General features: G+C 37.8%; 1 protein-coding gene and 1 pseudogene across 1 annotated transcript; both read right to left on the reverse strand.

Moving 5' to 3' along the window:
• Positions 1 to 21,664: 21,664 nt before the first annotated feature.
• Positions 21,665 to 22,994, reverse strand: LOC125259792 (annotated as a pseudogene).
• A 32,729-nt stretch (positions 22,995 to 55,723) lies between these two features.
• npbwr2b (neuropeptides B/W receptor 2b) lies at positions 55,724 to 57,382 on the reverse strand. The gene is made up of 2 exons (XM_048178016.1): positions 57,195 to 57,382; positions 55,724 to 56,990 (listed from the first exon to the last, which is right to left on the reverse strand). Exon 2 carries the CDS (start codon positions 56,834 to 56,836, stop codon positions 55,817 to 55,819), a length of 1,020 nt encoding a protein of 339 aa, XP_048033973.1. The 5' UTR covers positions 56,837 to 56,990; positions 57,195 to 57,382; the 3' UTR covers positions 55,724 to 55,816.
• Positions 57,383 to 72,089: the final 14,707 nt, after the last annotated feature.

The raw sequence follows: 72,089 nt of genomic DNA on the forward strand, positions 1-72,089 counted from the left end.
TTTCCAGTCAGGATTTAGACCGTACCATATACTGCTCTCGTTAGAGTTACTAATGATTTGCTCTTATCATCAGATCGTGATTGTGTATCTCTATTAGTGTCTTGGATCTGCATTTGACACTATCAATCACAATATTCTTTTAAATAGACTCGAAAATTATGTTGGCATTAGTGGAATTGCATTGGCATGGTTCAAATCATACTTGTCTGACCGTTATCAGTTCATAGTAGTAAACAAAGAGATGTCATATCGATCACAAGTTAAATATGGAGTACCGCAAGGCTCAGTACTAGGACCGTTGCTTTTCACTCTGTACATGCTACCCTTGGGAGATATCATTAGGAAGCATGGCGTTAGCTTTCACTGTTACGCTGATGATACTCAGCTCTATATTTCTTCACGCCCTGACAAAACTTACCAATTCACAAAATTAACGAAATGCATAGCTGATATAAAAAAATCTGATGACCAGTAATTTCCTACAACTAAATTCAGAAAAAACAGAGATTCTAATTATTGGACCAAAAGCTTCTTCACGTAATAACCTAGAATACTGTCTAACACTTGATGGCTGCTCTGTTAAGTCTTTCGTCGTCAGTTAGGAACCTGGGTGTGCTCTTTGATACCAATCTTTAATTTGAAAGCCACATTTCTAGCATTTGTAAAACTGCATTCTTCCATCTTAAAAAATATCTCAATTACAACATATGCTCTCAATGACAAATGCGGAACAGTTAGTTGCGTTCATGACCTCAAGGCTAGATTACTGTAACGCTCTACTGGGTGGTTGCCCTGCTCGCCTGATAAACAAACTACAGCTGGTTCAAAATGCAGCAGCTAGAGTTCTTACTAGAACCAGGAAGTATGACCATATTAGCCCGGCTCTGTCATCACTGCATTGACTCCTTATCAAACATCGTATAGATTTTAAAATCTAGCTAATCACTTACAAAGCACTAAATGGTTTAGCTCCTCCAGTTCCTGAGCCGAGCTCTTAATGCATTATAGTCCTTCATGTCTATTGCAATCTCAGAATTCAGGCCAGTTGATAATACCTAGAATATAAAAATCCGCAAGCGGCAGATCCTTCTCCTATTTGCCACCTAAACTCTGGAACAATCCTCCTAGCATTGTTCAGGAAGCAGACACACTCACATGCGTTTTAAGTCTATCAGTTTAAATATAGACTTAAAACGCATCTCTTTAACCTGGCATACACATAAAAAATGATCAATTTATGTTTTCAAATCCGTTAAAGGATTGTTAGGCTGCATAGATTAGGTCAGCCAGAACCGGGAACACTTTCTATAACACCAGATGTACTCGTTACATCACAAGAAGAATGGCATCTACGCTAATGTCTCTCTGTTTATCCCAAAGGCTTACCGTAGTCAGACGGATCCGGGCCGTATCCAGGTGAGATCGAGGACCTGTGCCTTGACACAACCAGAATGCAGCCCTGAAGTATCAGCAGAGATTGTGTCAACTAGATCATCAACCTGTGAAGGCCCCACCGACACGACAGCCAGTGGCATAAATCCTCAACAAACCGTCCCATACCGGCGTGATGAATACAATCCTCAAATGGATGGAACTGGAATAAATACTCTGACTGTTTCAATCTAAAATCGGACTTATGAATGCTGTCTGAATCATAATCATGCACTGTGTAATGGTGGCCGCCCCGATTTAACTTAAAGCATTAAAGTTTCAATTGTTCGGGCACCAGACAAGTCAAAACTTGTCAAGAAAAAATAATAATAATTTTAGTTTCCCAGTACAGCTCATAAACCACCGATACAAAAAAAAGAACGCCATTCAAAATGGCTTAAATGACAGTCACTGAATGAAGGCTTTCAGATCAAGATAAATGTTATTTAAAGAAAGAAAAAAAGAAAAAAGAAAAAAAATGAACACAACAAGACAGTTACTCAATTCATTTTTCAACAGAATTTGTATATTTCTTTTGTCAGTAACAACCAAAACACTGTGATTCACATTGCATAATTCACAATCGATTTTTCTTTCCTTTTAACCAGTTTTCATAGAAAATTACTAAATTTCAAACAACCACAATATAAAAAAAACAAAAAAAAAAAACAAAAACAGACCAGCGATCATCTCGCTCAGTGTATTTGTAGTGAGGAAGCGAGCGTGTTTGCGTGCGTGCGTGCGTGTGTGTGTGTGTGTGTGTGTTGCTATGATTGCTGGCTGCGTATCGCCCACACTACTGGACAGAGAGCCCTGGAAATAGTTTGGGGATTTCAATGCGAATACCTGGGCAGGCGAGACAAACTTGGGTTATGTTGCACCCGGCAGATGAACCATTCCAGAGATCAATTCCGCCGTCACTCTGCGATCGCGTCCGGTTGCGATTGCTTCCGGTTGCCAAGGAACAGGTTAGGCGATTTCCCGTGAGGTTAGAAGATATCGGAGTCAACCAATGCGAATACCTGTAGTAGGCGAGTCAAACTGGGAGGTAGCTGGAGGTATGTTGCACCAGGAAGGCAAACAGTGCAGAGCTCAGTTCCTGACGTCACTTTAGGATTGCACCCGGTCAGCGCACAGAAAATCCAGCAACAACAATGGCAGGCCTTCGGTTCAGGTAGCATGTGTCCTACTTCAGTAACCAACACGTTTCTTTCTCTCTCTCTTTTTTTTTTTTCTTCTCTTTTACCTGTCTTCCTTCCGTTTCCTCTTCCTTTTATACCATTTCCTCTTTACTTCCTGATTGATCATTTCCGCCCCATTTTGGAAAAGTAATTTGTATGCATTTTTTTCTTCCTGTTTTCTTTTCAGTTCGCCACAACTGTTTGCTGTTGGCCAGAGGAGAACTGGCCCCCTGACTGTGCCTGGTTTCTCCCAAGGTTTTTTTCTCCATTTTTAACACCTGTTTGTCACCTGAAGTCACCTGTTGGACTTTGGGTTCCTTGCCGCCATCACCTTTGGCTTGCTTAGTTGGGGACACTTGACATTTGATATTCAACAGTGTTTTGATCTGCCTGCATCGACACCATTGTATGCAAACTAAACTGAACTGGACGATGACATCACTGTTTACTCCAGTGCTGATATAGATAAATTGACTAAATTAATAACTATTGATTCTTACAATGGAATGAATCAATACTGAATTTACTAAAGCTGAACAATGACACCATTTTCTTTAAGAGCTGCTGTGCAGCCAAAATTATTTGCCAGTTATCACTATAAAGCTGCTTTGACACAATCTGCATTGTAAAAAGTGCTATATAAATAAAGGTGACTTGACTTGACAAGTTACAGAAATGTCAAAGCAGAAGGTCACGGAGCCTTTCTCCTTGATTATGACAAGCTTTAACGACCTCCGGGGGAGAGGAATAACAGTGATGGCTTGGAGGAAAATTTAAGTGATGTGACTCTACAGGCTAATGCCTCCAGTCACAGATGTGGTTTTGAGTTTCCCGAAGTTTCAGAGTTCACCAGTCCACGTCTGAATTCCCTCTTCCATGCATTGATATGGCATTCAGAATTTTTCAATATATGAAAAACACTTTTGAGTGTGAAGGAACTTTCTCAAACAACTCTCTCCTAGTCGAAAAATTTCCTGTTGAAATTATCATGATTTGGAATCAATCTTAATTGAGATTTTTTTATATATATATAGAATTCCAGCATGCCCAATGCAATTTTTTTTTTATGTAGATATTAGTCACAATACTTTTTTTCTTCTTTTCCTTCACTCAGAGAAGAAAACATGTTCATTCTGAAATGCCAGAGCCTCTCATCTAAATGATTGCCTGCCATTACTTCCCAGAACCATTTCCATTTTGCACCATTTTCTTCTGTTAATTTTTCTCTTAGAAGTTGCTTATTTGATACTTTAAGGCCAATTCACACCTCATCGGCAGTCGCTGACAATCACTAATTACAGTGCGTCACTTCTCAGACATCCCATGTTCAACAAGCACCAGTTCAGCATGTTTTGTTCAAGCACCGACAGGAGTAACACACTGATCCAAAAAAAAAAAAAAGAAGAAAAAAAAACAGACGACTGAAAACGACTGCAGCATTGACCAAAAAAACCTGGTCTAAAGTCAATGGCCGCAGTATTTATTTATATATATATTTATTTTGTTACTTAAAGGGCACGTTAGTAATATTCGCCTAAAGGTGGGTGCACAACGCATGTACACTCTGCTTGATACACATACAGGGATGCGCAGCAGCAAACAAACATTTTTAAATATCAAAAATAAAAGGATTCCTCTCTGAGAAGCTTTCAGTCTTTCCCCTTGCAAATTCCACCATGTAAATAGCGAATCCGCCATGGCGCGAGCGCAGCTGGCTTTTAAAAGGAATTGGAGATGTGACTTTGATTGGTTTATATGCCCAAAACACACCCATGACTCATTAAGAGGCGACCATTTTTTTTCTCGTTAAACTAGCAAAAGAGGATTTGGACACACTTGGACACACACACGCTTCAGACCGCAAGTGGATGAAGTTGCGTAGGGCCCTTTGCTCTTAAGAATAATTTAATGACGAGGGCTGTCTTTTAGATTTGTTTTTGATTTTGCATTCAAACGATTGTTAAATCTCAATGCCACAATCTGTTTCTTTCCTTTAACGTGTTAATCTTAATGAGGACGCCGACGCACTGAAGCTTCTTTGTTTAAATTAGCTCAAATTTACTGTTAGATGTAATGTAATTACCTTGATAAACTATACATCAGTAAACACATTAAAAAGACTCAAGCTTCAATTTTTAACCTCTGTTTTACTCTCAATGTCATATAGTGACCGTTATTTGTTAATATGTGTCAGAATTTATGAATATAAAAAAGTCGTTACCTTTTTCTACCTGAAATATGAGCGTCAGCCACATCCATTGAGAAAAAACTCCTGTGAGATCATCAAGAAAACACTTGACAAAACAACATCCCTCAGGGCTTTTAGCTTAAAAGCACATTTGGAGAAATATTGATGGATTCTCATATGTTTATGTCAAATTTCTATACAGAGGAGTAATATTTATTCAATTTTTACCCAAAATGCATCATTGTATTCATTATGAGTGCTGGATACTCTGATGTACTGTGTTTTCAATTCATACTTGCAGCCGGAGGACGCTCTGTGCACATTTTGTCCACAAATGACACGTGATGAAGAATAGGCATACTATGTGACATTTCAGGAACTAACAGACAGTGCATCCCAATTTGTGTACTTATGCACTATTCTATGACGTTTTTAAGTATAAATAGTGTGAGTAGTGCGTTCACACTGAAAATTCCAAAAAGAAAAAAAGTATATTTTAAATACCTGGATGGTGCACTAAAATAATAGAAAAAACGAAGTGTGGAATGTTGGACACTTCATGCACTCAACTGTCGCAGCTTTAATTACGTATTGGAGGGCGAGAGGGTATCAGACTCCATTGTTATATGACAAAATAACCTTATACAATTCACGCACTACATGGATGAGTTCATAGTGCATATAGTATATAAGTGCATAGTGTATAGTGTGTCATTTGGGATGCAACTAGAGGCTTTCAGAAATCTAGAACATGCAGATTTGACACTAAATAGACAATAAATACTACACGATTGTGACAATAAATGGTTTATCTATGTTCTTCATGCCATGTGGGGTACTTTCATAATAATAGATTATATTTATAATGCAATGCTAATCAAAATAGCTTTTCTCATTGTGCTGAATACCACAAAATAATATATTTTCTGTCTGATTTTTTTTTTTTTTTTTACCCGAAGCCACATTACATCACAGAAGATTATTTAAAACACTTGACTTGTAGTTTGGAGCAAAAACATGGTTTTAATCTCATAAATTGTCGTGTTTTGTTGGATGTGCTAAGCTAACATGCTAGAAGCACCTGTTCTAAACGGTGAAGTGAGAAGTTTGATGAAAGAAATTAGGGATTTAATCTGCTTGAATAGAACATTGTCAGTAATTATAATAGAGACAAAAGAAAAGAATAATAAGAGTCATAAGCAGGTCGGAGAGGTGTGAATGGGCACCTCACCTCACCACAGCAGATGAAACTTAAACTGAATGGGCCAGTTTGCACCACAAAACAGTTGAGACAATACACTGAATAGATGCTTAGAAGATGGAAATAAACATCAGTTAGCATTTTTGGGTCTTCTCAAAATAAAATCACATGACATGGTCTTGAATAACATTTAATAAAACTCAGAGTTTTAGACTTATCTTCAGATTTGAAATATAACATGGTCAGACATGTGGCTTTAGCTGCAGTGCATTTCTAGATTGCTACAAGGCCAACTTCACTTTTATTTTCATAAAGATATTTCATAAAAATAAATTTCTAATAGTTTTACAAAACTTTGAAGGAATTTATAAAAAAAAAATGTTTTCATTATGACAATAATTAATGATGGCTTTACAATAAACTGCAAAGTGTCTGCTTTCAAATGAGACTATACTTATGCTTTTAGTGCAAAGGATTCATGAAATTGTATCTGTTTTAGTTTGGGTATGTCATTTCTTGTGATTTTTTCAAAGGGGTGCGGGGAGTGCTGGCTAACAGGTCAAAGTGGTGCGCTGTCACACTTCTACATTACACCCAAATCAGTCAAATCATGTAATGTGTAAAAGCGTAATGAGCTTTCCGTTCGCATGATCCAAGACAGAGAGAAACACAGGCAAGTATAGGCTACTTTGGGCTACTTTACAGTCAAAATGTCCATCTGAGTTTTTTTCTTTCTTTCTCTTTTATTTAGATGCAGTCAGTTATGTTTTAAGTGAACATGAACAGTTAGGAAAGTATTCAAATACTTGTCAGTATATTAGATCTGTGCAATGTGTACATTTTTATTCTTAAAGTGACAGCAGCCTAATAAACCCGCTGCTGTCACTGTCATTTAATGTTAATCAAACAACAAGAAAATGAGAGAATCATTCACTGTTCTTCACTGAATAACTTTAGTAACATTAATAATGTGTGTGTGTATTTAATACAGTGAAGACTGCAATGTGTTTTTTTTTTTTTTACATTTCAATTTCTGTATAGTATAGGGTATTTTCATTTAGTATGCTAAATTGTTTCATTTCATTCATATCTTTTTCTCTGTTGTATTTGTCCTATTGTTTGTATTGTTATTGTATTACTGAATGTTTCAACTCACTGACAGTAAAACTGCTCTGAAAGAACAGATTAAAGGGGTTGGGGGTTATTTTGGCATTTTTTAACCCAATCTCATGGGAAAACGTAACTGAGGTGGCGATTTTGTACAACTTGATTTGTACAAATGAATCTCATTATGAAGGACCGCCCCTAACTCCACCTGTAAACTTGCACATCACTGGGGTTTAAACATATTGAATGGATATATACAAATGAGATTGTACAAATTCACACGAATTAGCCACCAATTCAGCAAAACATGGAATATTTACGAATTGCCGTGAGATTGTGTTGTTGGGTTTTCATGATCGCACTGACAGGGGCCCTGACAAAGTTTTGCTTAGGGCCCCTAGAAGTGTAGGACCGGCTCTGATTGTGTGGTGCAGAGCACACAGTGTAATCTTATTTACAATCTTCGATCTCAAATCTTAATTCAAACAGTTTTAATAAAGATCAATTCATAATGAGGCCATTAAAGTGCAATCAAATATTCCAAGCAAGCCAGACCTTCATACTATAGGCCTATGTCTTTTATCTTCTCTCTAAAGCAGCTTAGCATTCCCCATGGTCTGCATCATGTTTATATGCAGATATATCAGTCACACATCAGTGAGTGTAAGAGCTTCCGTTACAGTATCACTGCACCAAGGCAACACATACTGCATGTGCTTAATGATCCTTAACAGAAAGCTTTATGCTCATATATTATTGCAAATTATGGTTAAAACCGAACACGATTTAATGACTTCACCATATACTGCAGTGGTTTGTGGAGTTCTGTTATGTGTGTGTACTGTATGTGTAATGAAGGTTATGTTCTATTCATGTATTTATGATGCTAGCAGGAACTCTCTGAATTAGTGTGTCTGGCTGCTGGTTGGACATTTGCCCTGTTTTCTTGATGAATGAAGTTCAAATACCTGCATGATCTGCTTTAACGCATTAACTTCATTTCTGTTTAATCACATTTGCTTTAATGCCACAGTGTAATTCATGACTTTTCACCTTTTTAACATGTCATACAAAAGAAGAAAATTATAACCAGGTTGTTACTGGCTATTAAAACAGATTCTGATGGAATTAGTTTTTAGTTACTGATGCTATTTTACATTCATAAATATTCAGTCTATAATTTAATTTAAACATGTTTTTACAGAAGTATGAGTAATTTGTTTAGGGATAAAACTTATAATGAGGAAATAAATTAATTAACTTTTAATGCACCAGACAGCTACATAAATGATAAGTTCAGCTAATTGTAAGCACATTAAAGAGAGACGTGAATCATTTGCAGCAGCTGGGAATGAAACAAGCTGTTTGTTGACTAGCAGTGGTGTATTTGGGTCATGTGAGGCAGGAGCTTGTTTTGCTGAGTGACATTTTAGCTTTAACGGAGCCATTTGCCCCTAGAGACGCTCAGAATCACTCTCCTGTCTTTCACATTATCTCTCTTCCTCCAGAGGTAAAGATGAGCTGAGGACAGTGTATATCTCTCTCCTCTTTCTCACCTCTCACTGTCCTGACCATTGATCGGTGTATAGCAATGATTTTCAACTGGTGGGTCATGAGCCAAATATAGGTCCGGGGTCTGCTCTGATAGGGTCATCCCATATCTTTTGTTGTCGAAATTAAAAGCTGTACATCCTGTCAAACTGAATTATTGCTGTCAAAGGACATAAAATCATCAAAATTAAAGAGATAATTAGAAACTCAAACTTTTGCATCTTGTTTAGTCTATGGTAAATAGAAATTAATTTTAATGTTTGATTTTAAAGTCGGCATGAAATGGAAATTGAAAATCTATTTTCTACATGCTTGTTATTGATCTTGTTGTGAATCCATCAGTGCATGTTTTTCCAGTGAAAATGACTTCTCTATGGTGACATATGACCGACTTCTCCAATCATTTAGTCCTCTTAAACCCACCCCTCCCAGATGAAAAAAAAAGTACATTTCTATAATGTACTTAAAGTGCTCTATTTTCATGCACTAATTTTGTACTTAAGAAGTACTAAAGAAGAATTTTTAGTATATTAAGATAATCTTACACTCTAAAAAATGCTGGGTTAAAAACAACCCAAGTTGGGTTGAAAATGGACAAACCCAGCAATTGGGTTGTTTTAACCCAGCGGTAGGGTTAAATGTTTGCCCAACCTGCTGGGTCGTTTTATTTAACTCAACTATTGTTTAAAAATTACTGTATTGCTTAATTAAAATTAACCCAAAGTATGTTGGAAATTAACATTTATTAATGTTTAATGAATAATTATTAAACAATAAACATTTATTAAATTGCTTATTAATAAATTTATATTAATAAACTATTAAATTTATATTAATAAAATATTAAAGCTTATTAATAAACATTCACCTTTTGTCTATTATTGTTGCCTCTAATTGCATCCGGTTTTTAATTTCCCAACTATTTTGGGTTCATTTTAAGCCAGCCATATAGCAATTTTTAAACAATAGTTGGTTTAAATAAAACTACCCAGCAGGTTGGGCAAACATTTAACCCAACCGCTGGGTTAAAACAACCCAATCGCAGGGTTTTCCATTTTCAACCCAACTTGTGTTGTTTTTAACCCAGCATTTTTTAGAGTGTAAGAACATGTAAATGTACTCAACTGTGCTATTTTGAGACAGCATGAAATATGAACTAAAATGTGCCTTTAATACACTATCTCTGTATTTAAAAAAATTATTTAGTTACCGCTTATAGTACATTTGAACCCATAGTGTACTTAAAGTGGTAACTAAATACATTTTTTAAATAGAGAGATAGTATATTAAAAGCACATTTTAGTTCATATTTCATGCTGTCTCAAAATAGCACAGTTGAGTACACTTACATGTTCTTAAGATTTTCTTAAGTAGTACCAAAGAAGAATTTTTAGTATATTAGGTACAAATTTAGTGCACGAAAATAGAGCACTTTAAGTACATTATAGAAGTGTACTTGTTTTTCACCTGGGCTTACTTACAGTCGACCACAAGCTCTCATTTAGGGCTCCACAATTTTGAAGAAAAAAGTGATATGTGATAACTCATTAAATACTGCACATTTTGGTTTCCCTTAGTGGACACACCAAGCTCAGGTTGTGCAGCTCATCAGCTGTGTTTAAAATCCATTTCTCCTTCGTTTCAGAAATAACACAAACGCTTGGAGTACATCAAAAATAGAATAAGGCATTAGTTTACTGTCGGGATTTGTCGTGTCATGTCGTGCCGCTCGTGTCCAGTGTAGACTCATGCTGCCTCCAAAATCACATACTCTCTGATTTGAATTTCAATTTGAATTTACTTCATAAGCATTAAAAAAAAGAAAAAAAAGAATGTTCTATCTAGTGGAATGGAATTCGGATGTACTATACCTGTCATGTGACCTACCAGCGTCAGTAAGTCGCTTCACTGCCATTCGTAAATCCTCATCCATGGCCTCATGGGATAGTAAAGTGGCCATCAAAATCGAATGCGCACTCCAAAATCTCAGTGGAAGTAGTAGGTCATCCGTGTACTTTGACCTACTGCTTTTCTTTTTTTAAATACTGTGTATTCGGACGTTCTTTTGCCATTCTGTTTTTTGCATAATATATAATAGGGAACTATTCAATTTTAGATGCAGCAATGGTGTTATTGTATTAAAATCATTCAGTTATTGGAAGCCGTAGCAATAGTTTGATCATTTTGATATATCGTGCAGCCATACTCACATTCAGATCTGCCTTCATGTGATCAAGATCAACAGCCAATGGATAGAACCAAGTCCTGCCCTACATTTTCTTTTCCAATAATCTGTTACACTTGACTATGGAAGATCTGTCACTACTTTTGTTTCAAGAACACTTTTGTATGATGATAAATCTCAGTACTGTGTTGGGTCACAGCTTGTAGGATGTAAAATTCGGGTCTTGGAGCAAAACCAGTTGAAAACCACTGGCATATGCAACACATGCCAGAAATGAGCATTTCAAACCATTCATGCACATAACTTTGAGAGTTGCCAGAGGGATAAAATCGTTCATCCCAATGGTTTATGTGAAACTTTTAATCTATCATTGGCCTTTTCCAGATATATTGTGATGAGTGTGTGGTCAGTGTTATGCTAATCCTTTGATCAGATGGCCAGACAGCTCTTTCCTCTGTGTTCTGTCAACTAATCAGCATATGTCATTACCAGATTGTTTTGTTCTTTGTGTTTGCAGTCACCTGTATATGACTGCTCGTGTGTATGTGTGTGTATTTTGTGTTTGTGTGAGTTTGAATGTTCGAGCACGTACAGTATGCCACTGTCTACTCCTCAATGATTATATTTGCTCCCACAAACACAAATTGGCATCATTCAGCTCTCGGTGTAGAGACACAGTCACCAGACCCGGAGTGGCCACTAATTTACCTCCTCAAACATTGAGGAAGCGAGAGACGCTCATGAATAAAAGAGCAGGAAGGCAGATCAAATCGACTGGTACGCCACCTAAATCTCATAGAATTCTGGTCCACACAGCTCAAGCTTTTACATGAATAAAACATGGAAGGGTCTTGGTCTGAAAATGGGAAATGTTAATCTTTATAGGTAGTATTGTGGGCTCTGTCATATCGCTCTCCAACTGGCATTGAATGTTTGGAAGGGAGGCAGATGCCCAGTGGAGGGGAAGGAAATTACTGGCATGAGAAAAGATGCAGCGTTCTGTGATGGTGTCTGTTTAACCTTGATTTATCACTTGGGCTGCTCTCAACATGGGATCAACCCACAAAATAAACACACAGGAGGCAGCTTTTACTTGAAGAACACCCTGAAATCAGAATCGAAATGTACATGAGTTTTAGCTTAGATCTACAGTATATGCTAATGTACTGAAAAAAACGTTCGCAGACTTTTAAATGCATTTAAAATTTACTGTACCGTGCACAAAAAGTTTTTATGACTCATCTTGCACTCATGGGCGTGTCCAGATTTTTGTCCAATCAGATGCTTTCTATAACAGCAGTTCTCAACTTAGGGCCTCAGCAAACTTCCAAGTGGCCACAAGATTAGTTAAATTATTTAAAATATGACAAAAGCATTACAATTATATGTGTTTGTTTGTTTTTCTATGAAAAAGCAGGATTCCTGTGGTCTCACTTTAAAAGTGTGATTTCCAGACATGGAAAAGTCATTGCATTAGCAATTTTAAGATGAATATGCATTTATTTATATAAAGGTTGAGAACCACTGCTCTAGAGTGACAATGTATAATCTGAATATATAAAAACATATTGAGATTATTATTATAGAATACACATAGTGTATATCAAATTACCATGGTTGTCATCTGATACCATCGCTGTACCACCACAGTATGTTTTTGTAAGGGTCAAAATCATGCTGTAAAACTGTATAAACCTTATAGTTTCACATATGCCAATCTCATGCTTAATATCTTTCTGTGTTTCTACTGTATACTATTGTAACATTCAAAACGGCCAGTAACTACCAAATGGCTTTTTCTCATTTGTTTATATTTTAAATATAGGCCGGTGGTTTGACCCAGTAAACCAGCATTGTGATGCTGTTGAAACACATTCTCCTAACGTTCGTCCTAACTCTATAATTCAATTCATTTAAATTGTTAGGCTGCATAGATTAGGTCAGTCACTTCCCATAACACCTGATGTACTCGCTACATCATAAGAAGAATGGTGTCTATGTTAATATTAGTCTCTGTTTATCCTGAGGTTTGCCGCAGCCTGCCAAATCCAGGCCGTATCCAGATGAGATGAAGGACCTGCATTTAGACATGACGATAACGCAGCCCTGAAGTGTCAACTAAATTATCCCCTGCGAAGGCCTCCTTCACCTTCCTTTCCCTATGTATAGATAAAATGTTTTCAAATTATTCCAGTTCACATAGATCAAACACGCAAACCTGTAAATGAATGCATTAAATATATTCGGTTTTTCAGTAGGAAATGTGTAATTTAAGCGGCCCCTAAAGTAATAATTAAAAATTTTTACAACGGAAGTGATTCAATCAAAAACCAACTTTAGCTCGATAAGAATTTTCCTATTGTCACTGTGAAGCTGCTTTGAGACAATGTGTATTGTGAAAAGCGCTATATAAATGGAGATGACTTGACTTGACTTAAATAACAGATTCTTTTCATCCTACTGAGAGAAACAATGTGAAGTTGCCCGTTTAGCCGCTGTTACTTACATGTTGTTGCATTACTGTCGAGTCCATATCATTTGCAAAGCCTGCGCCGAAATGCCATTGATTTACCAAAGAATACACAGTGAAATCATGAATACAAATAAATAAAGCTCAACTTAGACAATCACATTGTTGAAAATAAATAACAATGACCGATGGTGAGGACCCTGTTGTAATTGCTCAGACAATTGTTCTTCTTCTCCGAAATAAATCACATTTTTGAGGGTCTAAACATGCTTGAAAACTCATGAAACTTTACACATGCGTCAGAAGTGGTGAAAATTTACAGAATTAAGTGTGGAAAAATGGCTCGATAGCGCCACCTACAAAATTCCAATTAAGTGCCATTTGCGCTGTTTCATGTACAAGTATGAAATTCGGTAGACACATGTAACAGCCCAATACCTACAAAAAAGCCCCGGTGCAAAATCTGAAAACCCAACAGGAAGTGAGATATTTTTAATTTTCTCTGCAAAATTTGTGCACATTTTACCATTTCCACAAGTTCTACTTTAACGAACTCCTCCTAAAGCTTTAATCAGATCAACATCACATTTGGTCAGTCTAATCTAAAGGCCTTTGAGATGTTAAATTGCGAAGATCCTGACTTTTCACTGAAGGACGTGTCCGTGACGGACTGACAAAGTCTGATGTTTCGCCATGAAGGAGGAAGCTGTTGTACCTCAGGCATACAGTGTCCGATCTGCCCCAAACTTCACATGTGTGATAAGAGTCCTGGCCTGAAGACATCTATATGCCAATATTCAGTTACTCATAGGACCACCTGCTGGCAACAGGAAATGGCATGCTTTACACTGTCATTCACTCCCAGAAACACATTTAAATATGCCATGAAGTACCAAACATGCTAGAAACATGTTAAATCATGAAACACTTGGCTAAGTGCTGATGTGATTAATGCCACAAAACAGGAAGTTGTAACTCAGGCAAACAATGTCTGATCTGCTCCAAACTTCATATGTTTGAGAAGAGTCCTGCCCTGAACACATCTACATGACAAATATTCAGTTATATTAATAGCGCCACCCACTGGCAACAGGAAGTGATGTGTTTAAGACTGTGATGCACTACTAGTAACATACTAATATATGCAATTGAGTACTAAACATACTAGAAACATTCTAAAACATGTTAGCAACACTTAGCTAAGTGCTAAGGCATGCTATTATTGTCATGAAACAGGAAGTTGTTGTCAAGTGTACAATTTCCAATCTGCCATAAATTTGATAAGTGCCATGGTCTGAAGACATCTACACACCAAAATTTAGTTATAGTCATATCGCCACCAGCTGGTAGCAGAAAGTGTGGCAAATACAAATGACTGACATTGTCCTCCTATATTTATATACTTAAATGCATATTGCCCTAGATCAGGGATGGGCAACTCCGGTCCTGGAGGGCCAGTGTCCTGCAGAGTTTATCTCCATCCCTGATAAAAACTCACTTGCCTATAACTTTCTACTAATCCTAAAGACCTTGATTAGCTGGTTCAGGTGTGTTTGATTAGGGTTGGAGCTAAACTCTGCTGGGCAGTGGCCCTCCAGGACTGAAGTTGCCCATCCCTGCTCTAGATGCTCTATTTTCCTAAAGCCACTGGGTGGTGGTGGCACAGGTGCGAGGGCCCTTTCATTGCTGCTTGCAGAATTAATTAGTCCTGTATTGCTCTTCTCTCCTCATCATCTAACTAACATGCCAATGGGCAGGGCTAACATTACATTGAGGAAGTAGGCATTGATTTCTTCTGCGGAGACAGCGTTTTACCTGCCATAGATAGACACAATTCAGGATCAGTCGTTCACTGGGCCTGGTGTCAATAAAAGGTTTTTTTGGACTAACAAGGAAGTTTTCAGTTCTAAAACTTACAGGATATTCTTATAATACGAAGACCTCTTATATATCAAAAGCTCAAGGAAATATTGATTTCTCAATTCATGACCCTTTAAATTGTAATGTTTTCACATTATCATTGTTTTTACTGTATTTTTGATCAAATAAATGCAGCCTTGGTGAATGTTTGAACAGTAGTGTACATATCTGTATAAGCTATGAGATATATATATATATATATATATATATATATATATATATATATATTTTATTGTCAGGTGCCATGGTGGATAAACACTCACGAGGAGGAGGAATGTAGAAAGGAAAACTTTAACCAAACACCACACCACCAAACACCACCAAACACCACCAAACACCACCAAACACCACCAAACACCACCAAACACCACCAAACACCACCAAACACCACCAAACACCACCAAACACCACCAAACACCACCAAACACCACCAAACACCACCAAACACCACCAAACACCACCAAACACCACCAAACACCACCAAACACCACCAAACACCACCAAACACTACAGACGAGAACGGACCAAGACTGAGGGAGAACACAGGGAATATATACAGGACAAACAGAGGGGCAAACAAGGCTAATTAATAAGACACAGCTGGGACTAATGAACTCAAATCAGGGTAACTAAGGGAACAAACTAGTGGCAGGAAAACTAAGAACAAAGAACATGTGATACAGAACATAAACATAGAACCCTGACACACACACACACACACACACACACACACATATACATATATATATATATATATATATATATATATATATATATATATATATATATATATATATCCCTTGTGCAACCTTATGGAAATTTTGTCCATTTCAGTTTTGTTTTTTTTGTTATAAGTGTGCCTTTGTTAAAGCCAACTACATGAATTTTGGCTCAGGTGTTTATTTTTATTGGAATTTTAATATTTTACCCTCATTTCCTTCAAAAAAATCAATAAAAAAAAAAAAGAGTCAATTTGAAAAATAATGCAGCTATAATTGTGTGGGTATGTTTGTAAGGATGTCAGAGTGTAGTTTGCATGTGTTTACTGAAAATTTAATGTGTGGAATTAGTTTGAAAGAAATTATATTGTACTGGCAATCAAAAATCCCACTCCATGTATGAGTCACACCCTTGGCAGGGTCATAGGGCCATGTGAAAACTATGAAAAAGGTCAAAGAAGGTTAATGAGCTTTGAGGTTTTTCTTTTTCGACCAAACACACATCTTAACCCTTGATTGCACTTTTTCACTTGTTATTGTTTTTGTACGGAAATGAAAGGTGTGCTTGAATTTGAAGTAGAAGTTCAGAAGCCCCTAAACACATTGTTTGGGTTTTCACCACAAGAAAATGCTGATTGTTTAGTCTGGTACAAAGTTTGAGTTCACACAGGTGTTCTCACAGCCAAACCTATAAATATGTGGTGCTTGAGGGGTTGATCATTTCATTGTTTGCACGATGAAGAGACGTTACTCTGCAAAGGAAGCTCTGAAACTAGTGCTGCCCACTGACAGTGAGCACACAGGTGCATTAGAAGCTGAGGATGTAAAGAAACGATTTGTAAAGCGTTAAAATTTCTGAAAATGAATGAATGTTTGGTAATTATGAATAGAAGAGATGCTGATGAAAAAAAAAAAAACAGTCAGTGAAAGTGGAAAAAAATATTAATATATAATATTTCTATGACAGTTCTATGGCATGGACATTTTTGTCCATTATGGACCTAAGTGTTAGTTTTTGTAAAAAATCTGACACTACATAAAAAATATAAATGCCTCAAAATTAATGTTGATGTTCTTCATTGACACACCCAAGAATCTAATAAGCAAAGAAAAATTCTGCTTAGCATTTAGTTTATGAAAATAAACTACTATTTTTAATTTTTTTCATAAAAAATGGCATTATGTAAACAAACCAGCATTTAAAGGGTTACAGTTCTTAAAATTAATGAATGTTTGGTATCTATGGATAGAACAGATGCTGGTTAAAAAATTGACATCAGTGAAAGTGGAAAAAATATTAATAAATCATATTTTATGACAGTTATTTGGACATGGACATTTTTGTCCATTTTGCACCTATGTGTAAGTTTTTTTTTTGATGCACAAGGGATATATATATATATATATATATATATATATATATATATATATATATGGATACAATATATCCCTTATATTGTACATCCAAGAATACCATGGCACATGTAGTGATAAATACAAATACTGACAGTTCCAACTCATTAGTCTACTGAGAAACATAGCTAAACTAATAGCTTTGCTCCTTGAAACAACACAACTGCCCAACACTGATATGCCGTATTTCCTGCTGCCTCTTTTTCTGACACAAGCACAGCCTCTGTAACAGTGGGTGATAAGCTAAGCCATTGGGGTAAGAAGTGATATAATCTCAACTACTTCCCTGGACACTTTTCTTATCCAATAAGACTCTGAGCCAATCTATTCATTTTCTTGTTAAGAGTTTGAACCTGGGAATATTCCCTGCTGGATTTACAAGATCCCAAAAAAATAAATAAATAAATAAAATTAAAAAAAACCTTAAACACACAGAAAGGAAACAGAAACACAGATTCTGAACGGATCTCAGACTGAGATGTAACTTTCCACTATTGTATTTTAAGAGGCTATACTTATGCAGATATGCTAATTTCAGATGCACAGCACACGCCTTTCCATCTAATGAAAATTAATTTACCCCTGCCAGGAAAAAAAGATATCATCCACTTTGGCACGGATATAAGGATCCCAGACAAAGGAAAAAGCAATTTATTCATGCCTGACATATCTGTCCACATCTGCAGGGGTCAAGCAAATAAAATTGCAAATTGATTCCCTATCCATAATTGGGAAGCACTGTGTGTGGAGGAGAACCAGATGCACAATCTCTGAAGACTGCCAGTTTCAATAAGTGTCAAGGAGGATTTTTCTTGTGTCCACGTAAGCAGAAGGCACTTCTATGTCCTGAAGAAGGCTCTTCACATGGTCACTGACAAAAATATCAATCTACACATACACTCAGAGGACCACTGAAGAGAAGACTGTATAAGTCGAGTGCTACTAAAAGGATGAGACTGTACAGATGTGTTTGAGTGTCAGGTTTGCGGTCTTTGTAGGGACCAAATTTACCCACAAAGATGGCAAAATCTGAAAAACCTACATTGTGTGGACCAACCCCACAAGAAAAGCAGAATATTCACTATTTAAAATTATTTAATTTAAAATTTACAGACTTGACTGTAAAAAGACAAATGCTGCATCTGAACGTGATCACTTCCCTTCTACATACACTATGCCGGGTTCAGACTACACAGTATTTTTGTCGGTCACGATCGTCACTGTATCAGATTATATGATTTTGACTCCTACAATCTTGTGCTGTGGATAAGAAACATGTCAGACTACACGTTGCTACCCGACCATTTATAGCGTGGCGTCATTGAGAAGGTGGTACTATCGACTGACAGAAGGTGCTGCGACCATAAACAAACAATGGCTAGCAGCGTGTTTTGCTCTGTCTTGTCGTCAGAAAAGCCCAAAAGTGTACACATATATGGATTGCATTGGATATTTGTATTTCCTCCAAAGAGAACTGTTTTATTTACCTTTTTCACTTGGACCCAGTAACTTCTAAGAAACATTATAAACTCGAAGAAGAAAATAAACTCCCTCGAAGAAACATTATAAACATAGGAGTATTGTTGCCATTGCTCCACAATCATTCTCCATTGTAAATTCCAGCTAGAAGGAATGATGTTATTGTCTCGCTTTCATTTTGGCATGTTTGAAAGCATGTAGGAAGGTGCTTCTTTTGGCCAGTGTCACATGTGATGGAAATTGTCGGGGACGATGGAGAAAAAAAAAAAATTAAACATGCTAGTCTTTGTCATGAAGCGTCGCAGATGCGGCATCGGTTGTCGTACACTATGAAACACTACACAAACTGAAACAATCGAATCTTACATCCCGACGCTCATTGTTGCTTACGAATCCCCAAGACACCCTACACATCAAGCAGATTGTGGCAAAATTAGCTAAAGTTGTGTAGTCTGAACTGGGTATTAGGGGCCATTACAGAAAACGTTTTTCCATTCCACTGCACTACTTTTCCATTATTTTTCAATGTAAACACGTACTAGACAGACGTGTTTGACAATTTTTTTTTTTTTTTTTTTATATATACAGGGGTTCCCAAACACATTCCTGGAGCCTTCAACACTGCACATTTCACGAGTTCACACTTACAAATAATCAGATAGTAAAATAGTATGCGTAGTATGCGTATTTGGCGTGCTGTCCGAGGAGAGGGCTCCGAGCTCGGTATTTTGGCCCGAACCCAGAGTACCCCACCAGGTCTGAATCAGGTGTGTTTGATTAAGGAGACATGAAAAGCATGCAGTGTTGGCAACTCTCCAGGAATGTGCTTGGGAACCCCTGCTCTATGGCATTACTGTGAAAACCCCCTTTTGGAACCTTTATTTTTTTAAAATGTAGCATACAAAGGGGGAAAAAAACAGAAAAAAAAAACAGTACTATGTCAGAATACATATTCAAAAAACAGCATATGTGAAAAGTACCCATGATGACATTACTTCTGCAGGAATACTGTGATTGTCATGTGTGTGTGTCACAGCCGATTCTTTAAGTCACATGACAACATGGATGTAGTACATTCATACTGCACACATTTAAACTTTATACAATGTGCTTCTTTAATGGTTGCAAAGTTAGTTAATTAAATGTAGTACTTACACAATATGTGATTTCAGACACAGCAGGTTTCAAGCCAAACCTCAAGCAGGGTAAATTAGAGATCAACCCCTGTGAGCAATCTATTAGCACAATCATTAAACGTCACCAGGCCTGCTGCTCCCAAGACAAAACTATATATGTTACACCGTTAGTGATGCATCAACTTGAAGTCTTAGAGAAGATCAGTGAAAACAAGTCAGACTCCCCTGAGTCCTGACTGTCACGAACAGATGAGGAGACTGCAGATTCACAGAAACAGGTTGTTTATTGAAACGTGTAAACACAAGGAATGATTCAGGTAAGCTTACTGTATCAAAGAAAGTCACTGAGTCAACACTTAGATGGGAATTGAGAGTCTATTTGTCCTTTGCAGGTATGATGAGGATGCAGATGATGATGTGGATGATGATGAGGTTGCGGATGCGGATGCGGATGCGGATGCGGATGAGGATGCGGATGCGGATGCGGATGCGGATGAGGATGGATGAGGATGATAGGATGCGGATGATGATGAGATCGGATGGATGGATGGATGAGGATGCGGATGGATGCAGATACGGATGATGCGGATGATGAGGATGCGGATGAGGATGCGGATGAGGATGCGGATGCGGTTGAGGATGATGAGGATGAGGATACGGATGAGGTGAGGATGATGAGGATGCAGATGATGAGGATGTGATGCGGATGATGAGGATGAGGATGCGGTTGAGGATGCGGATGAGGATGCGGATGCGGATGCGGATGCGGATGAGGATGAGGAGGAGGAGGAGGAGGAGGAGGAGGAGGAGGATGCGGATGCGGATGAGGATGCAGATACGGATTAGGATGCGGATGATGATGAGGATGCAGGATGATGATGAGGTTGCGGATGCGGATGCGGATGCGGATGAGGATGAGGATGGGGAGGAGGAGGAGGAGGATGCGGATGCGGATGCGGATGCGGATGAAGATGCAGATATGCGGATGATGAGGAGGAGGAGGAGGATGATGCGGATGCAGATGATGATGAGGATGCAGATACGGATTAGGATGCGGATGATGATGAGGATGCGGATGAGGATGTGGATGAGGATGAGGATGCGGATGAGGATACGGATGAGGATGCAGATGATGATGAGGATGCAGATGAGGATGCGGATGAAGATGCGGATGAGGATACGTATGAGGATGCGGATGCAGATACGGATGAGGATGAGGATGAGGATGATGCGGTTGAGGATGATGAGGATGAGGATGCGGATGAGGATACGGATGAGGATGAGGATGAGGATGCGGATGCGGATGCGGATGCGGATACGGATGAGGATACGGATGAGGATGCGGATGATGATAAGGATGAGCATGCGGTTGAGGATGCTGTTGAGGATGCGGATGCGGATGCGGATGCGGATGAGGATGCGGATGAGGATGAGGATCAGGAATCAGGATCAGGATGCGGATGCGGATGAGGATGCAGATGATGATGTGGATGATGATGAGGTTGCGGATGCGGATGTGGATGAGGATGAGGATGAGGATGCGGATGCGGATGAGGAGGAGGAGGATGCGGATGCGGATGCGGATGCGGATGCGGATGCGGATGCAGATGAGGATGCAGATACGGATTAGGATGCGGATGATGAGGAGGAGGAGGAGGATGCGGATGCGGATGCAGATACGGATTAGGATGCGGATGATGATGAGGATGCGGATGATGATGAGGATGTGGATACGGATGAGGATGCGGATGAAGATGCAGATACGGATGAGGATGCGGATGATGATGAGGATGCAGATGAGGATGCGGATGAGGATACGGATGAGGATGAGTATGCGGATGAGGATGCGGATGCGGATGCGGATGCGGATGCGGATGAGGATGCAGATGCGGATGCAGATACGGATTAGGATGCGGATGATGAGGAGGAGGAGGAGGAGGAGGATGCGGATGCGGATGCAGATGAGGATGCAGATACGGATTAGGATGCGGATGATGATGAGGATGCGGATGATGATGAGGATGCGGATGATGATGAGGATGTGGATGAGGATGTGGATACGGATGAGGAATGCGGATGAAGATGCAGATACGGATGAGGATGCGGATGATGATGAGGATGCGGATGAAGATGCGGATGAGGATACGGATGAGGATGAGGATGCGGATGCGGATGCGGATGCAAATGCGGATGAGGATACGGATGAGGATGAGGATGCGGATGCGGATGATGATGTGGTTGAGGATGATGAGGATGAGGATGCGGATGAGGATACGGATGAGGATGCGGATGCGGATGCGGATGCGGATGCGGATGCAGATGCGGATGAGGATACGGATGAGGATGCGGATGATGATGCGGATGATGATAAGGATGAGCATGCGGTTGAGGATGCTGTTGAGGATGCGGATGCGGATGCGGATGAGGATGAGGATGAGGATGAGGATGAGGATGAGGTTTAGGATCAGGATGCGGATGCGGATGCGGATGCGGATGCGGATGCGGATGAGGATGAGGATGCAGATGCAGATGCAGATGCAGATGCGGATGAGGATGCGGATGATGATGAGGATGAGCATGCAGTTGAGGATGCTGTTGAGGAAGAGGATGAGGATGAGGATGAGGATGCGGATGCAGATGATGAGGATGAGGATGTGGATGAGGATGCGGATGAGGATGCGGATGCGGATGATGATGCGGATGATGCTGCGGATGATGATGCGGATGATGATGCGGATGATGATGCGGATGAGGATCAGGATCAGGATCAGGATGCGGATGCGGATGCGGATGCGGATGCGGATGAGGATGCAGATGAGCAGGCGGTTGAGGATGCTGTTGAGGATGAGGATGAGGATGAGGATGAGGATGCGGATGAGGATGATGATGATGACGATGACGATGATGAGGATGTGGATGAGGATGCGGATGATGATGCGGATGCGGATGCGGATGCAGATGAGGATGAGGATAAGGAGGAGGATGCGGATGCGGATGCGGATGAGGATGAGGATGAGGATTAGGATGTGGATGTGGATGATGATGCGAATGCGAATGTGAATGCGGGTGCGGATGAGGATGCGGATGAGGATGAGGATGCGGATGCGAATGTGAATGCGGGTGCGGATGAGGATGCGGATGAGGATGAGGATGCGGATGCGGATGCGGATGCGGATGCGGATGAGGATGAGGATGCGGATGCGGATGCGGATGCGGATGCGGATGAGGATGCGGATGCGGATGCGGATGCGGATGCGGATGAGGATGTGGATGAGGATGCGAAAGCGGATGAGGATACGGATGCAAAAGCGGATGAGGATACGGATGCGGATGCGGATGCGGATGCGATGAGGATGAGGATGAGGATGAGGCAAGGCAGGTAAGCAGTCAGGTTAATCCATTCACACAGTATAAAGACAAGACCAGACAATGAGGGATAAGCAAGGTGAGTGCTTATGTGTGTGTCTTGATGAGGTGATAATCAGTGGCAGGTGTGGGTGATGGCTGACTGAGTGCAGGTGAGAACCAGGAGGGATGCTGGGAAATGGAGTCCAGAGTGTGCGTTAGGGAAGGGGGACTGGAGCAATCATGACACTGAAGGTTCAGTGGTTTGAGTTAATGTAAATGAAGGAGTAAGCAACAAGTCAAGAGTAGTCTCACAGTGATACAGTAGGAGAGAGATGGGAGATTAGGAGGATGATGGTGAAAGAGGTGAGAGACTTGTTACATGATTCACAAAACATAATCGCCAAGCGGATTGAAATTAAGTGGCCTATTTTCTTAAAAGTGATTAAATTATATGTAAAGTAAGTGATCAAAGAGCACTCCATTTACAATCGCTGGAGCTGTCAATCAAACAGCGCAAGTTTATCAGTGACTGAGCTCTGGACTTGTGCCAAAACTCCCGTTTTATTTAACAAATCTCTTAGTTACAATGCGTTTGCACTGTCAGTTATGATGAAAGCATTCGTTAGTGTGCAGAAATTGAGTTGCAATGACAAGATCACTGCTTTCATGTGCTCAACAACATGTCTGTAATTAACTACAACGTTCATCACTGCAACCTTTCAAGCCACAATCTAATTATAATGCCATAGATCTAAATGTAATGCAACACTTTTCATGATTAGTTAACGTTGAGAGCTGTAATAGTAAAAACGTACTAAAATTTTCCAGAGAGAGTAATACTATTTCATATGCAAAGATGTCAGCCAATCACAGCAGTGGGCGTTTACACTGAAGTCTCACAGCAGTCATGCCCCTTACAACAGAGCGTTCAAACCAGAGAGCTGAAATCAGGGTAGGAAAAATGCCTTTTATCTCTAAATTATGACAATTTTTATCTAAAAAGCATATTAACATTATAAGTGCACCCAAGGAAACATTATAAAACAATAAAACAATGCAGTTTATGACCCATTTAAAATAAAATAAATGTAATTTATTCCTGTTTTGGCTATTTGAAATATTTTCTAACATTATAAATGTCTTTACAGTCACGTGTCTTAGATGTTATTAATTTCTTTTTAAAAAATCTACTGTTATGTTGGTGGCACTTGCTCAACACCACCTTTAATAAAGAGCAGTTATTTGCAATATGTGATTAGTGAACATGCATATGAAAGCCTCTCACAGCTGAGCTTGTGAACAATGTATGTGTGATGAATGTTGGGTAATGATATGAATTCTGCTGATATAAATCCTACCAGTCTCACAGAAGGTAGCATGTGAACGATGTATCTGCACATTGTGACCCTTACCAAGTGAAAGGCAGTCATTACTGTGCATCGAGGTAAAATGCATGACATGTGAGTTATATCAACATTGACAGTGCATCATGTGGCTTGTGAAAATGGCCTGTCAGCCGTAATCGCATGCAATGAAAATAACTACAGTCCTTGCTGTCATTGACCGGAATTACCCACATTTGGTCCATCGATAAACACTTAATGTTTTCTGATGTGCTATTTAAAAATTACTGGGTAAAAATAAATAAATAAAATATATATTTATTTATTTTTTTTAAATAAAGAAATAAATAAAACACAACTTGTTAGACTAACATACAGACCGGGTAAAAAGGTTGGAGGAAATTGATATGCCAAAAGTACGAATGTCAAGTTGACAAGCATCAGGTATGAGTGTATTTATACTTTTTAAACAGAACTGGACATGTGGGCTTAATGTAAGACTGTTAGATGTGTTTTTAAAACATTTAATGTGTTTATTTATTTATTTTCCTTTGGAAGCTGTCTGACAGTGACAATGGCAAGGGTCTGGAACTGGCGAATGACTCATCGTCGCCATGGTGAAGAGCTTAATAAGTCTGCAAGTGGCATTAGTGTGACATACAACTCAAATCACATCTCTTCCTCTGCTGTGTGTGTGTTTTTGTGTTAAAAATGTGAGCTTTTGCCGGTCTTAACAGGTCTGTGCCACGGCACACCTGGTGTTCCATTCTTTTGCACAGATTTAACAGGGCAATGGTGTCACTAGATGCATTAATGCAGGGCTTTTTGCTGGCAAGGACCCCAAATATGATTCATCCTTTGCTAGGGACCCCCTTCCTTTGAAGGCAGCTATATTTTAAAGTTGGTTTGAAATGGAAATACAGCCTATTGCATCTATTTTCTAAGGGCATCTTAATGATTTTCATTGTGAATTAATCTATGCAAATGGTTATTTTTAAGTTTTTAAATTTAATTATATACTTTTTGGACCTTGTAATTATATTCTTCTGGTGAAATGACATTTCTCTCCGGTGACATATTCCGGACTTCTCCAGTCATATAGCCTGTTTAAACCCTGCACACATTTGACTGCTGTTACTGCTTTTGGCACAACCGACTGCTGTTGCGACTTTAAAGGAACATGTATTCTGTTAAATTGATATTAAATTGTTGTCATGATCACACCAGACTCTCCATCACTCATCAGACTGTCACTCACCAGAGTACTGATTATGGACTACATTTCCCATAATCCTCTCTAGCACTTAACCACACACACGTGGAACTCATCACCAGCACACACACACACACACACACACACACACACACACACACACACACACACACACACACTCACTCACTCACTCACTCACTCACTCACTCACTCACTCACTCAGTCATTGTCTGATGCTAGAGACTGCTTACCTTGCAACTTACCTACTTTATGTTCCTGATTAGTGCTTTTAATTTATCCAAGTCGTTATCCATCCCTCATCTCAGCATTGTTCGTCTGGTGTGCCTGTATTTTCCAACGGTTCTGTAAGACAAAAGCCTCATTTAGACTGTAATTCCAAATCCAATTTTTGTGCAAATGTGATTGAAATCTGATCAGATTTAGCAAGTGTGAATGGCAAAAAAACCCCTACATTTTTCTAAATCCGTTTTGAGTTACATTCATATGTGGCTTGAAATCCTGTTCAAATCACATTTCTGGAAATCCGTTTTAGTCTGACTGCTCTGATCAGATTTTGTGTGGTTTATGTGATTTTTTTTCATGCCACATAAAATGTAAACGTCAGACGTTGTTATAGGAAAATGCAGAAAGTTGCTGTAGAAACAAGGTTGGGTTGTTGCAAAGTACTTCGGTAAAGTTGGGATAAATTTATACTTCGGACTTCTGATAAATTCGGACTTTCCAATAAATGTGCAACGCATTAATGTTTGCGAATTTTAAGCAGCGACATGATATTGACAACCAACGATTGTCAACTTACAACATTTTATAAAAGTCGATCAAAATAGGCAAGTATTGTTTTAATGGCATATTTACTTGTGAATGTCCACTGAATGTCCAATGTAGTGTGATTAACAAGGCTATTGAATACGGATGTCCGAATGTGCGAATATAAAACCAACTTTACCCAAGTTTGCAAAGTGCCGGGCGAGCAGAAAATGACAATATAGGAGACATGTTTTGAAGCCGGCAGAGATGACACCATGGAATAAAGCCGCTCATACCAGCCTCCTACACTTCTGCCTCAGAAGACGCAGTAGTCCAGCGTGGCGGATACACGTTGTCATCATGTTTTTAGTAAGAGTAACATACTTTTAGTAAGATTTGTATTGCAAACCTGTTTGTTGTTGTTGTTGTTGTTGTTGTTGTTGTTGTTGTTGTTGTTGGCCTACCAACCCAATGTCATTTGCCTTAGAAACCAATGCAGACATCCTGGAAAATGAAAGAGCAGCATGGACACACAAATCGGATCTGAGCAGTTGCGATACACAGTGGCTACGTTTACATGCACCCAAATAATCCATTTGTAATCGGATTGACGGCTCAATCAGATTGAAAAACGTTCATGTAAACCTCTTAATCGATCCGGTTGAGTTTGATCCGAATTAAATTTAGATCGGGTTAGAAGGGGTGGTTTATTCCTTTTCTAATCCGATCCAACAGCAAAAAATTACCATGTAAACACTTGAATCCAACTACTTTCTCAATCATATTCAGAAGTCTCTGGGGCACATGCGCAGTGTAATGTTGCCACGCATTACGCAGTGCGCAAGTTCACGTTCACGCCTTTAGTTGTAAAGATGTATGCCAACAGACAGTGGCGTATGTATCCCTTCGTCACAATATTGGAAATCTTTGTTTTAAAACAAGAAGGGGAGCCAATGGATATCACACAAGAAGCAACATGCAAACTTTGCGCAAGGGTTATGCTGGTAAAAGCTTAATCTCGGTCAGTATTCACTACAGAAGGTGAAAGTAAAAAGTGACAGAGCTGTCTGACGCTGCATTAATGGAGCCCATTCTCTCAGAGACTAATTTCAATATAATATGCTGATAACAGTATATAGCTGTCTTCATTTATTCCATTATTTATCTTGTATAGGCTTAGGCTTGTGAAACAAATGAGAATAATAGTATTTCGTGTTAAACAGGTTGTTTTACCTGCAAGTGTGATTGATATGACGTCACACACGCAGATCACGTGCGCAAAAGTTTTAATCGGAATGTATATAAAACGCATATAAACGGATATTTGAATCAGATTACAATGTTTAGAGTACATGTAAACAGATCTGCAATCGGATTCAATTATTTGTAAACGTAGCCAGTGTGGACAGTCAGTTTTAGATCAGATTCCAGTCGGATGCACAAATAATCGGATTTGGACTGATAGTGTGAACGTAGCCAAAGACTTAGTCTATCTCATCTGTTAACAATCTCCAATGTCATCTCTTACCTGTTTATGTATTGTGTTCCTGCCATTTCTGCTAATAAACCTGTTTGAGATTTACCTCAGCAATTTTGAGGGGAAAAAAGTCAGAATTGAAAGTTCTGACTTTATAACTGGCAATTGTGAATTTATATCTCACAATTCTGAGGTCAAAATTGTGAGAAGGTCAGTTCAATCTTCAGTTCAATCAATCAATCAATCAATAATAATAGTGATGTTTAATTATTGCAGTTATATAGTTTTTTTAAAGCTTTTTAGCTTTTTTTTGTTTCCAGCAATTTGAAAACGCTTGTGGTACTGTTACCCTATCTATCTATATTAAATTTAGGTTTCCCCGGAGTCGCTGGTATACCACACCCCTCCCCTCTCAAAGCTGCTTCCTGTCAACTGCAGGACAGCTATCGTTTTCATTAGCACAATTGCACAACAGGCAGTGACATTAAGCAGTGTCCGGATCTCATCTGTGCTGTCTGTGAGGGAAAGTAGGCAGTCAATGAGAGTTGATTGAATCGGGCTGGGATGGGATGGAAATTAATCCCACTTTACTATCTTTTGGGCCGAACACGCAGATTTTTCAGCAAGACAAATGAGGCTTAGGCGGTGTGTAGATCCCCAGAGCTTCCAGTTAGGAACTACTTAGTTACTGGAGCAGCTCAGCGGAGAGACTCTTCAGGAATGATTCCAACAGCCCTCTGTAGAAGAGCTCTGTGTTTGACATTAAGGTTGGACACGTCATTTAAATATTTACTCAACTGAGTGCGAGAGCAGCTACTGAACCGCAGGGGTTTTTCTTCTTATTTCTCTCCTAACTAAAATTATTTGTAACGAATCAGCCAAAGCCCGCCCTGAAGCAAGCTCTGCAGCAGACTTCTTCCTGGCATTACATCACAAAAATGCTGACTCGTAGGAAGACCACGAGTGTCTAGAGTGCCATTTGGGACAGGGCTAAGAGACTAAGAGTGTTTAAATATCAGAAGTGTTTCCCTCACAAAAGATACCAAAGTTTTTATCTCCTCAGTTTTACAACTGCTCATGACTTTTTTCAAGATTAAAAAAAGTAAACAATAATGCATCAGATAAATTTGGAGTTTCGATGACCTCCTTATGTCATTTTTAGACCTTCTTTCTACTGCCGTCTCTTTCTCCTTGTAACTGTTTTTTTCTCTTTGTGAACAAGATTGTCTGGGGCCGTATGTATAAAGCCGCTCAGAGTAAAATTTTAGTCTTAAGTGTGTCAAAATTTTAAGAATCACGTAATTTTACTCTTATTCCTAGACTTAAGAATAAGTATGATTCATAAAGGTTTGTAAGTGTAAAGACTAGGTCTCAGCTCCTAAATTATTTAGGAGAGCTGCAGAGGTCTCCTAGGAGTAACAGGATTGGCAGCAGAGAAGAGAAGACACACGCTCTCCAATGAAGATATGAAGTATTGGAGTTATATGATGACATGGAGTTGATAAAATGATATAAACTTGATTGTCAATTATTTTTGTAACTGACCTAATAAGAAATGTAATAACTTTAAATAAATGTAATAAATATTACTTAAACAATAATTAAAATGTTTAATGAATTTTAATACATTTAATGACTAAATTAGTGACTAATTTAATGACTAAATTAATGACTAATACACTTTTTATAACTTTAAATGTAAAAACTTCTCCCACTCTACAAATCAATGCTCTGACTGTAGAAATTAAATAGTAATTACATTTTTTGGTAACTGGAAAAATGCAGCAGTGCACCGGTGATGACTCTGACCCATCAGGCTCTTGGATAGTACTATTGCTAAACTTAGGAACTTTTTATTTTTTTTATGACCCTATAATTTTGCTTAAACCATCAAAATACAAGTGCTGGTCATATAATTAGAATATCATCAAAAAGTTGATTTATTTCACTAATTCCATTCAAAAAGTGAAACTTGTATATTATATTCATTCATTACACACAGACTGATATATTTCAAATGTTTATTTCTTTTAATTTTGATGATTATAACTGACAACTAAGGAAAATCCCAAATTCAGTATCTCAGAAAATTAGAATATTGTGAAAAGGTTCGATATTGAAGTCACCTGGTGCCACACTCTAATCAGCTAATTAACTCAAAACACCTGCAAAGGCCTTTAAATGGTCTCTCAGTCTAGTTCTGTAGGCTACACAATCATGGGGAGGACTGCTGACTTGACAGTTGTCCAAAAGACGACCATTGACACCTTGCACAAGGAGGGCAAGACACAAAAGGTCATTGCAAAAGAGGCTGGCTGTTCACAGAGCTCTGTGTCCAAGAACATTAATAGAGAGGCGAAGGGAAGGAAAATATGTGGTAGAAAAAAGTGTACAAGCAATAGGGATAAGCCGCACCCTGGAGAGGATTGTGAAACAAAACCCTAGATTCACAAAGAGTGGACTGCAGCTGGAGTCAGTGCTTCAAGAACCACTACGCACAGACGTATGCAAGACATGGGTTTCAGCTGTCGCATTCCTTGTGTCAAGCCACTCTTGAACAACAGACAGCGTCAGAAGCGTCTCGCCTGGGCTAAAGACAAAAAGGACTGGACTGCTGCTGAGTGGTCCAAAGTTATGTTCTCTGATGAAAGTAAATTTTGCATTTCCTTTGAAAATCAGGGTCCCAGAGTCTGGAGGAAGAGAGGAGAGGCACACAATCCACGTTGCTTGAGGTCCAGTGTAAAGTTTCCACAGTCAGTGATGGTTTGGGGTGCCATGTCATCTGCTGGTGTTGGTCCACTGTGTTTTCTGAGGTCCAAGGTCAACGCAGCCGTATACCAGGAAGTTTTAGAGCACTTCATGCTTCCTGCTGCTGACCAACTTTATGGAGATGCAGATTTCATTTTCCAACAGGACTTGGCACCTGCACACAGTGCCAAAGCTACCAGTACCTGGTTTAAGGACCATGGTATCCCTGTTCTTAATTGGCCAGCACACTTGCCTGACCTTAACCCCATAGAAAATCTATGGGGTATTGTGAAGAGGAAGATGCGATACGCCAGACCCAACAATGCAGAAGAGCTGAAGGCCACTATCAGAGCAACCTGGGCTCTCATAACACCTGAGCAGTGCCACAGACTGATGGACTCCATGCCACGCCACATTGCTGCAGTAATTCAGGCAAAAGGAGCCCCAACTAAGTATTGAGTGCTGTACATGCTCATACTTTTCATGTTCATACTTTTCAGTTGGCCAAGATTTCTAAAAATCCTTTCTTTGTATTGGTCTTAAGTAATATTCTAATCTGAGATACTGAATTTGGGATTTTTCTTAGTTGTCAGCTATATTCATCAAAATTAAAAGAAATAAACATTTGAAATATATCAGTCTGTGTGTAATGAATGAATATAATATACAAGTTTCACTTTTTGAATGGAATTAGTGAAATAAATCAACTTTTTGATGATATTCTAATTATATGACCAGCACCTGTATAAGGAAAATATTTTTATTTTTATGTTTCTATTATTAATATATCCATCCATCCATCCATCCATCCAACCATCCAACACAACTGCTGTGGAATGACTGCTCATTTAAATGTTATTACCCCTCTTAAGTTCTAATCAGGCAGGTTTAGAGGTCTGTGGACACTGCTTTATTCAATTATTTCTTCTGATTCATCAATAACTCACTGATTGGGACTTGTCCATACTGTGGAAAGAGCCAATTGTGTGAGACAATATATGGGTCTCTTTGCTCTAATATTGCTGTCTACAATCCCTAAGTACAGGTGATGGAGATCCAGCACCTTCACAAATAAGATTGCTTAAACAGAAGCCCAAACTGACCCTACATATCCGCTAGAATACCGTTTTCCTCCATTGCTCCCCTAAGAATTTCTGTAATGAGATTTATAATGTCCATTCCCTCTAATCTTTTCCAGAAAATCCCACTGCATGTTGTGTGCTGCTGCTTCCCCGTATGTTCAGTAGTACAGTGGGAATGGCTGTGCAGTACACAGAAGGTCTGCGTTGCAGTGTTTAAGAGTAGGGGGGTGATGGGGTTTGATGGAGAGAGCTATAGGGACTACTGCAGAGACAGCCTCCGCACTGCAGTACAGACTGAGCGAGAGACAGAGAGAGAGAAATGAATAATAAAGGAGAAATGATTCATTGGGTGCTTGTTATTAAAGTTTCTGTTTGAAGTGAGCGGGAATAGCCCTTAGCTGGCACTGTGTGTGTGTGTGTGTGTGTGTGTGTGTGTGTGTGTGTGTGTGTGTGTGTGTGTGTGTGTACACTCTAGTTTTGGTGATGGAGACAGGAGCTCACTTTGAAGACCTTGATGGCAGGTTGACATTTCTTATCTTTTCATAAACAGACCAGAGAACATCCATAGCACTCAAGAGGGCTTTTCACATTGCGCTTAACCCTGGGTTATCATCATTCTAAACCCCGCTTTTAACCCTGGGTAGAGGAACATTTCGCATTAGAATTTTAGAAGCGGGGTTAGTGCCGCATTATACTCAAGGTTATGAAACCCTGCTCCAGTGTTAGGTGTACAGTGTGAAACAAAGCAGTGTTAGAATGTTAGATGCTTAGCAACAGACAACCAATCATGTACCTCACATTCATGTACTTTAGAGAGTCACAGAAACAGTGCAGAAACAGCATTCAAAGGGGAAAATGTCAAATTGTAATGGAAAACAAGTCAATTGGAGTAAAGAAAAGACCTTTTCATTCATATCTTTATAGTCCGAAAAGTCCATTCAGAAAAAAACTTGATAGTACAATCTTCAATATGTAAGCTTTTATATAAATAAGCTGTGTTTTGTTCATCCAATCAATGACACTGACACCTCAAATATGCAAATAAGAACGTTAGCCCAGGTTTTAGGAATGTATAGTGTGAAAAGTCAGTTTATAAATACCCTGGATTAATTGCTAACCCTGGGTAAATTATGAACCGTGTGAAATGTGAAGCAAAATCACCCAGGATTCCATTTACCAGGGGTACAGAATGACCAAGACTTAAATATTTCAAGTGTAAAAAGCCTTGCTCAGTAGTTGAGTAATGATTTTACTAAAACATCAAAATTAATATCTGGAAAACACAATAAAGAGGAACTTACTCTGTTGGTAGAGTTTAAGGAGGGTTAATGTTTTTCCAGGGCCTGTTTTGTTTTATTTTATTTTATTTTTGCTTATGTAACTAATATATATTTATTCACTTTATTTATTTCACTTGTCCTTTATTTTACTTTTATTTATTTAAGCATGGAATTTGCTTTTGTATTTTGTCCTGTCTGGTGCCATTGATGTCACATCTCAGAATAGTCGCTAGTGAAGCATTTGTGTTCTTGTGATGCCATTTATTAGATCTTTTTAGTTTACAGTTTTGGGTGGCATAAACTTACAGTCAGTCAATTATTCTTCTTCTCCGAAATAAATCGGATTTTTGAGGGCCTAAACATGCTCGAAAACTCATGAAACTTTGCACACACATCAGAAGTGGTAAAAATTTACATCTGATATGGGTTTCAGAATTAGGTGTGGCAAAATGGCTTAATAGCGCCACCTACAAAATTGCAATTAAGCCCCATTCGTGCTACATTTCACATACAGGTGAAATTCGGTAGACACGTGTAACAGCCCAATACCTACAAAAAATGGGTGCAAAATCTGTAAACCCAAAAGGAAGTAAGATATTTAGAATTTTCTCTGCAAAATTGCAAAAATCTGGCAACAGGAAATTACATGTTTTACACCATTATTAACTCCTCATAGAGATTTAACCAGATCAACATCATCTTTGGTCAGTCTAATCTAAAAGCCTCAGCGATGTTAACTTGCGAAAATCTTGAGTTTTTGTTGAAAGGCGTGTCCGTGGCGGTCTGACAAAGTCTGATTTTTCGCCATTAAAGAGGAAGCTGATGTAAGTCAGGCATACAATGTCCGATCTGCCCCAAACTTCACATGTTTGATAAGAGTCCTGGCCTGAACACATCTACATGGCAATATTCAGTAATAGTCAAAGTGCCACCTGCTGGCAGCAGGAAATGTGGATGCATCAAAATGACTTTGCCATATTTCTCCTCTATTTATCGGTGAGTCCGGGTGCGAGGGCCCTTTCATCGCTGCTTGCAGCTTTAATTTATAATTGTTTCTGCATATTAAGCTGGGATAGGATAGCATATTTTACATTGGGAGATCATCAGTTCATCATTTGTTTAGTGTGTTGCATTTTCTGGTATTGACATTGACTCTGAAACAGGTTGTTCTGATAGTTCTGCTGAAATGCCTATTTTTATTCACTTTATTAAACCATTGTGTTTTGATGAAGGCATCAGAGCAGTTTCTGCTTGGGAAAAGCACTAGATGTAAACTCTATTACCAAGGGGAGGATCTAGTGCCCTATTCTATCAGAGCCAGAACCTTATCGATTGAGACTGAAGAAGCCTTTGTATTCCCATGTCAGGATAAAGCAGTATTTTTTCCCCCATTCCTAGAATTGAGCTCAGTGTGTGAAGAGGGGCCAATAGCCACCGGGTACTTGATATCTATATCCTATAATAAAAGGACAGCATGAATCAGAGTGAAATGGAGGGATAAAAGTGCTGACTGCTTGCTGATTGTCTGCAGCCCTACACATCCATAGCATTGTGATTTGCTTTGTTATCCTCCCCCTCCTGTCCAGCTGAGCTGCTGGAACTTTCTAAAGCTTTTGAGGAACTTTGTCTTGTTTTTGTTGTTGTTGTTGTTGTTGTTGTTGTTTTATTATTATTTCTGTTCATGCTCCGCTTACTTTGTTCTGATCCTCGCTCTGAGGTGTGAGAGGAAATCTCCACCTGTTACCAACACTTGCTAGTCTGGCAACTATTATTTCCTCCCATTTCCTCCTACTCCACAACAATAATAATAATAACAATAACAAAAATAATAATAATAGCATGAGCAGACCTTTCAAGCAAAACTATATTAAAAATACTGGGACATTTTGTAAGCTAAATGAAAAATGGTCACTGCAAAAATTACTCATTTAAGTATGACCTAATACTACTTTTTTGGGGACCCACTGTAAATATAAACGATTAATTTCTTTCATTCTGTTTTGAGCTATTTTTACAAGTGCACAAGACTGCACAAAACTCATATAAATGTTGCAGTCACAAGCAACAAAGCTCTGTTTTATGGGTTTCTCTTTGTGTTTTTGAAGCATCTGATTTTAATAAACTGTAGGATTGTCCCATTGCTATTTGGAAAGTATTTATTCATTCATTTCATTGTCTGTCTCAGCACTGTAGAAACAGAGACTGTATGTCTTCTCTTGCTGACATTTTCTGAAATAATGTTTTTCACATTTCCATATTTCATCACTAATGAGTAGCATATGAAGAATAGTTTTTTTGTTGATTTTTTGGGGGGACTGTCGGTTTCATTTATTATAGATTTTATTCGATTTTGTCTCACATAGTGATGCTTTGCTTGACTAATTATCAGTGATAGTGGATCTAGATCTATATTTTTTATTTTATTATAGTTATTAATCAAAACAGGGAAAAAAAAAAAACTATTTTGCCTTAAACTCAACTAAAGTTTTACTTTTTTTTTTTTAAACGTAGGCCTCTGTAAATTAATGTAGCACCACACTGAGTTTTCATACTGATTGCTGATTGCTTTCAATTTATTTTCATCCTATCAGAAGATTAAAGACAACTGATTGATATAATTATTATAAACATGATCAACTGAAAAGTAAAGTTTAAGTAATAAAAATACATAATCAGATCGGTCTTGCATGTATTGTACATAAGAATATAAACTTAAAGGGGGTAATTCACTGCTGGCAAAGTGGGTTTTCAATCAAATTTGTCTGAGTGGTGAAAAGGCAAAACCTTTTTTTGAAATCTGTGTTATCTGACTAGAGAAAACTGTGAAAAAGAGCTGTTGTTGTCTTGCCTTTTGCCAAACAGGTAAGAGAACTTCAACACCCATAATGCACTGGGCATGTTGCTGTTTAAGGCCACTCCCAGGCTGTTCGAAATCGACCCCTATGCCCTCATTAATTATTCCCGACATTACTCCATGAATATAGTCCACTTGAAGGAGTGAATGAAAACGAGTGAGTGAATTCAGACACCGAGTGTGCTGAAAGGGCGTAGTTTTTTCTTGCTGTTTAATCATTTGAAATTTAGCAAACTGGCAGCTCCAGTAGTAATGAAAAGATGTATCTTGAACTAGCATGTATAAACCTTAATTAACATTTATAATAATGAATGAAAAAGAAATTTATACCTGTATGATTATACTGTAGCCACATTGGACCAGTGGTTTGGAAAATGGATGAGATGGAAGATTCAGCTGTGGGCATCATCTTCTGGCGAGACGCGGGAATTCATTTGGCGCGGCCTTTAAAGTGCATTATGGGTATTCTCTAGCCCTTGAGCACACATCGATTGTACACTCGTTATTGCGGTGCATTGAGGGATTCAGTGACTACGTTTACATGGACAACAATATTCCGACATTAACACGATTAAGACAATACTCTGATTAAGAAAGGACCATGTAAACAGCGATGTTTTATTACCTTAATCCAACTAAAGTCATACTTACAGTTTTCGCCGCATTTTGCCACAGGACACATAATACACACACAGCAGTGGTCAACCGTTTGACGGCAAACAAGAGAGCAAGCTTCAAGCAAGAAGCCACAAATCAAATTCCTCTCACCTCATCTCTCGTCCAGTACCTCTGAGTTTGTCACGGTGGCATGAATGAAATGTTGCCGAATTAAGGTACAGGAGGCCTATTGCTGGAGAATTTGTATCCACCGTTGTCTATTTACAGAGCCCCACACATGAGAGCGAAAATAAATAGTAGCCCCTAGCCTAGGCTAAATCAATTTACGAATGATTTACGAATTTATAAATCATGTGCATCATTTATAAATCGAGGGAACGAATTAGTGAATCGTGTGCACAATTTTTTTTTTTTTTTTTCTTGCATGTCATGTGCGGGGCTCCATATCTATTTGCATGTATTGCATGTCAAATAATTTACTGCACTTGAAGCTTTCGTAAGATTAAAAATTAAACAAACAAAACAGTATATGGCATGAACTGTGTGGTGATACGTGAAATTCTGTAGAAATAATAGTACCCTATTTAAGGGTATTAGAGGGCGATTTCGGACACAGCCCCAGTCTGCTCCTATTGTGCCTTGTTTGAGTAGGAAACACTTCTTAGCAAACTTTTGTGCGTGAGGTGTGTACGCGCTCTGGCATAGTTTACGCAAGCGGCTTTAGTAATCTCTCGCGCATATACGTCACTCATTGTTTACACAGTGCACAAACATTGTAGGTATGATGGCTAATCAAAATGGTACTTACTTGCGCTTATCCGAATTGTTCAAACCAAATTAAAACTAAAAGATTACGTTCTCTCGCGCAAACTCATTCGGGAGTGGTGACTTTCCATGTATTCCCAACTTCTGAGCCTGCTCGCCTGGAGTTATGGTTGATTGCTCTGCGGCTGGATATCAACACACCCATTAACATACTAAAGTTGTTGAGGGTCTGCAGCAATCATTTTTCCCTGATGATTTTACATACCCAGGAGAGGATCACGTACGACTTAAACCATCAGCTGTGCCTATGGTTTTTCCACATCTGACTGAGGTATGTGAACAAGATCTTTGTATGTGTCCTTTTTATTTGTAAAGCTTCCTTTACGAAAAGTAACAAATAAAATGAGGTTTTGATGTAATAAAACCATGTTTTTTAGTGGTTTACTTCCATTTGTTTAACAACTGTTGTACTACAGGCACCATGTTTAAACTACGCCAAAGCACGTACACACCTCATGCACCGGATGCCGTGCGCACGCTCAAGGTAGTTGGACATAGTGGTGTATTAGAGGTAAAAAATGATATAAATACTGTTCATTTTCTCACACAAACCGATCGTTTCGTGTTTTAGGACATCAATGTGTTGTCACGAGCCGCAGGGTTTAATTTGGATTTGTCTGTGCATGTTTTTTTTTTTACTCTCATAGATTTTGTTACCATTGCCATGCATTATACGACTGACAGACGGCAACGGTTGGAGTTAAAAATCATCATTTGTGTTCTACTGAAGAAACAAAGTCACCTACATCTTGGATGCCCTGGGGGTATCCAAGATTTTATTTTTGGGTGAACTATCCCTTTAAGTGTATAAAATGTTGTACTGGTGTCAACAGTAGGCTATGTTTTTGTTTCATTAAAGAGCAAACAATAGAGAGCTGGAATAGTTTCATTGTCACTTGTTACACACTTTGCAATTTAGTGCCTTTGTGTGGATTTCCCGACAGATTCTTTCAGAAGACTCATTCAATGTTCATTGTTCTTTTAGTTTTCATTTTGATAACACTGAAACAGAGGATTATGGAAAATGGATAGAGAGCAGAATGACTGGCATAGAGCATTAACGTTGCTTTGTTTTTCACAGAATTAGGCAAGAACTACAATGAACTTGTGAATATATTTTCTCCCTCTTTTCTTCAGAGGAAGCTTTTTAAAAGGCATTTTGCCTGGGCAATGAAGTTGAATAGTGATTAACAGTGGAGGCCAAGAGTAATCCATGATAAAAGTTTACAAATAAGCGTTTTTTGTTTGTTTGTTTGTTTGTTTTTTCTTCATTTTTTTTAATTCATTCACTTAAATTCCACAGGGAAACATGTAAATAGTATTACACAGAATATAAGATTGGACTATTTGACAGAGGAGGCTCTGGAGTAGCTCCTTACAGTGAGCCAAGATCCATTCATGCATGTTAGACTTCCATCATCTGAAACAGATGAAATTGCAGCACTTGAGCACTGTAATTAGCACGGAGACTAAAATATCAAACATTCAAGAATGGGCATGCTTTTTCAAGCTCTTAAGATCACATAATTCTCTTCTCTGTCCCAGAATACATTTCTTTGGTGTTTACACAGGTTTTCAAAACAGCACCACCACTCTCACACTTTTGTGCAACAGCAGCAACTCGGGTAAGCTCAAATCTAATTTAATGGCTTGTTTCATTGTGGGCCACGGGGGGAAAAATTGACACACTAGTCAAAAAATTCTCGCTTCGTCGTGCTGCGATTGATCGCACCTGGTGTGAATAGCTCCATAGGGATCTTTAATTTCGATTCAAGAGCGTCATCGCGACTTACATTTGCATCTCTTAATCGTGCTCAGTGCGAAAGGCCCTTTACTTTGTTAAAACTGGACTAGTATGATTTTTGTGAACTGTTTGCATTTTAAAAATACTAAAATTGACCCTTTAAAGTACATGTAAACATTGTGTTTTGCGGTGTAAATATTATTATTATTATTATTATTATAATTATTATTATCATCTTCTTCTTAATATTATATCAATATATTGAATTCTTCTTCTTCTTCTTATACACTGATGATCCAAAACATTATGACCAGTCACAGGTGGTAGTGAATATCGCTGATCATCTCCTAACAATGCCACATTTTAAAGGATTAATTCGGAGCTTTGCAAATTGAATCAGTGACTTGGAGCGCCAAAGTCACATGATTTCAGCAGTTTAGCCGTTTGATTGGAGATCCGAGTCACTGATTTGATTCATAAAGCTCAGAAGCTGTGTTTTGAAATTGGCCCATCACTATATTGATAAAGAGTCGTTATTTAGTTTTTTTTGGTGCACAAAAAGTATTCATCGCTTTATAATATTAAGGTAGAACTACTGAACTTGCATGAACTGTTTTAAATATGTTTTTATTACCTTTATGGATCTTGAGAGAGGAAATGTCATTGCTGTGAATGCAGGTCTCACAGTGCCATTGAATTTAATCAAAAATATCTTAATTTGTGTTTCAAAGATGAACGAAGGTCTTGTGGGTGTAGAACGACATGAGGGCGAGCAATTAATGATATTATTTTCATTTTTGGGTGAACTATCCCTTTAAATCCAATTGATCGCACGGACGCAGTTGTTAGTGCCAATGTTTTGGCTGTTAGATGTAAGGTGAGCTAGTTTACGGCTACAAGACTCTGGGGTTATTTGTAACATCAATGAAGCATGTTACAGCCTATCATAAGTAAATTTTTAGTTGCATTTATGTTTTGTTGTTTTTTTTATTTCAGTATGCCTAGGTCAGGGGTGTCCAAACTCGGTCTTGGAGGGCCACTTTCCTGCAAAGTTTAGCTCCAATTTGCCTCAACACACCTGACTGGATGTTTCTAGTATGCCTAGTAGACCTATTAGCTGGTTCAGGTGTGTTTAATTAGGCTTGTTGCTGAACTCTGCAGAATGCGAACAGGATTGGACACCCCTTTAAAGAGAAAGACAAATTGAGGGATGTAAAATGACCATATGCTCTTTTTATTACTTTTTTGTTGCACACACGCACACACACCAATTATGTTAAAAATTCTGAGTTGAATAAAAAGCTTTCAAAACTGATTTTTTGTTATAATCTTTATTTCATAATGTTACATCTCACCCTAGGGTCTGTTACAACTAACCCGGACTATGGGGTGGATTGTAACATTTCACTCCTCGTGTTTGAAACTAAACCACACATTTTCTGTTTGTGCTGCAAAGATAACAGCTATGTCATTTAATAGCTGGCAGTTGTAACTAGTTTTAATCACATTTTGAATGCACTGGCTTAATAGAACTCCAAGATACAGACAGAAATGTCAAAAATGTTACAACCATCCCTGGTTTCCCCTACATTGGATTATACATTTGTTTGATACATGAGGGCCAAGTTGTTTCCCTGACTTCCAAATTCCCCAGATCTCAATCCAACTGTGCATCTGTGGGATGTGCTGGACCAACAAGTTCGATCCGCACCAGCTCTGCCTCGCAACCTACAGGACTTGAAGGATCTGCTGCTAATGTCTGCTAATAACAAGACCTTCAGGGGTCTTATAGAGCCCATGCCTCATTGGGTCGGTGCTGTTTTGGCAGTATGTGGAGGACCAACAGCATATTAGGCAGGTGGTCATATAATGTTTTGGTTCGTTGGTGTACATTTCACATACAAGTTTGATAGTAAGGACATTGTTGTTTACGGATGATGAACATGTGAACTGTGCTAGGTTGCTACTTAATATTCAATATAACATCTGATTCCTGAGAATGAGAATGATTGTAGTATGCATTATATATATATATATATATATATATATATATATATATATATATATATATATATATATATATATATATATATATAGTGGGTACGGAAGGTATTCAGACCCCCTTAAAGTTTTCACTCTTTGTTATTTTGCAGCCATTTGCTAAAATCATTTAAGTTATTTTTTTTTTCCTCTTTAATGTACACACAGCACCCCATATTGACAGAAAAACACAGAATTGTTGACATTTTTGCAGATTTATTAAAAAAGAAAAACTGAAATATCACAAGGTCCTAAGTATTCAGACCCTTTGCTGTGACACTCATATATTTAACTCAGGTGTTGTCCATTTCTTCTGATCATCCTTGAGATGGTTCTACACCTTCGTTTGAGTCTAGCTGTGTTTGATTATACTGATTGGACTTGATTAGGAAAGCCACACACCTGTCTATATAAGACCTTACAGCTCACAGTGCATGTCAGAGCAAATGAGAATCATGAGGTCAAAGGAACTGCCTGAAGAGCTCAGAGACAGAATTGTGGCAAGGCACAGATCTGGCCAAGGTTACAAAAACATTTCTGCTGCACTTAAGGTTCCTAAGAGCACAGTGGCCTCCATAATCCTTAAATGGAAGACGTTTGGGACGACCAGAACCCTTCCTAGAGCTGGCCGTCCGGCCAAACTGAGCTATCGGGGGAGAAGACCTTGGTGAGAGAGGTAAAGAAGAACCCAAATATCACTGTGGCTGAGCTCCAGAGATGTAGTCGGGAGATGGGAGAAAGTTGTAGAAAGTCAACCATCACTGCAGACCTCCACCAGTCGGGGCTTTATGGCAGAGTGGCCTGACGGAAGCCTCTCCTCAGTGCAAGACACATGAAAGCCCGCATGGAGTTTGCCAAGATGGTGAGAAATAAGATTCTCTGGTCTGATGAGACCAAGATAGAACTTTTTGGCCTTAATTCTAAGCGGTATGTGTGGAGAAAACCAGGCACTGCTCATCACCTGTCCAATACAGTCCCAACAGTGAAGCATGGTGGTGGCAGCATCATGCTGTGGGGGTGTTTTTCAGCTGCAGGAACAGGACGACTGGTTGCAATCGAGGGAAAGATGAATGCGGCCAAGTACAGGGATATCCTGGACGAAAACCTTCTCCAGAGTGCTCAGGACCTCAGACTGGGCCGAAGGTTTACCTTCCAACAAGACAATGACCCTAAGCACACAGCTAAAATAACGAAGGAGTGGCTTCACAACAACTCCGTGACTGTTCTTGAATGGCCCAGCCAGAGCCCTGACTTAAACCCAATTGAGCATCCTAAAAATGGCTGTCCACCAACGTTTACCATCCAACCTGACAGAACTGGAGAGGATCTGCAAGGAGGAATGGCAGAGGATCCCCAAATCCAGGTGTGAAAAACTTGTTGCATCTTTCCCAAAAAGACTCATGGCTGTATTAGATCAAAAGGGTGCTTCTACTAAATACTGATAAATACTGCGATATTTCAGTTTTTCTTTTTTAATAAATATGGAAAAATGTCAACAATTCTGTGTTTTTCTGTCAATATGGGGTGCTGTGTGTACATTAATGAGGAAAAAAAATAACTTAAATGATTTTAGCAAATGGCTGCAATATAACAAATAGTGAAAAATGTAAAGGGGTCTGAATACTTCCCGTACCCACTGTATATATATAGCCAATAAAGTAAGCCAATAAATAGAAATTATTTTGTGCTGTTCTTTTTACCTGAAGAGTGACACATCAATAATGCAAAGCTCCATCCCTGCTTGATATGCACAACCCACAGAGATTGTCACACATTAACAGATTGAAGAAAGGCTTCATCTCCTCCCACCGGGAGATATTTTATTCTAGTGCCACCCTCTGCCGTCACATAAGGCCATTTCATTACTGCACTAGCAGCACTCTCTACTCCTCTCAATTAGTGCAGGCTACCATTTGGTGAAAATCATGGATCCCTCCCCCTCTCACCACCCTGTCATTTCTCAATCCAATCCCCCTAACTGGGTTATAATACTACTGTCTGTGACTTATGATTTGGTATGCGCTCAGTATTGACCAAGGGATGAAGTTGTGGAGGCTTGAACACCATCAGGCAATGAAGGTCCACGGATAGATGGATTGTTTGATGTAAATCAGCCTGTGTGTGTTTGTGCTGTGTGTGTATGTGTGTGTGTATGCCACAGTGAATCCAGATGTCTTAGTACCAGCAATGTGTGACAGCAAGAAGATGTGTGGGGTAATAAAAAGCGCAGAAGACTGATGCTTATGTGGCCTCACTCACGCACACATACACACCTCCATGTCCCAAGGCAAAACAGAGGGATACAGCCCCCATAATTCAACGGTCAGCAGGGAGACATATTTCTTCTGGCTGCTGTGGAGGTATTAGCTGCGTCTGGGGTCTACACACAGGTCAGGAGGCTGCAGAGAGGCCTGCGTCAGTATATTGCTGTGTTCAAATTCATTCTGCTTCCCGCAAATCCCAAAGGATTGATTTAAGAAAAACCTCACAAATAAAGTGGGGTTACACCTTTGTGTGATGCAGGTTTCTACTTAAGTTTTAGATGAGATATCTATCGGTTATGTCTTTCAGTGTGAACTGTTTTCACCTCACCTAAGAGCAGAAGGGCAGATAAGTGCTTATGGGAAATGGCTGAGAAGAAATTCAAGCATCATTTTTTAAATATTGTGTATAAATCAAGATCATTGTTTGTCAATGTTTAGCTGGTTTGGTTAGGAAAGTACGGTTAGCCCGAGCTACCCAGCAGGATCCAAAAAAGCATGTTTCTCAATTGATATACTTATGTGATTTGTAATAAATAAACATTTTGGCAAGAAATATATATCATGTTATATTATATTATATTAAAGCAATGATGCATTAACCTTTTGAGCGGTACAGTCCCACATATGGGATTTTTATTTCTGTGCCCCTGAGAGTATACGGTACCACTAAAATGTAAAACAATAAAATTAGAGTTTATAAATATTTATTCATATCAGACACACATAGTGGGCCTAAGTACTGTAACTGTAAACTTTACTCTATTATTCTTCCAGTTCACCAGCCACTTACTTGCATGTATTTCAGGAGAAACTGATGAATTCACGAGCTGTAAATCTGACTGACAGGACTCTGTGAACTGCGGCGCAAACTAAGATGGCAGCGCCTATCTTGATACATCTGCGTCTCATTTCGGAGACTGCATCCTCTTGAGGTCACATTTGAAGGCTGCATACGTCATCAAGGATATCTTATTTCAGAAAAGTAACCGTAATAAAATGTACTGTTATTCCTTGTGAGGTGTAAAATACTGTAATTTCTTTCTTACTTAGCAATCTAACCGTTACTTTTCTTAAATGAGACTGACTCAATGACGTTTGCAGCCTTCAAATGCGACCTCCGGAGGACGCAGCCTTGAGATGAGATGCAGCCAGGGGCGCAGGAGACATTTTCAAAGTGAGGGGGACCAAACTGCTTTTAAAACTGCGGTTAAATTGATTAAATTTATTTTAAATATTTGCTGTTCTTTTGAACTTTCTGTTAAGTTATTATTATATTATATTATATTATATTATATTATATTATATTATATTATATTATATTATATTATATTATTCTTTTGAACTCTCTGTTAAATCCTGAAATCCTGAAAAAAAAAAAAAAAAAAAAAAAAAAATGTCACAAAAAAGCAGCAACTGTTTTCAACTGATAATAATCAGAAATGTTTCTTGAGCAGAAATTCAGCATATTTAAATGATTTCTGAAGGATCATGTGACACTGAAGACTGGAGTAATGATGCTGAAAATTCATAAATTACATGAAAATAAACATTAAAATAGATAGAATCAATAGAAGTTATTTTAAATTGTAATACAATTTCCCAATATTACAAATTTTGTTTTTGATAAAATAAATTAACTCTCAAGCTTAAGACTTTTTTCAATAACATTAAAAAAATCTTATCAACCCCAAACTACTGAACCGTGTAAATTGTGATTTCATCAGTCATTCAGCTTTGTCATTTTCCTGTGGCTCCATTTAGTCACATGACATTTGACACAAGTTAGTTGACTGTCTAAGAAACAGAGCAAGTGTCCAAAGATGACAGATTTCAAATTGCATAATTCCAGGGAGTCCTTCTCTAACCGAGCTACCATTGAGAGGAATGGGAATGCTAACAGATGGCTTTATCTCTAAATATAATAGACCTCCTTGTTTCAAATACTTCTTATATGCCACATAATTGTAGACTAGGTTGACATGAAGTCATTTAAGGTTTCACCAAGTTCATAAGTGTTTTGGGTACCATGGAAACGCTGTAATCCAAATCCATACCAGCAGGCTCATTTGTCTTCTCTGGATAAGGGCAAACTACCTAGGCATTGAACAGTTTGTAAGTTGGTGATCAATTTTGTTTTTTAATAAGTCTTCCCAGATCAATAGACTGAAGACAGAAGCAAATGTTACATCAGGAGAAGAGACAGGTCTCCATGAGCCTTTAAAATTATGAGCATGTAAATTGTTTGCATAGCAACAAGAAACCCAGGCTCTTTGGAATTAAGTGGCTCTGGACTCATTTCTGCAAAACCTGACATAAGTGCAATCTGGGTGCATTTTGCTGCACTTTTCAGGTGATGTGTCCACAAATTATGCTATAAGCAATATATTTTTTTCTTCTCCATTGCAGATGTGGGGTTTTTAAACAGTCCAGTGTAAGTGTTGGTATCTCTAGTTGGTCAAACTACAGTAGTCAGCATTTGAAGTGGATCACAAAAGTTGTCCTAAAAACTAAGTTTCTTGTCTCTCAAATCTGATTGGTTAATTGGAATGTTGTTTCAGGATCAGCAAAGATATTGATCCAGGAACATTGCACTTGGTGAAATCAGTTTCTGTCTCACCGACTGCCTGACGTTAATTCAACAGGATCAACTCGCAAGAATGTGCACACAAGTTTGAACTAAATCATGAACACATAGCTAGACCAAACACACACAGACATACAAATCACGCATACATAGGAAATGAGAGAGTGGACATGATTTGAACAGGAGCATATCAGGGGAATGGAGCTATGAAAAGAGTCATTTAAGGATCTGGAAGAACCATCAGTTTCTCATCAGCTGTTGAGGAGCGTCCGGATCTGCAGGCTCAGGAGAAATTCTTGATGGTTCAGTCCGATAGTGCAGGAGTTGTAATCAATATCTTCTGCGTGGAGTGAAGAAATGATGACGCACTTGCGTTGTTAATTTGACCCTGTTGTCAAAGAAGTTGTGCATGGCTTGAAGTGAATGATGCTGGCCCGGGTGGCCGAGGTCTCACGTGAACAGCAAACCGTAGTATCAGCAGGAACAAAGAGAAGAACTAGACGAAAGAGTGTGATCTGTGTGGGGGGCTTTTTATCCTCTACAGAAGTCACACCTTTGAGTTTTGGCTTGACCAATGAGCCAACATGCGTAACCTGAGACGTTTTCTCCTTTACTTTTGACGCTTGCTGGTTAGTGCAAGATGCATTCTGGAATACCTGGCTGTCTCAAGAACTGTACTTGGCTAGATGTGAACTTTGAATTGGAACAGTACTTGGGCAGCGACTGATGACGTTTCACAAGTCCACCAGTTATCTGGCGGGATTTGTCCCTTTGTTTGAAAGTGAACTCATTTGCATGAGGGGAGTACGCTGGTATTTATACTGTGATAAACATAACAAACATACAATTCATTATGAGATGGTGGTGTCGACCAAAGTGTGAGTCATTAAACAAGGAGTATTTTGATATGAGACACCACCTAGATGGGCTACATTATCTAAAGGTTTTATTATCAGACATGCATAACACTATACAATATACAAAATAACAATATACAAACATTAAAGGTGCCCTAGATTATGTTTTTAAAAGATGCAATATAAGTCTAAGGTGTCCCCTGAATGTGTCTGTGAAGTTTCAGCTCAAAATACCCCATAGATTTTTTTTTATTAATTTTTTTAACTGCCTATTTTGGGGCATCATTATAAATGCGCCGATTTTATGCTGCGGCCCCTTTAAATCCCGTGCTCTCCACCCACAGAGCTCACGCTTGCCTTAAACAGTGCCTTAACAAAGTTTACACAGCTAATATAACCCTCAAATGGATCTTTACAAAGTGTTCGTCATGCATGCGGCATGCATGCGTCGGATTATGTGAGTATTGTATACTGTTATATTGTTTACTTCTGATTTTGAATAAGTTTGATAGTGCTCCGTGGCTAACGGCTAATGCTACACTGTTGGAGAGATTTATAAAGAATGAAGTTGTGTTTACGAATTATACAGACTAGAAGTGTTTAAAAATGAAAATAACGATGGCTCTTGTCTCCATGAATACAGTAATAAACGATGGTAACTTTAACCACATTTACCAGTACATTAGCAACATGCTAACGAAACATTTAGAAAGACAGTTTACAAATATCACTAAAAATATCATGATATCATGGATCATGTCAGTTATTATTGCTCCATCTGCCATTTTTCGCTATTGTTCTTGCTTGCTTACCTAGTCTGATGATTCAGCTGTGCACAGATCCAGACATTAATACTGGCTGCCCTTGTGTAATGCCTTTTATAATGTTGGGAACATGGGCTGGCATATGCAAATATTGGGGGCGTACACCCCGACTGTTACGTAACAGTCGGTGTTATGTTGAGATTCGCCTGTTCTTCGGATGACTTTTAAACAAATGAGATTTATATAAGAAGGAGGAAACAATGGAGTTTGAGACTCACTGTATGTCATTTCCATGTACTGAACTCTTGTTATTTAACTATGCCAATATAAATTCAATTTTTCATTCGAGGGCACCTTTAATAATACACAAACTGTACTGGGGAAATGCATGTTCATTCATTTAAGCAAATTTGTCAATGAATTAGTGGAAAGGATGCCATTTCTATATGTGCATGTCTGATTCTTGTATTGATAGCAATCAATGTGCCAAGTCTTTAAAGTGTGGGATTGAAGCTGAAGAATGATAGAGCTCAGTGGGGGAGCAGACGTTATGGGGCCTGCATGGGTAAAGGGTTGGAAGAGTAACTTTTACAATTGTGTGTTTGATCGATTCAGATGCTACAACGCCTACTTACATCATTGCCTCTTTAGCCCCGCCCACCAATTTGCACATGTCGTGTAGTAGTAAATATGAGACGCAAACACAGGATTACTCCAGCAACAAAACGATAGAGATGAGTATTTTCAAGAAGTTTTGAAGTGCCAAGATGTGGAAAACTATAGTCTTTGCATTGCCTTCCATGTGACCCTAAGCGTGGATGAACTTTATTTTTAACAAAGTTCCAGATTGTGTCATTAAGACACTATTCGTTTGTTCAATGCAGTTCAATGCAGACTTTTCAGAGAGAATGAAAACAAAAGATGATGCAGTTCCAACTGTATCGGATCCAACAGTAATATCACAACACAAGTGTGAGTGAATGTTTTTACCTTGTCACTATTGCTCAGTCTGTTACAGATCGTTTGATATGTACTTACTTTACTGAAAATGGTTATGATGAATATAAGAACGTTTAACAAACAATGGCACATTCATTGATAATTCATTTACATGAAACACAGCAAGTTATCATGTCAGTTATAACTGTGGTTACTCCAAGAACTTAATTTGCCACAACCAAGACTTATAAAGCATATGCAATACGTATAAATGTTTCAACTTATGTACTGAGATAAACACCTTTCGGTACCATCTTTGTTTCAGCACTAATATAATGTAATAAAATATTACCTCACAAATACATAAGGAATAAAAATATAAATAAATGATTAATCACCATGCTTTCGCAGACTGGAGTATCCTTGGTATTTGAGGTGTAGGTTTGTCGTCTTCTGATTCGGGATCAGAAGTTTTCAGAAGAGTTCCACACGTGTAATGGCAGGGGCATTGAAAATGATTTTAATATACAAAAGTGTTCATCCAATCATAGTAGTGGGCGTTTACTGCCAAGTCTTGAACTCAGTATGCCTTTCAAAACGGAGTGTTTCAAAGAGAGGCGTCAAAAACAGGATAGAAAATAGCCTATGATTTCTAAATTAGGATGAAATTTAGCTTCCTTCTATGAGGCCCCAAGGCCTTTTAAAGTGACTCTTGTTTCACGATACTCGGTTCTGAAGGCTCCACATCGCATGAACAATGCACTATAAGTCTTTATTAATCCATAATTTGCCCTGTAATCATAATTTGTGTGAAAACTAAAACAAAAGTTGTTGCAGTTTTACTGCCTCTAGTGTTCATTTCAGATGAAAACTGCAGTGATATGCAGTTTAACAGAAATGTAGCCAGAGTCACATATTTCCATTGAGCCTGGGTTGAAAATGTTGCGTTAAATGACATCTAATGTTTTTATCCCCTGCCTAGAGGAGAATATGCCTTGTTTACAGCTGAATCAATGCCACATAACTGAAATGTTAATTGCCGTGAATGGATGTGAGCCAGACAGACTGGGAGCTTGTTAAATCCGCATCTGCATGTTGGCACCGTGAGTCAGTCCAGACATCAGTGCGATGCGGAATTGATTTAAGAGTCTCTCATCATATAGAACACAATCAGAGCTTATAATTGGCCAGTGAGGGTTTCCATGCTGGGCTGTTTGAGCCAGTAGCCCATCTGTATTGTGAACAAGCACATGATATATTGTGTTCCACAGATCCAAAGCAGAGGAGGAGGCAGCTGGCAGATGATTCAGGATGAAAGCGTGTGTAACAAACTAACCGCTCTTTCTCCATCGAATTGAATCCTGCCTTCACCTGCATTGACCCTTATGGACAATAACACATTCTCAAATGGAGCTCTGCAGAAAAGCACAATAAGATCACTCTTTGTGACAACCATCCATTTGTTTATCGCAGATAGACACATTCCCCGAGACGGGATGTGCGTCTCCTCAACAGCAAGTCGATGTCATTGATTTGTGAGGGTAGGAAGGCTGGGGCATAATTGAAGTTTGCAACCAGGTTTCCACCCGCTTGTTCAAGTATTTGGCTTGTGGAGACAGAATACAGCAGGGGATTCAATCTCGGATGCAGGTGATGGGCAAATCAAAGGCCAGCGGCTCCAGTGTTTGGTACGGAGTGTCACAAAGTCAATTGCAGCAATGTGACCCAATCACAATCACAGTGTATCATGACAGTCAACTGCGGAGCTTTTCCTTTGGAGCCCTTCTAACATCAAAATTATATACAGGATCACTCGTGGTGTCTAATGCCTGTCAGTCTGGTCATGTGTACAACTGCAGTGACAAAATTCAATTTGTGTCGCAGTTTTGCCAATGACTGGTATCTGATGCCACTAGATATCCTCACATGAGTCAAATAATAGATCACAGTAATAAGAAGTGGTAGATGAATGCCATCTAGTGTCAATTTTTAGAAGTATCAGGGAAAATCCTGATTAAACTGGTAGCTGTTTTACAACACAAACTGGTTTCTTGCTATAGCTGGTCTTACCAGCAGGTGGTGAAGCTTTTATTTTATTTACTTATTTATTTTTATGACATGGTTGTCAACAAGATAATGATCAACGTAGCTAGCATCTTGAACTGGATTTTTTTTTTTTTTTTTTTTTTTTTTTTTGCAGTAGCTGTATAATGATAGTCTTTTAGGAAACTGGAGGGACCATGTGAATATGTGTTAAGATCAATATAACTGTTTTAAATACGTATTTACTAATTATCAAAAGACAGCAAAATAATGTATAATAATAATAATGCACTTTAAAAGTGACCGGCACTATGTAACTGGCAATTGTAAATATGGTTTATATTAATTAAGACACATTAGTCAAGATATTTAATCTAGAAAATGTAGATCTTAAATCTAGAAATAAATGCTGGGATATTATGAGGATAACGTGAATGCACGCTGCCCTCTTCTGTCTGTTGCATGCAGTTACAGAGAGAAATGTCCAGTGTTGTTAACACACACACACACACACACACACACACACACACACACACAGGTTTGTTTTGCTATCTTACTCGCAACTCTCCATAGGCATAATGGTTTGTATACTGTACATTCTCTCCCCCTACACTACCCCAACTCCTAAACCTAACCATCACAGAAAACATTCTGCATTTTTACATTTTTAAGAAAATATTGTTTAATATGATTTTAAAGCTATTTTAAATATGAGGACTCATGAAATGTCCTCATATTTCATGTTTACGTCATAATACCAGTGTAATACACATGACAAATCATGAAAACAAGCACACACACACACACACACACACACATGTAGGTGTACCTATCATCATGAGGACATTCCATAGGCGTAATGTTTTTTGACTGTACAAACTGGATATTCTACACTAACCCTACACCTAAACCTACCCCTCACAGAAAACCTTCTGCATTTTTGCATTTTTAATAAAAACATTGTTTAGTATGATTTTTAATCCATTTTAATTATGAGGACTCATAAACCATGTTTATAATACCAGTAATACCAGTGTAATACCCATGTCATTATATAGATTTGTGTCCTCATAAATCATATAAACAAGCACACACACACACAAACACACACACGCATGTGCGCAGATGTAATAATAAGCTGTCACACATTTATTTATTTAGTTAGTTAGTTAGTTAGTGAAACCAAGTTATCACAATTGTATTAGGCCTATCTTAACACTATGGCTACCATGACAACTTAGTGACTTGACATGTAGCACTATTATTTGTGCTCTGCATTTCACCCTCCAAGTGCACACACACAGCAGTGAATATTGATCACACACACACAGACGACAGCTAGTTCCTCAACAAACCGTCCATACTGGTGTGATGAATACAATCCTCAACTGGATGGAACTGGAATAAATACTCTGACTGTTACGATCCCAATCGAACTTATGATAGCTGCCTGAATCATCATAAAGCACTGTTCGCCAGAGGAGAATTGGCCCCAGACTTAGCCTGGTTTCTCCCAAGGTTTTTTTTTTTTTCTCCATTTTAACACATATTTGTCACCTGATGTCACCTGTTGGAGTTTGGGTTCCTTGCCGCTGTCGCCTTTGGCTTGCTTAGTTGGGGACACTTGACATTTGATATTCAACAGTGTTTTGATCTGCCTGCATCGACACCATTGTATGCAAACTAAACTGAACTGGACGATGACATCACTGTTTACTCCAGTGCTGATATAGAAAAAAATAACTAAACTAATAACTATTGACTTTTACAATGGAATGAATCAATACTGAATTTACTTAAGATGGACAATGACACCATTTAGCTGCTGTGCAGCCAAAATTATATACCATTTATCAATGTAAAGCTGCTTTGACACAATCTGCATTGTAAAAAGCGCTATATAAATAAAGGTGACTATATAAATAAAGGTGACTTGACACACCCACACACACGGAGCAGGGGCATTTCATTCAAGGAGGCAAGGGAGGCAGTGCCTCCTCAAAAAATTAGGATGAGATGATAATCCATATTACAAAAATAAAACAATGCAATTATTACAAAATGTGACAATAAAGGAACACTGTCCAACAGCGACACTCTCAGGTGAAGTTACAGCGGGAGTCCGCATCATTGCCTCCCTTGAGCTCATAGAAAATCGACAGAGCCTCTAGTCTAAAGCGTGTGGTGGGTTTTGTGGGGAGTAATAGAGAATAGGCTTGTTCGACTTCATGCAGCGCTGCACAGACCGATCGGCGGCTGACTTGAAGCAGTGCATGCCGGTTAGAAATTTTGTCTGACTTGCCATGTGACTGTGATGAATGGCTTCAAAGATTCGAGATCAGCCGGCTGAGTCAGCCAGTGCAGTTTCTCAAGAGCAGCTGCAGGAGCTCTGATGATGACACAGCCGTTTCACGATTGGCCGGATTCACCGCATGACAACGATCACGTGTTTTGTTTTTTTGTCACGTCTTCAGTTCCACAAATCTGTACTTTTATAAAGCTCTTTTCATGTTGTTATGATGTTATATTGTGTCATGTTTATCAAAATAAAACCGATAAAAAAGGTAGACCCCACTACATTGGTATTTAAATAATGTATGCTTATGTTGAACTTTATTCTTGTACAAACAGACTCTGTAAGCAGTACATAAAGTACTGAATGAAAATGTCTCTGAAACATCAGTGTATTAGTCAAATATTTCACTTCAGCCGTGATAAAGTATGCAAACGCAGCACGAGCGTCACTACGGGAAGCAGAAAGTGTCCGACTTCACGTCTCCATTTTCAGCTCCTCCCCGCCTGCACGCGGTTACTCTCACCGATGTTGAACACACCTAATGAATGGGGGAAAGTCACATGAGAGGAGGCAATGCCTCCATCGCACTATGATTGGATATGATCGGTTATGATTGGATTGTGCGATAAATCCCGCCTCTTGTTTACGTGCACGTTCCGAATGAACAAAATGATGGTGTCAATGGTAAGACTAATTATAAAAAAAAGTAAACAGCTCATCTACTTTCACCGCTTTATGTCACATTAAAAATCAAACTTGAAATAGCTTGAAAACACAATGACTTCCAGGGTTTTAGTGAGCAATCAGCTTGGTGAAATAAAAGATACATCTTTGTGTCTGTGACAGGCTATTTCAGATCATCAGTCATGCTCCGTAAACGCTGTCTAAGTCGACTAATAAAAAGAATAGCGAAACATTAATGCACAAATAAAATATATTGTTTAAATTGTTACTGCCTTTGGTTATTATTTTGGAATAAAGATGTTTTGTATTTGGTTTCTTTTTTCTTTCTTTTTTTTTTTTTTTTGAAGTAATGTTCATTTAACAAGGAAAATGTGACAACGTTAAGAGAAATGCACATAAATTTATTGATTTATAAATAATTAAATAAAAAATGTGAGGACTTTTCGAAGGCATTACCCTCTGTTGTGGGTGATGAGAGTGGAAAAGAGCACTGTCCATTCAATCCCGCCACCTACATTTCCTGCCGGTACTGAGATTCAAATCCACGAGGTTACAAATCCAACTCTCTAACCATTAGGCCACAAGTGCCCTATGGCCCAATATAGCTACTTCAAAAGGCCTATAAGTTATTTCAATGTGTGAGAGACTAAATCTGATTGTGACATGTTGTTTTCTCGTTTACAGTCTGATCAGTTTTACAGCTTATGAAACTTGCTCAATATGGCAGAACACGCACAAATACAGTATCAGTTACTGTTCTAGACCACCAGGTGGCTGATGGTAAGAAGCTCTGCAGGACTAAACTTGAATATAGACGATTTTTGTTCCACATAAATGTGAGGTTGAGTTCTGGCAGCTTAGATTTATATTTAAGTTGATTTGTGTAAAAATAATAATAATTGGAAAATCTTTATACACCTACCATTTGTAACAGACAATGTAGATAATGTACGTTTGTGTAAGGCCGTGAATTTGTTGTAAAAGGCATTCCTACACACACACACACACACACACCGTTATTGTCCAGGAGTCCAGGAACACTATTAATCTTTGACATCTGCATCAGGCTAAATGAAAGACAAATGATTTATTCCATTTTATTTACAACATGTAGCCTATTTAAAAAGCCATGTGACAGTATGCTTCACTGTGTCGATCTACTGTACATGACCAACATCTCTTGATATACACAAACAAAAATGTTTTACATTTATATTCATTCATTTAAAGGAAGAAGAACGCATGTTTAAACATCTGCCTGAAATGTGCTATTAAGATACTGTGATGCTGGATCAGAAGTGATGACGTTTCATGTGACAAAAGCAGGTCTGTACAAATATATACACATGACTCCTGCTGTCTGAGAAACATGTGGTGTCATCCTACACCAGAAATCATATCACATTTTTTGTCATTCCTAAATCAAGTTCCCAGGGCACTGCTGTTAGAAATGTACTGAAGCACATTTCAAAATATTTCATCACCGAGAAAGCACAAGAGGGAGACAAACTCTCACATTAGAATTTAGTGTCAGGAAAATACTTTCTTTTATAACTGGGGAAACACACAGGGACAGGGGGATCTGAGTGCACACAGTGATGTTTTAATCACTGGAACTGTATTTTAATCAAGGTTGGGCAAAATTTAGAATTTTAAAATTGGTTCCCTTTAATTTACACTGTGTGCGTGTCCCTTGAATTTGAATTTAATTGGCCAGAAACTACAATACTGAATTGGAACGACAATGGTTTAAAAAATAAAATGCCTATATGGGCAGTATTCAGTTTTGATCACAACTGTATTTTAATCAGGGCTGGACACCATTTTGAATTTAAAAATCCATTTTGAATTTTTAATTTAATTAAAAAAAAAAAAAAAAAAAAAAAAAAAAAATATATATATATATATATATATATATATATATATATATATATATATATATATATATATTTGTTAATATATTTTAATTTATTTTAATATATAATTCAAATCCAGGAATCGAAATGGAATTAAATTCCGAATGGTGCACAACCCTGTTCCTCGTCCCTTCAAAACGCGTTACATTCAGGCAGGTCTACATTCTAACATCTTCTTGAACGCCTTTCTGAAGCTGTCGTCCAGGAAGGCGTAGAGGAACGGGTTCAGACAGGAGTTGGCGTAGCTCAGGCTGGTAATGAAGTACGAGATGCCGATGAGAAGCGGTGTGGTCCGAAGGTCTGTGGTCAGCGCTACGATGGTGCTGAGGTGAAAGGGCGTCCAGCAGAACAGGCACACGGCCAGTACAATAAACACCATGATAGTCACCTTCTTCTTGGCTTTGTCCAGCGCTTTGGCGTTGGTGTTCAGACGCATGTTTCTTAGTTTGTACAGCATCATGGTGTAAAGAATGCAAATTGTAGACACCGGAATGGCAAAGCCCAGTATGAGGGTGTAAATCCGGCTCGCTTTGAACCATAAACTTTCAGGACTGGGGAAACTCAGCACGCAGCTTTTCCTGTCGGAGTCGTCGGGGCTGATGTAGACTCCTGCGAACACGGTAAAGGGCATGACGATGAGGATCACCAGAAGCCACACGCACAGACTCACTATCTTGGCTGCCCGGTATGTGCGGTACGGCATGCGCTTGGAGCGCACGGTCGACAGCACCACCAGGTACCGGTCCACGCTCATAACCGTCAGAAAGTAGATGCTGGAGAAGATGTTATAGTGATCGATGCTTAAAATGATTTTGCAAAGCACTTCGCCGAACGGCCAGTAGTGTAACAGATGCTCCGCTATATTGATGGGCAGCACTAAAGTGAAGAGGTCGTCGGCGATCGCCAAGTTCAGAATGAACATATTGGTCACCGTCTTCATTTTGGGTGCTTTGAGAATCACATATATGACCGCCGTGTTGCCCGTCAGACCTACGGCACATATCACGGAGTAAATGACCGGGAGAACCACGTACAGATCTGCGTAAAAGAAGTAGTCAGCCGGCGGCGTGCAGTTCAGATCGCTCCGGTTGGGAGAGTTGTGATAGTATAAGTCCATGCTGTAGTTGCATGTCGGGTTTGGGATGAAGGGGCTTGTGATGTTCTCCATACTGTGACAGTTGAGCCTCCGGGGATAAGAGCTTTACTTTATAAAGCTGCGCTCTTGCTTTCGCAGATCTCTCCACGAGTCTAAGGTGGTCGATGTCTTTCATCTGTTTCTTTGCGCGACATGAGATCTCAGAGTGATACAATACATTGGCATCCTGCCGAAAAACAGACTGTTCAAACAAATGTACGCTGGGACACTTTTAACATATGCGCGGATTATTTATACAACTTAGAATGTAATCGTTTAATTTCATTTAAAGCAACAACGAAAATCATTGCACGTCTAAAACTGAAATGCAAATGTTACTTATTAAAATAAAAGAAACAACAGCTAGCAGTGAGAAGGTGCGAGGTCTTACCGTGCAAGATATTCTTTCTCCGTGCGCGCGCTGTCCCCTCTCTGTGCCAGGCAGCGTAGCTCGCGCTTTTCCCAACAAGTAGGAAAGAAGTGCGACTGGTGACGTCACATTCTACCTCGCGCTCTCTGCCTGCAGATCTCTCTAAGAGTCACGCGTTCATTTTGATTGTTTATGTGCGAGTAGTTGTCCTTTGGTAAACTATTTAGAACAACATTTTTTTCTTATGTTGTTATAATTATCAGCTATGGATGCAACTATTAAATCTCATTAATAGAGAAACGACATGGATATTAACATTAAAAATGAATTTGTGCAATTTAGAAAGTGAAGACAAAAAGCTGTTTAAATGGTGAAAAAAATTACCCTGTTACAGCATTTTAAATATAACATGTATTGATATAATTTTGAACTTAAAATTATGAATAGTTCGTGGACGTGTTATGAGTTTATATATATATATATATATATATATATATATATATATATATATATATATATATATATAAAATTCAGGTTGATTGGAGCATTTTTTTCCCCAAGACATCTCAATGGAAAAAAGTGTCCCAATCACCCTGAATTCACCCTATAGCAAGCTCCGCGTTATACATTAGACTAGAGGATGGGGTGCAGGCAGCGATTGGCTGACTATTCAATTTAACCACAACCAGTTATCATATTGGTGAATGATTGGCTTATTGAGCAGCATCAGATCCAGTGACTGCCTCAATCTGCCCTGATCCAGTCATCATTGGGTGAGTGATTGGCATATTGTTAAGCATAAGATATGATTGATGATTCACAGTCCGGAAGCTTTTACTGACAGACTGAAGGTGACCTCAGGCTGTCAGAAATACCTATAAAACATCATGAAATAAATGATGCATTCCCATCTTAAAATGGAGTTACTTTACAGAGGTATTTACCAGTGCTCATCCCACACCCTTTAGCTTATTAGAACTTAACTAGTAAATTTAAAAGTAAATAGGCTGAAAACTAACAATTTACAATATTTTTTTATGTTAATTATTATAGAAATAACAATACTTTAACATTTGTTTTATACATTGTGCAATTAAAAATGCATTAAGATGTTAAAATTAATAGATAAATGAACAATGTTTATAAAATAATGTTTAATAATATCAATAATATTAATAGTTTATTAATATCAACCTACACTCTAAAAAATGATGGGTTAAAAACAACCCAAGTTGGGTTGAAAATAGACAAACCCAACGATTGGGTTGTTTTAACCCAGCTTTTGGGTTAAATGTTTTCTCAACCTGCTGGATAGTTTTATTTAACTCAACTATTGTTTAAAGGAGCTGTATGTAGGATTGTGGCCTAAACTGGTACTGCAATCACTATAAAAATACTGTAGAGCGGTGTATCCCCTCCCCCTACCCCCTGACTCGAGGTTGCCAGATGAGCTGCAGGATTCAGCAGAAACGTAGGCTGCTTCAATGAGCTTCCAATGGCAAGTGACGAACAGACGTACACAGTAAGTTTTTTTTCTGTTAATTCTGTTTCATGCTTCATGAGAGATATTTTGATAAGTAATTATGTATTTAAAAAATGTACTAATTGTCATTAGTTAAATATAATCGTAAAGATTTATGCTCGTATGTGACAGTATAATCGTAAAGATGTATGCTCGTATGTGACAGACAGAACGGTAACTGTTAGTCTAACTTGTAACGTTATTTATCTGTCATTAATGTAAGTACAAGCACAAGCCTATGTCACTATGTGTAACCAATATCAAAGATACAGCGATTCATTTAGCTGATGCTATAAGTGAAAGTGGCCAGCTGTATTTTTTTACTTACCCTGCAGCACACGTCCATAACGCTAAAATATGTGATGTGAAAGATTACATGACGTTCTATTATTTTTGGCTGTAGAACTTGCATGAAAAACAAGTAGGCTACAAAACGTTCCAAATGGCCCAAATTTTTCACATCATAGGCTACACTGTGCTTTTCATTAGTGTTATGGACATTAGAAAAAGTTATTTTTCCTTGGAATTGCACCTACTGTAGTGCTTCCAAACCATCACTAACGGATAATAAAAGGATAATAGTAAAACAAAACAAAAATAAACAACAAAATAAAAATTCCTTATTTTTCAATACGAAAAAAAAAAAAAATCGATTTACAAGTAGTAAAGTTTTTGTCATAAGTTGGCTAACAAATAACCAAAACATTTGCCACAGCAATTATAACGCGGGACAAATTCAATATCACCAATGGCTATCACAGGGTTGTTTTCAGTTTCATCAGAAAATATTGTTAGAGTAACTAAATTACATTAGCAATGGTCATACAGGTCAACTTGCAGCATGTGTAACTTAGTCCACGATATACGTGAAGAACAAATGACGAATCATTTTTACTGAGGTAACATTAGGCTACTGTCTCAATTACGTTTCAAATTGCCATAATGGACTGTTGTTTTCCTCAGCGTCTCAGCATAATGACAGAGCATACGTCCATGTGAGCTAACGTTATGTTACTTTGCACAAACATGCATAACTTTGTTCGACTGTCATGAATATATGAAATGTCCATTGACATCAAGTACAAGTTAGCCAAGCATAGATTAATCTTACCTGTCCAGGAGAAAATTAGCAACGTTGGCGTCTGTGTTCAAATTCTTCTCCGTTTTCAGCCGTCTCCATCTTTCAAAAGCATCTCCAATACAAATTCTGGTTTTATTTCGGACTTTGTCGAATTTCTGAATTATAACGAGGTCTTTTTGATTTAGTAACATTAGACATTTTTATCCGACTGGAGTTAGGGTAGGTTACAGCAAAGCTGGCAACACGGATCCCGAAACACTACTGACTTCATGATTGGTAGATAGGTGGAGGGAGGCGCGTCAGGCCAAAACACAAAATGACAACATCAACATCAGTTGAGGGCTGCAAGTCCACTTTTTAAATGACAATATCCTGGCCGGACTACTTTTGTCAGTGATATAAGTATTTGAAATGAACATGATTTCTTAATGTCTAGTGACACATCAGGGCCATTTTATGATTAATTGAAATAGATTTCTTACATACAGCTCCTTTAAAAATGACTATACTGTATGTTTGGCTTAAAATTAACCCAAAAATAGATTGGAAATTAAAAATCAATCACATAATTGGTTTGGTGAACATTTATTAATATGCAACTGTATAAATGTTTATTGTTTAATTATTATTCAAATGTTCATTTATTAAACATATTAATAAATGTTAATTGTCAACATATTTTGGGTTCATTTTAAGCAAGCAATACAGTAATTTTTAAACAATAGTTGGGTTGAATAAAACTACCCAGCGGTTGGGCAAACATTTAACCCAACCGTTGGGTTAAAACAACACAATCGCTGGGCTTGTCCATTTTCAACCAACTTTCAGTGTAGCATAATAAATGATTTGACATTTGTCGTTTTTGTTAGTTCATGATAACTAATGCATTTAAATACATTGAACCTTGTTGTAAAGAGCTACCATTTAAATTTACCTTGAGCAAAACCTTGTGCAACTTGAAAAAGTTGCAACCTTGACAGGCATGAGGCTTTTTGGTCAAAAACAGGGATTTTGAGTATATTTCATTATCAGCTGTACCAAAAATTAATTAAATTCGTCTGCTTTTGAATGATTATATTATTGTGGAGCAGATATATTTCGTTGAGTTACTGCAAGAAAACAGCATAAATGTCTTTTGAAGAAGTTGAATTATGACCTGTTGATCTAAATATTCCTTTCTTCACAATGCTGCTCTTGAAGAGGTTATGGCTAACTAATAATAACATTACAGACTACAGTCACTAAATATAAAGCCTTTTCTCTCTTTTCTCATATTCTAGTCCATTCCTTTGAGATTTTATTTTTCAAATGATTGCATTTGAATGAGTCCATTCATGCAGGTAGTTAGCTGCTGTCCTTGATTTCCTATTGTTGGAAGAATAGGATAAGATTCTGCTAGTCAGAGACACAATGAAATAATAAAGCAGGTTTAATGGTGACCATGAGCTGAGGGCAGCTGAGGACAAGGATATTAATTGGACACAAGCTTATTGTTAATGTGAGCGGGGAATGTGAATCTAAGGCTAAGCATTATCTGATGTTGATTTGTAACGTGTTAATTAGTGAGGTGAAACAGCAGATATCCTGTATGAAGCCCCTGCTGTCATTTCACTTTCATCCTTTTTTATTATACCTCTTGTGTTTCTCATCATCACTACTCCATGATTAAAGGAAAAGACCTCTTTGGCTTTCTGTGCCAGTGCCCCTGATCTGTGTCTCCCGATGAGGAGCTTCATGAGCTGGAGTAACAAGACAGTTTCAGAGGGGACTTGTGTGACTGATTGGATCGCTTTAGGACGATCAAAGGAAATTGACTTCTGATATTCTCAAGTGTCAAATAGCTAATTACTTGTGCATGCTGAGAGGAAAGATCCCAGGTCTGACAACGCTTTTAAGACCCATGAGACTCACGGTGCCAGGATGAGAGTGAATGATTTTGAATTGGAAAACTGCATAAAAAAAAAAGCAGCAAAACAAACAGCCCATAACTCGATGTCTGAAACTGAAACAATCCTCATGTTTATTGCTTAAACAAGCTGAATCGCTTGCTGTATTCCTTGTAAGTTGCTTTGGATAAAAGTGTCTGCTAAATGAATAAATGTAAATGTAAACTCCACTCTCAAATTGTCAATAATAATGTAAAAATCTATAAAAAAAAATTATAAAAATTGTTATTAATCTATAAAAATTTATAAGGAGATACAATAACTATACAGCACCGTTCAAAACATTGGGGTCAGTATTTTTTATTTATTTTTTTGAGAATCCTGGAAAAATATGTATCACTATTTCCACAAAAATAATAAGCAGCACAGCTGTTTAATAATAAGCAAATGTAGCATATTAGAATGATTTCTGAAGGATCATGTGACACTGAAGACTGGAGTAATGATGCTGAAAATTCAGATTTGATCACAGGAATAAATAATGTTTTAAAATATATTCAAATAGATATTTTAAAATATAATAATATTTCACAATTTTACTGATTTTACTATATTTTTGATCAAATAAATGTGGCCTTGGTGAACATAATAGACAGATAAAAAAACACACTGCAAGCTTTTGAATGTTAGTGTAAACCGTTCTAAACTAATTAATGTGTCATTTATTTAAATTCAGTTAATTAATTTTAAAAGAATACAAGAATAATTTTTAACCAAATGGAATTATAAATTATCATGTACAGTATATACAAGAAAATAGCAATACATATAATAACTAATATTAAATTTTTACTACAGCATTTTACTACCTGAAAAAAAGGTACAAAAGCTGTCACAGGGGCGGTGAACTTTCAAAAGGTACTAATATGTACCATTTATGCACTAATATGTACACTTTAGGTATTAATATGTACATTTAAGGTACTTGCACTGTTTAAACAAATAAGGTACAAATGTGTACATTTTGAAAGGACAGAGCCTCAGTTACAGCTTTTGTACTTCTTTTTTCTGAAAAAGTTTTTCTGAAAAGCTTCTTTGTGCATTTTTATTGATGATGTAAATTAATTAGACTCAAAGTTTAAAGGTCATTTATGTTATGGCAAATAAATACACTTTTAAAAAATAAACTGAACTTACACTTCAAGTATATTTTTCTAAAATATATTTTTTAGAAAATATACTAAAGTACAATTATTTTAAAGTGTGTTAAAAGTTGCATTGTGAAAATATTATACTAATATACTTTTTATATATTTAATGATAGTACATTTTTTGTTAGTATATTTGCAGTGTACTATAGAAAATGGGAATATATTTAAAATACAATAAAGTATCGCTTTCCTCTTCTGTGATTGTAACAGATGAACCATCAAATCACTTTTTCACTTATCGTTTTTCTAAATCGTAAGTTAACATAACCATGTTAAAAGTCAGATCCATGTATAGCCAGTTGTTAGATAATGGTGTCATTATTCTAGCTGTTGCTAAGTAACGCTGTTGACAAAAAGTTGTTCCCTTATGGTTTCCAAGAGAGTTTGTAGTTTTGAGCATACATCTACAAAGTTTTTGAGACATCATTAGCATTTCATAAGCTACTATGGTCTGTTTGAAGTGGGCAAATTATTTTGGCTGAAATAGTTACATCAAAATATATTGTTATCATTTGATGTTTGCATTTATAAGTCAAGAAAACTATTATTTTATTGATTTCATGAGATACCAAGGGGCAAAAGGCCTTTCAAGAAAATGAACATGCCGATTAACAGAATGAGTAACTGAAAATAGAAGTAAAACGCTTAAGGTTAGACTTACATTTTGAAAAATGTACCATGATAACCATAGTTTTCACCAAATAATCAAAAATACTTTTTTTTAAAGGACACTGTATTAATTTACTTTTATTTCATGGTAGTATAACAAAAACTTGGCGCAAAAAAAAAAAAAAAAAAAAAAGTTCCATGGTAGTTTTTAATGTGCAAGGAAACTGCCACAATTGCTAATGGAGAGTATTAATCTAAAGTACCAGATAGTTTGAAATGTGGAAATGGTAAGTCTAAATATATCAGGTAAGATAAACTGCCATGAGTTTGAGTTCTAGAAATAGTAACATCTAAAAGATGTGTCTCTTAGGCTTCATTTGCTCTGTCAAATCAGATGTTCTGATTCTCAGTGTGGAGTTTTGTTCCATTATTTATGCGTAAGGATGAAGAGGTTTATGGATGGGGAAATTTGTGAGATGCTGATGTGTAGGAGTTGGGAGCAAGGTGACGGTTTGATGATAGTTTGAAGGGAGCTAGGCAGCCTACTGACAGCCATGAGCAGATTTCATAGCAAGAATTCTCATTCCTTAAATATATGATGATTGGTCTTAAATATTACATTCATTTAAATATAGATTTGGACTTAAACATTACTGGCAGGATGAACTGAAAATATCTACACTACCGAAATCAAATGTTTGTAGTTGATATGATTTATTTTGATAATCCACTTTAGACATACTAATTATTACAAGTATCATTGCAACTACATGTCAATTACCAGTCATTAGAGTATAAGTAAACTATCTGCTTAATATCTGCCAACACTTTATTTTGATGCTCCCCAACATACATTCAACTGACTATAAGTAACTTTGCAAGTACGTCAACTTCAACTAAGCCGAACCCTGACCTAACAGTCTACAGTCTACTAATACTCTAATGAGAGTTAGTTGACATGTACTGTAGTTGCAAAGTAGTTACTTGTAGTTAGTAGAGTGTCTACAGTGGACCATTGAAATAAAGTGTAACCGATTTTTTTTTTAAAAATGTTTTGGAAATAAGTCTCTTATGCTTAACAAGGATATAGTAATTTGTAACAGTAATATTGTTTTTTGATGAATAGAAAGTAATTTTGTAAAATTATGTAATGTCTTTACTGTCACTTTTGATCAATTTAATGCATCCTTGCTTAATAAAAGCACTAATATCTAAAAAAAAAAAAAAAACTTTTGAATGGTAGTGCATATATACATTTTTGTTAAAAAGCTTTCAAGCATATAATCATGCTAAAACACAGAGGGCCCTATTTTAACAATCTAAGCACATGGTCTAAAGTGCACGGCGCAAGTGTCTGAATCCACTTTTGCTAGTTTAATGATGGGAAAAATGGTCGGCACACCAGGTGCATGGTCTAAAAGGGTTTTCCTTTTTCTCTTAATGAGAAATGGGTGTGTTTTGGGCGTAACATGCAATAAACCAATCAGAGTCTCATCTCCCATTTACTTTAAAAGGGACAAGCTGGATTCCATCTAAGCATTTTTATCTTTATGCACACAACAATAATCTTTTACATTGTAAACCTTTTATTTTAAATTATTTGGTGCTGCTGCGTGTCCCTGTATGTGTAATAAGCAGAATGTATGCACATTGTGCACCCCCATATAGGCACATATTACTAACACACTCTTTAAATAAGAAAACAAATATTGCGGCATTGACTTTAGAGCAGGTTTCAGTTGGTCACTGGCGCAGTCTATTTCAGTTGCCTCAAAATAGCAACACGCCAACAATGCACCTGAACACACCTTGTTTTCAGACCAGCATGCCCATGGGCAAACACATGGGCACAAATGCATTTGCTATTTAAACAACATGGTGCAAGATGTGAAAATGATCACTGTGTTGGGCTGAAACTAGCAAAAAACACTTGTGTCGCGCCTGGCGCCACAATGCACAGGGTGTATGATAGGGCCCAGAGTCTGTGTGCATGACAATCAAAGCACTGAATTATGTACATGTTCTGGGTGTAGTCATTTGCTCAAAAACTCTGATTGCATGTGATTACACCTTTTGTTTTGTTGAGTATTTTCACTTTTAATCCAGTAGTAATCTGTTACATTTTTAGATTTTTTTTTTTTTCTTTTTCTCTTTGCAATTCAAACACACATCATGTGGTACTAATACAAGGCTACGCATTCAGTGGTAAGTCTATTTTTGCTCTTCCCTAAGCATTCTCTGTGAATTCATAGAGCCAATAATTGCAACAGGAATATTGGCTTGTTTACTTGTTAGTAATTGGATAATTATGTCATGAGGGCTGATATGTAATCTGGTTCCAAAGAGCTCCTAAAAATTAAAATCCTTTCCTATGTGACCCACCGCTGTGCTGTCACTATTCAGTCTTATTAAACCTTTTTTTTTTTTTTTTTAAACACAGAGTGACCAAAGTGTGGGTTAGAACCAAACTGAACAGAGAAAGGTGGTTTTATTTTGAATATGAGCTGTATGATCTCATATATCTATAATTTATTCTTTTTGGGGTTTAGTAAAATGCCACTTGACATGTGCATTGTTAAAAGGTGTAATTACGAAATAACTTGTACATGAAGTTTCCTCATTGAATGTTAATGAGAGAGTAAATGAGCCATGAGAGCGAGAACTAGATCTCATCGATAAAGAGCTATTTCCTCCGAGGGCAAAAACCTCATCAGAATTTTTATTGCACATGGAGTGAACAAGGCCTTCATCTGCTGCTGTGTGGGTTTATTATGTGTATTACATTTGTTTAGTGTAAGGTGTATCATTAAAATGCATGCCTGTAAAACCCCCACTGTGACCAGAAGCATGAGAATGACATTTATTATGACAAACAAATTTATATAAACCTGTCAATACTGTTCAGATTCAACCCACTGTTAAAGGCTGAGACTTCGGCCATTGATGTGGCGTAGGAGGTAAAGGTAGGAGTTTTAAAACACAGCTGGATGACAACTAGCATGCTATAAACAAAAGAGAAATTACATTTCGTTTCATACTGAATTTAAAGCCTAATGTCGAATTGGTCTGTGAGCTCCAGTGAGATATAAGAACATTTGAACTTTGATCAAATAATCAAATAATATAAATTTGAAAAATTTAATTGAATAATGTCAGCAAGGTTTTCAGCTTTATTTCAGCAATAAAGTGACAGTGAAGAACTTCAATGTTACAAAAGATTCCTTTTTTCAAATAAATGCTGTTCTATTGAATTTTGTATTCATCAAAGAATCCTGAATATATATATATATATATATATATATATATATATATATATATATATTTTTTTTTTTTATTATTATTTTTTTTTTTTTTTTTTTTTTTTTCAGTTTACACAAAAGAAATGTTTCTTGAGCTTTGGCTCAATTGTTTCATCTTATTTAGTTTCTAGTCTTGATTTTCATTCTTTCTGTTTTGAGTCACTCATTAGTTGTCATGGTTTCAGTTTAGTCCTCACCTGTTCCCTGTTCAGTTGATTATCATCCTTCGAGTATTTAAGCCTTCAGTTTTTGAGGAAAACATTCCAGGTTTTTCTTCATATAGTGGATTTCAACAGCTACCAATGGGTTGAAGGTCTCAATTGCAGTTTACATGCAGCTTCAAAGGGCTCTACAGAATCCCAACCGAGGAATAAGGGTCTTATCTTGCGAAATTATCTTTCATTTTCTAAAAAAATAAACATTTATATACTTAACCACAAATGCTCATCTTGGCTAGGGCTAAGGCTCTGTGATGTGCCACACATTATGTAATCATGTTGGAAATGTGATGTACACTATATGGAGAATAGCTTGCAGATTTGTGTGCCATTAAACTCTGAATAGTGTAGCAAGAGTCTCAGTGAAGTTATAAAGATGCAACGCAACTTTGAGGGCTCCAACCGAAACATGATCATGTATTTCTGCTCAGCTAGTGGCATTGGACATCAACCACATGGCAAACGCTAATACTTTTTCACATACTGTCTTTCTTTGTATAAAAGTTCTATCTAATAACATATTAGACAGACTGTTAAAGTGCCCCTATTATGGATTTTTGAAAATGACCTTTCATGTAGTGTGTAACATAGCTCTAAATGAATGAAAACATCCTGCAAAGTTTTAAATGTGAAAGTGCACCATAATGTCTTGCGAATTGATAGCTGTCATTCAGTTATGGCAATCCGCTTGTTAAGTCGTGGCGTAAGGAACACCATTTCCTGGGTCCAAACCTCAACTCATTTCACTTGAGAATGCCATTGACAGCCGTTCATGAGCACTATTTATTCATATTAAACATTAATCATTTTAAAAAGTTAAACATTTTAAATACTTACAGTCTACACAACAGTCTCCATGCTCACAGCGTCACAGACATTTATATTTTAACGATTTATAAAAGATGAATCATTGTCTGGCCATCTGGAATTTTGGTATGGAGATAAAGGTTATAATTATATATTTTTTTGGAAGTATTACACCACATTGTATGTGTATATTAGCACCATTTGTTGTTTTTTTGTGGTATGAGATAGAGCGTTTGGACCTGGAAGTGCTGCCGCATGACTTAACAACTGGATGGGCACATGGTGCGTGCAATAGACCGAATCACAAAGGATTGGGCAATCTGACCAATCAAAGCAGTGTAAGCTCACGGAAAGGAGGGGTTTAGAGAGACTGATTCTTTGAACTGCTTCTAAATGAATCATTTACCTATCTTTGGTGAACTGAGGTGAAATTAAATGTATATTATGAGAAAACTAAAGTTTTTTTTGACCTTGCATGCATGTAAACCTGTTGTAGGAGACTCCCAAAACAATATTAGAAACCTTAAAAAAGGCATAATAGGGGCACTTTAAACAAATTGCAAACTTATGAAGATGGAGAATGTGAGCGCTTTGTACTCAGGCTCTGCCGTTCTCACTGCCCTCAAAATAAAGGTCCGTCAAGCAGTGTTGCCAAATGCTTTCAGTTGAAAGTAGCTAAAACTGGTCATTAAATGTCACTAGATGACGTCATATTGGTGAGTCCACTGATCTATATTAATATACAGGTGCTGGTCATATAATTAGAATATCATCAAAAAGTTGATTTATTTCACTAATTCCATTCAAAAAGTGAAACTTGTATATTCTATTATATTCTATTATATTATATTACATTGATTACACACAGACTGATATATTTCAAAAGTTTATTTCTTTTAATTTTAATGATTATAACTGACAACTAAGGAAAATCCCAAATTCAGTATCTCAATATTGAAGACACCTGGTGCCACACTCTAATCAGCTAATTAACTCAAAACACCTGCAAAGGCCTTTAAATGGTCTCTCAGTCTAGTTCTGTAGGCTACACAATCATGGGGAAGACTGCTGACTTGACAGTTGTCCAAAAGACGACCATTGACACCTTGCACAAGGAGGGCAAGACACAAAAGGTCACTGCAAAAGAAGCTGGCTGTTCACAGAGCTCTGTGTCCAAGAACATTAATAGAGAGGCGAAGGGAAGGAAAAGATGTGCACTCTTAAAAATAAAACATTGGTTCAAAAAAAAAAATAATAATAATATGTTAACGTTTTCCACTAGAATTTTTTAGAACTTAAGCCAGTTGGGAGAATTACATTAATACAAAGCAATATTTTGAGTTGATCCAACATAATGTTTTAAGTAAGGTGAAGACATTTTTTTGCCACAATAAAAACACATTTTTAAGTAACATGAACTTAATAATTGTCAACATGAATGCAATTATTTAAGTTGATCCAACATAATGTTTTAAGTAAGGTGAAGACGTTTTTTTTGCCACAATAAAATGCATTTCTAAGTAACATGAACTTAAAAATTGTCAACATGAATGCAACTTTTTAAGTTGATCCAACATAATGTTTTAAGTAAGGTGAAGACACTTTTTGGGCACAATAAAACGCATTTCTAAGTAACATGAACTTAATAATTAAGTTGATCTCTGCTAGAGTTAAGTTGAGCCCTGTCCTATCATAAGGACATTTTTCTGTTTCCCAGGAGGCGAAGTTGCTCAACTCTAACCTTTTCTGCTTTGTGGGCAGGCACCTCCCATCATGATGCAATGCCTCATGAAGACAGTTGGGTCTTTCTCTAAGAGAGTTGGAGATTTTTGATGGGACAATAAGGACTTCAGAGAGGACAGAGAGGACAATTTTTAAAATATAAACAGACACTATTAATGATCAGACTTTTCCAAATGATATTCAGGCTTACCATGAGCTGTGTCTGGTGTTCTGTCATGACCTTGAGAAAAACTCTTTAGCCAAGCTCAGCAGGAATCCCCCAGAAATTAGGTGTAGCAGAGCCTTGCTGTCTTTGTGAAGCAAGAAGTAGTTAAAATCAAATGATTACAACACAATCGGAGGAAGATGAGGATGGTGTGTGTGTGTGTGTTTGTTTGAGGATGCCTGAGGGAAAACAGTAAGAAGATGACAAACACCTTCTGAAAGGTTGCTGGGAGTATTTAGAGGCATGAGGGGGATGTCAAAACCTGGCAACCGGACAGCAGCTAAGGGTGCTCAAAAAGAACAGAAAATCAGACAGTAATAGTCAAATGAACAGTATTTATGTTATTATTTTACCTCTTATCAGACAGTATTTTGACCGTATTTGCCGGAAGTTATGGCGGTCTGGAGACCTGATGACATTCGTCTGATAAGAGGTAAAATAATAACATAAATATTGTTCGGTTTCTCGCAGAAACCAAGCGTTTCATGTCTTAAGACATCAATGTGTCGTCACGAGCCGCAGGGTTTAATATGGATTCGTATGTCTATGATTTTTTTTACTCTCATACTCTAAAATGACCCCATTGACATGCATTATCCAACTGGCACACAGCAGCGGCTGGACTTAAAAATCTTCATTTCTGTTCTACTGAAGAAACAAAGACACCTACATCTTGGATGGCCTGGGGGTAAGCAGATAACATAACATTTACATTTTTGGGTGAACTATCCCTTTAACTTCCACTGATTTGGACTTATAAACAAAAGAACGTACGTGTGTAAGTGTGTGTGTGTGTGTGTGTGTGTGTGTGTGTGTGTGTGTGTGTGTGTGTGTGATGTGAGCTTCACCCTCATGCAAGGTTGATCAAGTCTGCTCTAGAAAATACCATACTTAAGATTCATTACTTTAGAGCTGTTTTTTTGTCCATCAAGCTCAAGGCACAGCTTCTGGAATACCTCAAAGGTAAATTTTAACTACTTGGGATAGCTAAGGTTAAGAGCATAGATTACTCCCATCAGCAAAGCACAGGATCTGGCGACATCAATCCCCTGCAGGACCTTGGTTCCCTCGATGACGATGGTTGCACGCCCATCACCGATGATGGCAATCTTCATCACTTGCATCGCAAGGTCTGCGTCGAGCTCCTCCACATCCTTGCAGAAGAAGTTAAAAGCTGTTAGGATGTATATGGTTCAAGCTCTTCAGGGTGGCGTGCATAAGGAAATGCAGGGTGACCCTGTACTTCAACGCCTAGCCCAAAGGAGGCTGCTGCATGGGATTGAAACGGTCATATCTCCACATGGGAAGGCTACAGAGACATGCAGTTTAAACAAAATTAAAAATTAAAAGCATACTCAATTACTTATGCTGTACTGTTTGAAAAGGTCCTCCTCCTTCTCTCCAAGATAGACTATGAGGCAGTGAATGTCAATTTCTCTCCGCTTTTTAACAGTGTTGTCCTGATTCATGAAAAAAATAGATCAGATGTTCAATAAAAATCAGATGCAAGTGTAACCCAAATCATGACAATTTAAAAATAAAACGAGTGTTAGTTAGGGACCGAGCCGAAAGGCAAGAGGGCGAGAACTCCAGCCCTTGCCTGGAGGCAAGGACCCTATTGTATCGTTTCTGAATCTGCCTGCAATTGTGCAAATATGCAATAAACTTTGTTCATAGCAGCCATTTTGACAATTTACATGAAAGTGAGGCAGAAATACATTTTAAATAAAAGGACTATTCATAATAAAGTTAATCATTATACCTCAAGAAGCATGTCCTTAATGTGCCTTATCTTCAGGCCTGCAGCTCCTCCTTTTAATTGGGTCAAGGCCATCAGTTTCGGGGTGCATTGGTCATGCTTGGCCAGAAAGGTCGATTCAAGGCTAACTGTTGTTATCCTCTTGAATTCTTCACTTATCTACAGGGCACACCAGTATGAAGGACCAAACAAGACGTAAGTATAAACGAACAAATAAATAAATACATATTTAAATGTGAAAAAACAATTACATTTTGGAAATAAAAAAAGTTATTTCTGTATTTTTACATGTATTTTTTTATTTATTTTATTTCAATTTGTAGACATGCATCCACATTGCATCAATCCACAGTACAAAAACAATAGTTTAATAAACATTTTATAATCTCACCTGTGCTTCAGTAAAAAGCGCAGGCCAGCGCATCATGCAGTCACTGATGGCAGGGACCTCTTTCACTATTTCCTCCCGACAAAGGCTGAATGTCTTGGCCATTTTCTGAGCAACCACCTTGTAGTTGTCCCTTTTCTTCATTTCACTTAGGAGTTCCACTCTCTCTTTTTCCAAACTTGCAGTAG

Source organism: Megalobrama amblycephala, linkage group LG24 (assembly GCF_018812025.1).
Source record: "Megalobrama amblycephala isolate DHTTF-2021 linkage group LG24, ASM1881202v1, whole genome shotgun sequence".
NCBI classification, from domain to species: domain Eukaryota; kingdom Metazoa; phylum Chordata; class Actinopteri; order Cypriniformes; family Xenocyprididae; genus Megalobrama; species Megalobrama amblycephala.

Excerpts from the sequence above, each read along its gene's own strand:
- npbwr2b (XM_048178016.1), bottom strand. The coding sequence starts at position 56,836 with ATGGAGAACATCACAAGCCCCTTCATCCCAAACCCGACATGCAACTAC.